The sequence below is a fragment of the Elephas maximus genome, chromosome X, assembly GCF_024166365.1.
Source record: "Elephas maximus indicus isolate mEleMax1 chromosome X, mEleMax1 primary haplotype, whole genome shotgun sequence".
Classification (NCBI taxonomy): Eukaryota; Metazoa; Chordata; class Mammalia; order Proboscidea; family Elephantidae; genus Elephas; species Elephas maximus.
In genome coordinates, this window is record NC_064846.1 from 82,878,960 (window position 1) to 82,939,907 (window position 60,948).

Here is a 60,948-nt window from a genome sequence, read left to right on the forward strand (position 1 = left end):
GGTGTATTTGTTCATAGTTTAAAATCTTGCAAGGAATCATTAATGATATGGTAAAATTGCTTTTCAAAAATCTCCCCAATTTCTTAATAGATCAACATGACTGTAGAGTGGATCACAGTCAGAAAGTGGAAATAATCATTTTCCTTTAGTGAAAAGTAACATTTATTAATTTTCTTTACAGAATAGGTAGTGTTTATTGGTAGATTTTGTACTGTGATCCTGGGGATCAGGACCAGTTTTCAGGGGTATGCAACCAGTACAGTAGCACAGGTCGAACAAGAAAGCCCTGTGCTTGGAGGGTTAATGCTCTGCAGTTACTGTCTTGAAATTCATAGTAATTTTGTCTCTGAATTGTGTTTGGCCCACGAAGTCCAATGGCGCAATGAAGCATGTTACAAGGACTTGGAACCTGGCCTCACATGCAATCCCTCCTCCCACTGGCTTCCTGACTACCCAAGACAGATTCTCAGCATCCCAGCTGCCCAGCAATCCCTGCTGCCTCTTCTCCAGGCAAGAAAGTTTGGGAGCCAGAGCCACTGCGAGTCTCAGGGTGGCACATGGTGGCAGCCACCTTCACCCTGGATTGGTACTGCCATGTGTGTTTGGCAGATGCCTTGGTAGGAGTGAAACTCTTGCCCATCTGTCACTCCCAGCCCAGAAATGTGACCCGGTGTGGGATGGAGGGCCACGGGAAGAAGACAAGCTTACTCAACTTTCCTCTTTCCTCTAAGAAGTGTGTAGCACTTCAGTCCAGTGGCTGACAGGAGGAGAAATCAAGCAGCCGGTGAGCATACAGCAAGTCATAGGGCAAATCCCTAGGTGCCTATGAGGGTTTGTACTAGCCTTACAAGTTTTCTCATCCCCAAGGGAGTGCAATATTAACAAATTAAAAAAAATAAAACAAAACAAAAAAACCCATGATAGGTCAAGAGAAAGACCATGGAAGAAAGGAAAAAGCATTAACAACACTTTTTTCCTGCTTTTTGAGCAAGGGGCCCTGCATTTTCATTTTGCACTGAGTACTGCAAATTATGCAGCCAGTCCTGCCGGGGAGGTAGTCAACCAACCAATTCTACACAGCACTACAAGTGATCGACTGGCAAGCTATGACCATGTTAATAGGATTTCCTAAACTGAACACGCTGTGGAGGCCCAAACCTTAATTAGGGGTCAGGACATCTGGATTTGAGACAACTTTGCAAACTACCTCATTCTGTGATTGTGAGAACATTTCACCCCCACTCTGACTTTTCAGTTTCCTCATTAGTAAATTAAGAAGGTTATTTTATGTGTTTTCCAAGCCACTTTCAAATGCTAACACACTATGTTTTCTGTGCACATTTTATTAGACATAATTTTTCCTTTAGGAACAAGAGTACAGTATTCTCTCTATATCAGTGGTTCTCAGCAGTGGATAATTTTGCCCCCCAGGGGACACTTGGGATTATCTGGAGACTTTTTTGTTTGTCACGACTGGGGATGAGGGGGACCTTCTACTGGCATCTAGTTTATAGAGGAGAAGAATGCTGCTAAACATCTGACAATGATGCACAGGGTAGCCCCCTGCAACAACAAGACTTACCCCTCCCCAAATGTCAATAGTGCTGAGGTTGAGAGGCTCTGATCTATATGAAAGGTAAACTATCTCTTTGGATTCATATCAACTTTCCATTTTTTTCCCTAACAATGCACTGAATTCTGATAATGCTTGAATCAAGACTTAGTAAGCAAATGAAAACACGAAGGGTGCTGATTAAAGCTGCTATTGGATTCTAGTGTCTGGAAAGAGGAACATATGTCTCCTGTAATGTTTTGTTTGCCAAGATAGGAAGAGAATGATGATGAAGTATTGTTATAAAAGCCTCTCCCCCATAATGTATGTAGAAGCATAAATATGTAGGACTGCTTCTCGGGGCTTATAATTAAGCAGTTTTTCCACTGATGAACTTTTTTGTGTTGGTGGAACATTGAGCTGATGATTTCTTTGCAGCCACCATGTTTTTACACAGGAAATAAGCAAAGAGCCTGCTAACAAAGGTAGTCATCACTATCACTAATATTAAGAGGATGTATAAGGAGAATGTTTCTGGCTAACTCCAATAATTATTCATTCCTTCATTCATTTATTCAATAAGTGCTAATTAAAATCTTACCATTTGCCAAGCTATGGGAAAATATAGTGATTAAACAACAATAACAACAACGAAAACTAGATAGATCCTTGTTTGCTTTCTAGTAGTTGCAGTGAGACATACACAAATAACTAAACCCAATTTGTAACTAATAATGTGATAACTCTGAAGGAAGTATGGAGTAAGAGCCTTAGGCTGTAAAACAAAAGAGAGAAAGAGAATTCTTCAGTTCAGGGAAGATATTCTTTTTGACTGATGTTATCAGAAGTCTTTGTGCAATTGGTGATTATTGATCTGGATTTTATTCACAGGGTGGAATTTGTATATCTTTCTTATATGCCCTGTTGTAAAGGGAATGACCATACCCAGAGGAGGAAGGTGAAAAATGAAAATATATTCTTAGAATTAGATTTCTGTAATGCAATGATGTATAGACAGGATTTTTTAAAAATAATATTTTATTGTGTTTTGGGTAATAGACAGGACTTTTATTTTTATTGTGTTTAGGTGAAAGTTTACAGAGCAAATTAGTTTCTCATTAAACAATTAATACACATATTTGTTTTGTAACATTGGTTACCAACCCGGCTATGTATCAACACTCTCCCCTTCTCAACTTTGGATTTCCCATTTCCATTCGTCCAGCTTTCCTGTTCCTTCGTCCTTTTTTTGCCCTTGCCCCTGGGTCGGAGTGCCCATTTAATCTCATTTACATGGTTGAACTACATGTATTATTGTTTTGTAGGCCTGTCTAATCTTTGGCTGAAGGGTGAGCCTCAGGAATGACTTCAGTACTGAGTTAAAAGGTGGCCAGGGGCCATAGCTCAGGGTTTCTCCAGTCTCTGTCAGACCAGTAAGTCTGGCCTTTTTGTGTGTGTGTGAGTTAGAATTTTGTTCTACATTTTTCCCCAGCTCTGTCCAGGACCCTCTTTTGTGATCCCTGTCAGAGCAGTCAGTGGTAGAAGCCCGGCACCATCTAGTTGTGCTGGACCCAGTCTGGTGAAGGCTGTGGTAGTTGTGGTCCTTTAGTCATTTGGACTAGATAGGACTTTTTTGATTGCAAGTATCAGAAGCCCAACTCAAACTAACTTAAGCCAAAAGGGCAGTTTATCTTAAGCATCCTGAAGTACCTCATGAAGCCAAGGATAGAAATTGAAGAAAGAAAGGAAAATGGAGCATTTGTGCAGAAAGAAGCAGAGACTAGAGGAGTAGCAGCCTGATTGAATTCTGGACTCTAGCTCCAGTGGTACCTGAGACCTAGCTGCAATTCCTCTGAATCCCAAGAAATGACCAGGGCCTCGCTTAGATTTGTTGCCTACCCTAGACTGACCAACTATGGTCAAGGCAGAGATACAAGTACTCAAAACCAGTGCTCTCAACAGCTATGTGGATAGAGTTAGAGGTGAAGTGGCAATTTCCAGAAAAACAGGAATTCTGCAGATATGGATAGTTTATTGGGAAAAAGGTTTCCGCCAGATATAACTGGTTCTAAGTCATTACCATGCCCTCATCCAATTCACTTTGAAACTAAAGGACATACCTCACATTTACAGAATGCTAGTTTTTAGAAGTCCCTACCCATAAGGTTTTCACTGTCCAATTTTTTAGGAATTAAAATGCCGGGTCCTACTTCTTAGCCTGTATTAGTCTGGAAGCTCCACTTAAAACTGTCCACCATGGTGACGCTGTGGTATTTGAAATATCAATAGCATAACTTCCAGCATCACAGCACCACATAAGCCACCACAGTAAAACAAACTGACAGATGGGTGGTAGAACCCATCTGTCTTGGAAGAAGTACAGCCAGAATGCACCATCATCTCACATACTTTCGCCATGTCCCTGGAGAAGGAAAACATGCTTGGTAAAGTAGAGGATCAGCAAAAAAGAGGAAGACCCTCAACAAGATGGACTGAAACAGTGGCTGCAACAATGGGCTCAACGGACTGTGAGAATGGCACAGGATAGGAAGCTTTTTATTGTGCTGTACATGGAGGTCTCTATGGGTTGGAATACGCAGTTCAAGGCAGCAAATTTTCTATAAAGAAAACATAATGAGGCATTGTGTGGAGCATGCTCAATTTTGAAAAGTATTGGGACTTCCAGAAAAATATTCTAAATTAGGTTCAACTTTAATAGCAAGTTCGGCACACAGAATTTTTGTAAATGTATGTGTTAAGTCTTGCAGCCCATGAGGCTTTGATTATATGGCAAAAAGAAGAGATCATTACTTGAATAAGATTGCATATGTAAAACATCTAGCACAGTTCCTGGCATATAATAGGTGTTCAATAAATGATAGCTATTATTATTAATATTGAGGTCTGTTGAAACCTCAGTGACTAGGATATAATTTAGTTCTCTGACCACTGGGTTATCTCTTGGGAGTGATTGCAACTGAATCTCATTAAAGGATTCCGAGTCATCTATTATCATGCTGCATTTATGGCAGAATAAATCAGTGGCTATTACCTTTTGGGGAAGAAAGTGAAGAAAAGAATGTTACAAGAAAGGTCACATGTGAATTTTACGGACAGTTTTATGAAAAAGCCATTAGATGGCAACAGTAGTTCACAAAGTTGTTCTTCTGGTTAACATTGTTACCTACAGATGTTAACAGTATAAAATCACAGAAACATAGAATCTAAGAGCCTGTGAAAGCATACAACACAGTGCCAGGCACACAGAAGATACTCAGTACTGCTAATGCTAGTATCCTTGTCCTTTTCCTTTGAGATTGTATAGTCCAATAATCCCCCACACACCAAATTTTGCAAACCAGGAAATGATAGGGAATGATTTTCCAAGGTAATGCAAGTAATTTTTCTGGTTGAGTAGGAACTAGAATGCCTACAAAATGTCTCAGAAGACTCAGATGATGTTATCCATTTTGAAACAAACCATTCAACCCTGAAAGGAGAGGTTGGGATGCATAACAACATGACTAAGAACTCCCTTTAAAAGCAAAACAACTAAAAGCAGCCTGTACAACTTACAGAAACCCCATCCTGTAAACAAGGTCTCGCCTATCTCTGCCCCTGCAACACCACCTGCTCCCCGCCCCCCAGTCTTCCAGCCAATATACCCTGCAGAGGAATGTCTAAAATAATCACAGGCTCTCCTACAGCTAGGTGAAACTTTCATGGAAGCATCTCTTCAAAGACAAAAATTCCTTCTCTAGCATCCCTAACCTGTACCATCTTCTTCAGACTAAAAATCCCCAGTTCTTTCAGCAATCCTTTGTATAGTACAACTTTCTGAAACTTCTAGATGCATTATAATTTAGTAGATTCAATATTGATGTACCCAACTGTGATAGCTTGGGCAATTGGTCCTGATTTTTCCCTCTCTTGTTGATAGAATTATATATCTACATGGTTATTTTGGTAGTGTCCTCCCTATGTGAGTAGAGTATATGTGGCCTTGTGACTTGCTTTAGCCCACGAAAGGTCAGTGGACATGATGCAAATAGATGTTTTGAACGTCTATGTACGTGGTTTGGTTTGTGCTTTTGCCCTCGTGTGATCCATCATGAGAAGAATATTCCATGGGTAGCTTCTTGTCCAAGAAAAATGGGGAAACTGAGGAAGAGACTTAAATCCAAGTCGTGGTGTATCCAAGACCAATCAACTCAAAGCCTGAGTCAGAGCCTTTCACCAAACCATTCACAGGCCCATGAGTGAGAAATACAAATGCTTCTGCTATAATTCACTGAGTTTTGGGGGGTGGTTTATTACATAGTAGTAGGGCAACAATAGCCAACTTATATACCAACCAAGACCCCCCCCCGGTAGTTGACAATTGAGAATAGCCACAGAATTGCCCAGAATCTAGGCTAGTCAGTTTCTTCATTGTTTTTATTGAAAGCTTTTTCTTTTATAGAAGTCACTCTGTACGTTTACATCTTTCCTTTTGGCGAGTCTCCATCATGTGAAACTTTAGGTAGGAAATACCTCCCAGTGAGCTCCTGGATTTTTTATCCTGCACAGTTTGTCCTAAAAATGTACAAGATGACAATTAACTCAAATGGGAATTTTCCTTAGAAGAAGAAGGTAGTTTATAAAATGGACATTTTCCTCAAGTCTGTTTGGTATCTTGCAATGCTCCTTGATAGGGTTTCTGCAGAAATTGATTTCAAGATTTATATTCTTTTTTACTTGCCTACTACAATTGTATTTTAGAGCAAATTATCTTTTCCAAACCTCCATAAAATTCCTGACAATGGAGCTGAGGGAATTTTTTTTTTTTAAGACGTGATGGCTGTGGTGCTAGAACACCAAGAGCCAAATTGCTAAAGGATCACAATTAAGCTTCTATTATTTTGCATTTATTTTTCAGCTGCAACTAGTTATGGGTCCCAAAAGTGCACCTGCACTTTGCCACTGAAATATCCTTAAAAAAAAATAGGCAAGTGGCCAATTATGTTCGCAAGTGGCTAATTATGCACACCAGGAGCCAATTGCAGAAGCAAAAATGTACACCCCAAAACAAGAAGGCCTCTTTAACAGGTTGAGTCTTAGGGCAGCTTACACATACTGTGTGTTTATCATTTAGTAAAGGAAGCAGCAATCATGATCAAACATCAACAAACATTTATTTATGTGTGCATTTATATACGTAGGTATTCATGATGATTTTGAATTAATCACTGTGCTAGGTGCTATGGAGGATGCAGACATGAAATAGATCCTTTTTCTGACCTCAAAAACTTAGTGTTTTGCAGAGATAAGACTTGTGCATATAAAACAAAGCCAATAATTAAAGGCAATATATTAGAGGTTACCTCTTTGCAAAATATGTTTAAAATAAAATAAACTGTATTGTTTTAAACCAGTAGCTTTCAATGTCCACTACTAACTTAAGGACAATGCACTGCCCAAACTCAGGCATAGGTTCCTTGAGCAGTATATTGAAAAAAAAAAAAAAAAAAAAACTCAAACCAAATCGGTTGCCCTGTAGTCAATTCGGACTCATAGCAACCCTATAGGACAGAGTAGAACTGCCCCCATAGGGTTTCCAAGGCTGTAAATCTTTATGGAAGTTGACTGGCACATTTTTCTTCTGCAGAGTGGCTGGTGGATTCAAATCGCCAACCTTTTGGTTAGCAGCAGAGTGCAACCAGGACTCTCTTGAGCAGTATACATATCATGAAAAAGAAAAGTTAAAGTAGATTTTACAGGAAAAAGAAAAAGATGGAGTGATCTCTTCATTTAATGTTTATTTTATTGAAAGTTTTTCCTACTTTAAGGTATTGCTCTAGGATTTATGGTTTTAAAAACTTATGGGGAGATATTGAAGACTTTGAATTAAGAAACAAAATTGTTCTTTTACTTATTTTATTTCCCTACTTTTGATATTGAATAAAGCATAGTTTCTATGTCATTTAGAAGGTTTGAAAATACTTAGAATGTCAAGTCCAACACACAAAAAAGGGAAAGTAGCCACTTGAGAAGCCATGGGCTTCTTAAAAATTTAACTTGTAATGTCAGAAACAAATATTGCTGTGCTACTTGTCCCTTCAATAATTTCATCTAAAGTCTCGATGGATGTGACAACCAACCTTTAATTGCAAACGGTTCTTCTGAAGCATCTGGTTATTAAAGGGTGAGTTAACATGTACTGTAATTCTGAATCATCCTTTTAATTCTGTCCATAACCCCCAGCATTCAAGGAGACTGTATTACAATGCTAATAGCACCAGGAAACTCTCCTGGCAATTGAATACCTTCAACCAATCTTGCAACTCATTTGCTCTTCTTTTAAAATGTAAATGGGTCAGGGAGAGCAATGTTTTTAAAGACCTCAAGGTTTAGACATGTATTTATTGAGCGGTTACACTTACAAGTCACTATTGTGGAAAGAAGGAAATATAATGCAAAGTTCAGGCCGTCAGTAAACTTAATAGAGTGTTGTCATTCATCTTTAGCCTTTGTAAATTTTTGCTTAAGGAAGGTTGGAGCTCTGGTGGGTGGCATAATGGTTAAGAGCTAAGGCTACTAACCAAAGAGTCAGCAGTTTGAATCCACCAGCCACTCCTTGGAAACTATATGGGGTAGTTCTACCCTGTCCCATATAGTTGCTCTGAGTTGGAATCTTCTTTTTTTTCTCCTAGTGAAAGACAAATTGAAGCACTTCTGAGGAGGGAAGGCCCAAGACAGAATTTGGGATAGCCAGAGGATAAATATGAGGCCATAAAATAATGAGAGAGTAATGTTCTGGAATGGGGTGCCCAGCCTGCTTCACTCTTAAAATACTAGCTTGGGTCTGAAGGCATTTGAGTTTGTGAGCCTTGAAGGTACACTTTTGTCCACATTTCAGCTCTAATCTGGAATTACTCTTATATGGCTTGCCACATCTTCTCCCCTTCCCCCCTCCCCCGCATTCCTTCTTCTCATTTATTCCACAGGTTTTTATTTAACATTTACTATACACCAAACATGAGGTAGAAAATACTAAGATGAATATAAAACACATTCCCTGCCCTAGAAGGGCTCACAGTCTAGTAGGGGAGAAAGAAAACTAATTACCCTATTATAATACAGCATGATTAGATTTAACCATGCTATGAAAATATATAGCTACTAATTCCCTTTACCTGTTTTATTTTCCCCTTTATTATCTCTTTTCTTTTTCCTTTTGCCTTTCTTTGGAGTTAAGAGCTATTTTAATCTCAGGACTGGTATAAGGAAAAAAAAAAAGAGGCTGGGTCAAAATTTCTGCTCTTTCAGAATGGGGGAAATTTACCATCCAGCCATTTGCCTATCCTTGCAAAATAATCTCATGAGAAGCACACAGACTTTGGAATATAACATAATTATAATTCTATCATATAATAATTTGTACAAATGACTTAAACTCTCTGAACTTCAATTTTCTAATTTGTAAAATGAGGATAGTGGTACCAGTCTCATATTTGAGTTTTTAAAGAATTCAACATAATATATGTAAAGCATGTTGCATAGTGCCCAATATTTAGTAGGTAATCACTACTAATAGCTTTTATTATTCACTCATTCAGTGTACTGAGTACCTATTATTTATCAAGCATGCTTCTAGGTTCTGAGGAAATAAGGCAAGATCCCTGATTGTAAAGACTGGAAGTCTAGTAGTGACTATTTAATCTTAGCCAGATAAATAAAAGTATTGTGTTAGCATTTGATCACAAGATGAAAATAATTCCATAACAAGATAAAAGTAGAACATACTTATTTAATCACTATTATAGGGATCAAAATGATTTACTAAATTTTATGACGTTCTCATTTTCTAAGTCTATGAATTCCAATGTAAGGTTTAAGTTTGTTTGATTGAAGATATAACACACACGTTCTTATTATTAGTTGCCTTCAAGTTCATTCTGACTAATGGCTATTCCACATGTGTAAAGTAGAACTGCTCTCTAGAGTTTTCAATGCTGTTATCTTTTGGAAGCAAGCCACCAGGCCTGTCTTCCAGGGCAACTCAGGATGGGTTTGAACCATTAACCTTTTGGCTAGTAGCTAAGCATTTAAATATTTATGCCACCCAGGGACTCTAGACCTTGGGAAACTCCCAACTTTTAGACTTTGATTACCATCATGGGTCCCAGGGCCTTGCACTTTCTAGTTTTAATTCACTATCTTATTTGTCAATTCTGGAGCCTTAGGATATTCTGTTCTATCCTACTCTGCTCTGTTCTGTTCTGCTCTATTCTATTCTGGGAAACACAAACTCTACACAAATAGGAGGAAAACACTCAAAGAAAATTTTAATAAGAACAGTCAAAGACAAATCAAACTGAGTCAACTTATATGGTTGCACTTGCTGTAGGGAGAGAGTATAGTACCGTGGTACAGTGTTAAGAGCACATATTCTAGAGCCAGATGTCCAAGTGTGAAGCCAGGCTAGCACCCTTTCTTTAGACAATTTACATAACCTCTCTGACCTAAGTTTCCTCATCTGTAAATTAAGGATGAAAATAATAGTACTTACATCTTAGGGTTGTTAAGAGGGTTAAATGAATTAATATATGTAAAACATTTAAAATAATGGTGCATAATGAGTGCTATATAAGCATTAACTATCACTGTCATACTAGAAATATAAGTACCTGTGACTTCATTAAAGCCATGCCCTTCTGATAAACATCTGACATGAAAATATAGAAAATAAGAATCCTTCTTTTGACTACTTTTAATTGGAAGTCAGGCGGGCTCATGGGGCAGGGCAGAAAATACAGACAATCCTCTTTTAAAATGGGAACAATACTAACAGGGTGTCTGATTCCATGATACTGATTAGATCCAATGAGGGAATGGGTCTTTCAATAGAGGAGGAAAGAGAGAGGAGGAAAGCTTTAGGAAATCAACATTGGTAGGATACTAGAGTTTGGACAGCCAAGAGGAGCCACGCAACAAGCAAACAGTAAGTGCCAAAAACTGAACTTTACCCTCCTCAAAATGTTTCTCAGGGGAACCCAGAAGTCATTGGTATAAAAGCCTTGTTATTAACTCATCCAATATACTAAGTATTATTCTATTAGGATGAAGTTTCTAGACTTGGAAAGACCCTAGAAAACTACTGTGTATTAAAATTGAGACATTATGACAGTCAACAGTTCATTTTTTTCTTTCCAAATTCTATTCCAACTTTAGTGGCTACTTTATCCAAAACTGCTTAAACCAGAAGAAGGTGATTTATGTAATCCAAAAGCAGCTTAGAATTCTATCTTTTAAATGGAATTATGGATAATCTCTAGGTCTTAAATTGTGGTAGATACCCAGTGCTTAAGGTTTTTTTTTTTTTTTTTTTTTTGCAGTTGAAAGAGGGCAACAAAGATGATTTTCAAAATGATATAGTTTTAAATGTGGGTGTTGTCAAACTGCTAACAGACATTTTTAATTAAGCTTATATTATGAAAAGCCTGTTTCCAAAAAACCTAAAATGTCCCTCTACTTTCTCTCTAGTAGAAGAAACCCCACTTGTAACAGAAGTGTTCAAGGGCTGTTTTTGCCAGGATTTGTAGTAATATTGGGAAATCTTAAAGAATTTGATTTTAAATAAAAAGGAAGGGATTGATATATTGCAGTTAATATCAGTTTGATTGTAGTAGATGTCTATCAGTCTGTGTGATATACACCAAGATATTATAGTTTTTCTTGATGGAAAATTCTAAACACAATTAATTTGGATGGAGATAATATATAAAAAAAAAAAATATAGAAGGCTATTTTTCTTATAATAAGGCCTAGCATTATCTGACCTAATGATCAGAAAAAAGCAACATGTTTTTATATAATATATAATTATGCTGTGAAACTCTAGATGCTTCAAGATATTATCCAGGCAAATAACAATACATTTCAAATACAAAACAGACATGTAAATAATAGTACATGCAGCTACATCAATTACCTGTCCAATGGAAATTGCATTGGTTATCAGTCTGCACATTATTAAGTAACCAAAGGCTAGAAAGGAGTCGGCTGATTCGGGGTTATACATTTATGGAAATTCAGAAGCTCCTCACAGTTCTTGGAAGTATCAAAGGAATGTCATCACTATAAGGACTGGACTCTTTAAACTGAATTTCTTACAATTCCTTAATAATTTCTGTCTTCGCCATAATTAGTGGTTTAGGTTTGCACTATTTTCCATTTTTCTTGCAGTTATTGTCATGGGAACAAGTCAATACATATTATACCATTTTGTAGTCTCATTACAAATTTTGCCTTAAGAATGGAATTGTTTTTGCGCACTTCTTGTTGCAGTGTTTATTACCAGAATGAGATACAATAGTTTTAATGCCCAGTGTAGTCTGTGAAAGACTATAAACATTTAATAGACTCATAAACATAGGCTTTAACCTTTTCAATGTTTTGCATTTTGATTGGTTACCCGTACTGTTTTATCCCTACAGGTTACTAAGACTATAAACAGGAAGAATAGGAATGGATAGTGACTCAAACTGCAGAAACCCTGAAAAGGTCAAAGTTGTGCTGTTTCTTATTCTCTCCCCCAGAATACATAAGGTTTCACAATTTCAGGGAAACCTTCTAGATTTAAGTTAGAAATGGATAAAGAAATAGGCTGATATAATTTTTTTTTGATGACGGTGAACATAAAGGAGATATTTAACCTTCTTTTTGAGGAATTACAGTGAAGTTAATTTGAATTCTTCTCTTTCATGGTAATAAGACATATTAATGGTTAAATTTTTTAAATCAGGAGAATAGTAGTGTTACTTACCTACGTTTTTGGTTAAGAAATTCAGTGACATCCGTGTACTTCAGTGATTTTCTACCTTAGTGTAACAACACACTACTGTGTTTCAATGTATTGTGAGCAGTGTCACAAAGAATGTGCTACTAATGGTAGTTACAGTACCAAACTGTGTGAATTATTTGCCTTTTTGAAAAGTTAAATCATAACAGATTCTAGGTTGTCTTGATGATAGCACCCTCAAGATCTTGTGTTACAGTTAAGGCCGAGGGAATTGCACATAAACTTGGGAATGACCATCAAGTGTGTGTTGCTCATGTAAATGTAAACCATCATATATGTTGTAGTGGGGGGAGGGAAGAGGGGTTGTAAGGCATTGCAGTAGTCAATGCTGCAAAGGAAACTTCATTTCCACTCTGTATAGATAACTTTCAATGATATCGCAATGTTTCTTATAATATAGAAGATACAATAGGAGGAGAGGGAATGAGCAATGAGCTAATACCTAGTAAATATTCACTGTGTTCTAGGCACCAAGCTAAGCATTTTGCATGGATTATATTTCTAAATTTTCACAACAACCCTATGAGACAGATGCAATTATTATTCTATCCATTTTACAGATAAGGAAGCTGAGAAACAGAAGTTAAAGGACTTACATAATGTTGTACAGCTAGTTAAGTTGCAGACCTGGTATTCAAACCCAGGTCTAAAACCAGAGTACAAAAAAATAAATTCCCCAAAGCTGTACTAATTTTAAAACTATGGCATGCAATAGGTATTCAATAAATGTTTGTTGAATCAATGAATGCTGTTTGAATGATTAAAATCATATTTCCCCAAAAGTCCATATTTAAGAAACCCTGGTGGCGTAGTCGTTAACAGTTTGACCGCTTACCAAAAGGTCAGCAGTTTGAATCCACCAGGCCCTTCTTGAAAACCCCATGGAGCAGTTTTACTCTGTCCTCTAGGGTCGCTATGAGTCAGAATGGCATCAATGGCAATGGGTTTTTTGGGTCCATATTTAGGTTTGAGGTCCTGTTCCTTGGGTACCTATTCAATTGGGCTGCCTTCTCCTGTGGTTGGGCTGGGGCTGATTTTGGAAATAACCATCTCATCCAGGAGCAGACCAAAAACCAACCAGGAAGCATTCCAGGTGGATGACCAGGGTTCCCAGAGTCTGAGCGTGAGTTGTAGGCTCTATAAGCACCAAATACAGGAGTTGATTTCAAGTTCAAGAATCTGGTTTTCTTCAGATACTGCTTTTTCCAACACCATCCCTCCCCCTTGAAAAAAAAGAAAAACAAAAGATCAACATGTAGAGTCATGAAAACTGCTAATTGACAGGAAAAATAATATGAGCCAACTTCTTTTTAATTGCTTAATTGTGCCTTGCTTTTTTAAATTGATTTTTTTAATCTAGATAATTGTAGATTTATATGAAGTTATAAGAAATAATACAGAAAGATCCTAAGTGTCCTTTACCTGGTTTTCACCAATGATAACATTTTGCAAAACTATAGTTCAATATCCCAGACAAGATATTGATACATCTGGGTTGGCTTTTGAAAAACCCAAAATTCATTTGCTCAATCAATTAGGTCCCTTTTGGAGCACTGCTCATTATTGCACTGATGTGATCCTGTTGTTTTTGTGTGCCTTCGAGTCAATTCTGACTCATAGTGACCCTATATGACAGGGTGGAACTGCCCCTATAAGGTTTCCTAGGCTGTAATCTTTACAGGAACAGATTGTCAAGTCTTTTCTCCCAAGAAGGCAGGAGTCTTGAGTGGATTCAAACTGCTGACATTTGGTTAGCAGCCTAGCACTTAACTATTGCGCCACCAGGGCTCCTTGATGTGACTCTAGGTTAATCCTTGTTCCCTGAAAGGCATGACTAACAACAGTGGCAGTCTGTCCAAGAAGTCTTAGTCAGGAAGCCAGCACTGCCATGAGTTGTCCACTGTGTTTCTAGCCCTTTCCCCTAAGACAAGCATACCTCCCATTACTCTGTGTGTCCCATTATTTGAGTGTAAATACAAGCCCGTTGAGAATGATTTTCTTATTTCTCTGATTATTTCATTTTGTCAGTGTTAGGGAACATATTTCACACTGAGTATATTTCAAAACTTCGGAATAGTGCTCCAAGCCTTGCTTTGTTTAATGCATTAGGAATATGGAAAAAATACATAAAAAGTGGAAAATAGAAGACAGAGTACATTCCTTGCTTAACGAGTTTTTGTTAGATTCGGGTTTCTTCAAGCTCTGAAATCATCCTAACAAGTCAACTAAACAGTCACTCTTTAAACATCAGTGCTATTTTTCCACAGTTTCCACATAGAAATGAATTTATACAGTGCTAGTCAGTTTTTTTGTTAGTCAACAGAAAGGCACTACTGAAAATCTCAATGAGGCAGGCTTTTAGATAGGAACAATTTGGTTACAAAATCTCTTACCAGGCTTGTGGGGAGCTTTTTCTTTTTTCCTTTTTAAAAATCACAATACTCTCTTTTCCAACAGGAATTTCTGATCTGGAAATGTATTTTCCATGTCCTTCTTTGCTTAAGGTTTTTACCATGTCATAACTCTCATGCAACGAAATCCGTAGTGGTAGCAGAACAATTGCACAGAATCTTGTTTTGTAGTATGGTTCCCTGCACCTGCTGGTGAGGCTTTCACTCTGCTTTAACTCAGGCGCAAGTTACTAGTTGCAGAACTGTGAGGCAGACTAATACGCTAATCCAGAAGGAGCTGAAAATGAGGTGAGGGAAACATTTAACATTGGCTCAGGTTACCTGCCATTTATCCCAAGTTTTCAAAGTGGGAAAAAGAGGATTACCAAGCAATTTTTAAAAGCTTGCAATGTATTTATCCTTCCATACTTTATCCTGTCTTTAAAAATGCCCTCACCAACAAGAACAACAACAATAATAATAATTCAAGCTTATCAGAGCTGAGTTCAGTTGTAGGAACTTTTAAACAATGCTATGACTTTTAGTAGCTAGACATGCAAGTCAACTAACAATTGCATCTCTCTGGGGTTCAACAAGGATGCACAATATCAAAATAGCGCAGAAAAATGCTGTGCTTGAGTATGGTAAGTGTATTACGAAAAAGTAACAACAAAATATATAGTAGTGGCACCTACATGTCAAAAGTACATTATCTACAGCACTCTCAAGCTCTCATTAGTTAAGTAAGTTGCGTACATTTCTATCTTACCCTAGAGATTATTAGTTCCTTGAAAGCAAGGTCCATACCCTTCACACCCAACTCCAACAATGTCTTACACAAAGTAACCCGTTGCCGTGGAGTCGATTCTGACTCATAGCAACCCTGTAGGACAGAGTAGAACTGTCGCACAGAATTTCCAAGGAGCACCTGGTGGATTCGCACTACTGACATTTTGGTTAGCAGCCGTAGCTCTTAACCACTATGCCATCAGGATTTCCTGCACGTAGTAGGCACTCAATAAATGTTTGTTACAGTGAATGTTGTTGCTGGTATTTTTTCTACCAACTTATATACAAAACTTGAACATATTTTTTCTATTAAAAATGCTGGATTTTGAAATTCATATATGTACATGTGGAAAGGTGGAGAATAGCTTTAAGCTATATTTATGCTGACCCCTTCTTGTCACTTCTTAACTTGACACTAAGCCTTGAGCAGGCATTGCATAATTCTGAGAGCTGGAGGCATGGAGTAGAGTCAGAGCAGGCACAAAGAGTTTATAGCAACAAATATTTTCAGTAAATGCCCAGCTTAATTGCAGGTAGGTGGATATTGATATGCTTTCCAGAGGGAAAAAAATGCTTGCATATTATCAAGAGGTAATGATAGTATAATTTGCAGTTTTCTCTAAAGGGGAGTCACCATTCATATCATATATCTCATTGTCAAAAGGGTTAAAAGTAAGCCAGAAAATAATTTTAATCTCCATTTAAGTATTAAAGGTCTCTGCTCTGAAAGTCCTCTTTTACCCTAAATACATTTAAAACATACCAAACACTGCCACCTCCCCGCCCCCCCATCTGAACAGCTTGGCCATATAAAAAAAACACAAGCTGAAATGTGTTGGTGGTAGTGGGGAGTAGGGGGAGTTCTTGACATGGTGGTTGTTAGCTTAAAAGCAGTTTTAATGATTATTATTAAAGCAATTAGCCCAGAAAAAAATATACATATATAATTGAAATTAGAAACAGAGTAGAAACTGATTTAAAAATTAGCTATTTTTTCATAATTAAAAAAAAAGTTGTTGAGGAGTCGATTCTGACTCATGATTGTTTTTTGTTTGGTTGATTGGTTTCCTACAAATGTTTGTAAGGATTTTAACTTAAAACATCACATATCTTAAATGCAGAATTACTTTTGCGTATTCCTTGTCTTTTAAAAAAAAAGTCACCAAAAATACTTGTTTTGCTCCAAAAGGTTTAAAGAGAAATTTAACCAACAATTAATCAAATGTGTGTGCATTAGTTTTATCTGCCTTTTCCTTCTATATGACATGAGTTTAAAATGTAGGACTTTACGTCTTTGCAGTGTGAGCCAATGTACTTTCATACTCCCACACAGCAATGAATAAGACCCATGGCATATTCTGCTTTCAACTGTGCACAGAGCACCTATTCATATTAATGAGTTTTTGCCTGGACTGAGTGTGGCCATTTTGTGTGGCCTGAAGTGGTCATTTTGTTGTGATTTGCACATTGGTTGTTGCAGAGTGTGGGGAGTGTGTGCATCATTTCTAAAATGCCTAGGAATCCTTAAAGAGGAAAGGTAGCGCCTACATTGAAAAGATTATTATTGCCTTTATTTTAAATTCTTCTATTTTTGAGTTTTCTAAATCCTGCGTAAATACAATACAGAGTACAAATCAGATGCACAGAGCTCCATAAAATAATATGTTTTTAAGTCAGCAATTTAAAAATTGTCCACTCCTTCAGATATATTTTTAATCCATTGAAAACAAAAATAGTTCGTTTTCTAATTCAACACGAGATACGCAGAAGCAGAGCACCGAGGGCTAGAAACGACTAAAGTATTAATCCTACCAGCTGAACTTCCATTGTAGAAAAGAGGTTGGAGCTCTCAGAGTAGGCAACAGGCCCTTTGTTCTGCCATCCCTTCCACATCAAATTTCTTAGACCTGCCCTAAGGAGCAACTAGAGAGTCAGCACTGGCCACTCATCCATGGACAGTGATGAGCAAAAGACTCAGGTGGATGAAAGAGTTACACTGAAAAACTAGTTTCATGTTCAGTGTAAAATCCAGAAAAGTTCAGATTTTCTCTTCTAGGAAAATGAAGGGGATTAACGAAAATGTTTGTTTAGAATTTCAACCACCCTCACCGCAGTCAAAAGCTCAGAATTCAGCATTTTAGTTTAAACACACTCAGCTCCTCTTCCTATGATGAAAGGAATTCATTAGTAGAGAACTGCTGTTCACTGCGGAGCAAATCAAGTCCTGTCCTTAACGGCGGCTTCTGTACACTGTTCTGAAAAGATACAGTCCCTGATTATGCCAAAAGAATTCACAAATCTTTTTTCCCCCCCTGTTTATTTTTATAGGCCATCACGGGTTCCAGGCATTTATCTATCTATCTATCTATCTATCTATCTATCTATCTATCTATCTATCTATCTATCTATCTATCTATCTATCTATCTATCTATCTATCATCTATCTATCTATCTATCTATCTATCTATCTATCTATCTATCTATCTATCTATCTATCTATCTATCTATCTATTTTATTCTGACCTTTTCTACATGCGTGTATACATGTGCTCCTGTGGCAATAAGGTTGCCAGAAAAAAATTGATGTTAATTAAACATGGCTGCTACCAACACCTCCACAGGTAGACTGTGCATAGTAAAACATTAGGAAAAATAAGATTCTTCTGTGCAAGGGGCCCACCCAGATAGTTCTTCCTGTGGCTGGGAATCATGGGCCATTTCAAGCCAAATAAACTCCGGCCCCCCGGTCCATCCAAACCAAAACCAAACCTGTGGCTGTCCAGTTGATTCCAGCTCATGGTGACCCTATAGGACAGAGTAGAACTGCCCTATAGCATTTCCAAGGAGCGCCTGTTGGATTTGAACTGCCGACCTTTTGGTTAGCAGCTGTAGCGCTTAATCCCTACGCCACCAGGGTTTACCCTGGTCCATAACCCTCCATTGTTCTGTGCTTGAAAAATACGATGTCAAACAGCGATCTTAGCAAGTGATGTGGGTATGTGTGTGGATTTTCTATGCTCAGATTGGAAGCATTATGGTACGGAAAATCTTACCATATATAAATTCTGAGGAGCAAACCTCTTTTTAATATTGGTCTTGGGAGGGTGGAGTGCGAATAACATCTACTTTACAATCTCACTTTTTTATCAGGCCTTTCCAGGCTGTGAAAAGGAAGCAAGTAGGGCAAGGGTTGACTGTTTGACCAAATCTTGGTGATTATCAGTCACATTATAATGGGATTCTACAGTATGTGAAAAATAACTGGAGCAGATGAGAAGCAATCAATATTAAAAATACCCCTTCTCCCAAGAACAAACATTGTTAGAAAATGACAATGCAACCAGTCAGTTCAGTGTCCGTGTGTGTGTGTAATCATTCAAACTAAGTTTTTGACATTATATAGATAAAACATGAGTTTGATAGAGAGAATTATTTTTCATTTTCAATTGGCTGTACCAGAATGGTGTGGGCAAAGTAGCTACAGAGTTGAAAATACATACCTAATGAATTGGTCAATGAGCTGATCTCTTTCTTTCCTGCCTTTGAGTATAGTCTGCTTTCTGTTAAATCATCCTGTGTGCAAGTAGCCAGGGGGCACACTTGTGGTTATAGGTATGTGTCTACACATTATATTAAACACTGTAGTGTTTTACTCAAAAGCAAGCTGTTCCATGATTCTCTCCCTTAGAGGGTGAGGCCACCTCATAATTAGGCCCTTTTTTGGTAGTTGAGTAAACAAGGCTCCTTGGAAGGCATCCAAGATGAACCGTTCTTTTACCAAATCATCCTTGATACAAACAATGTTGAAAAGAGAACCTAGTGTTCTAGCTAGTAAGTTAGATAATGTGTGAATAGATATAAACTCTATATTCACATTTATGAAAGAAAGCATAGTATTTTCACTGGAAGGCACAGAGCCTGATTTTGTGGATTCTGTTTATAGGGACACTAGTCAAGGTCCTGGTATGTGAACTCCCCTCTATCTTTCTGGAGGTAGGAGGAGTTAACTGGATTTTGTTTTGGAAACTATATTCTTTTAAATAATCTAATTTTGAAAACGTTTCACCAGCAATTCTCTTAAGAAAAGGTATCTTTATTTTACCTTATTTTTAAAAAAAGCCTTAATTGATTTCAAACGTATTTTATATTCACTTTTCTCAATGCTTAAAAATTAACAACTATAAATGAGTAAACTGGAGGATTGCTATTTTAAAACAACTATCTGGGGGCATGTAGAAAGAATGTTCTATGCTTTTATTTTACAGAATGGTTGAGTGTGAGTGATATCAATTCACATGGCATGGTTTTGCACTGTTTTTTTTTTTTTTTCTTTCTAGACTTTTTGGAATTTTTATACTAAGCCATAGAAGTCATTTCCACAATTCTTTGGCTCCATTCCTGTCTCTAAAAAGATCTGTTAGGTGAAAAATATACATTCCTTTGTTTGGAAAACTACTTTTAACTTCTAACCATTTTCTACTTTCCATTCTCATCCTCCTTCTCCTACCCCCTTACTTAAAAAAAAAAAAGATATTCTAAATAAGAACGGAATTTTATGTTTCTACTTATAGCCTACAGGCAATTAAAACAACAACAGTAGCCTGACTTAGGAGCAAGGGAAATATCTGAATGCTAAATGCTTCCAAAGAACAGTATTTGATTTTATTAAAGACAAATGCAGCTCATGTAATACTTTAGGCAATATTTTCCCCAGCCCTTTTCTTTTTAAAGATGAAAAATCAATTTTCAGGGATAATATTTCTCTTCTTTTACTGTTGCAAAGGTAAATGCTGCAGTTTGGTCATCTATTTCCCTTTTACTATGTATACAGAGAGCCACAGCCTTAAAGACCAACCTATGTTTTACATACATGTGTATACTTGATTTGCATATTGGACTTTGTTTACATACCTGTAGCACCTATACATTGGCTCTTTTCACATCCTACTTCCCTCCATAATCTTTGCATTTTCTATTGCTGGGATCTGTAGCTTTTTTGCCTTCACTCCATTAAAGCCAAAAAACCCTGTTGCCCCCGAGTCAATTCTAACTCATAGTGACCCTACAGGACAGAGTAGAACTGCCTCATAGGGTTTCCAAGGAGTGGCTTGTGGATTCGAAATGCTGACATTTTGGTTAACAGTGGAGTTTTTAACCACTGCACCACAAGGGCTCCAGGGTTCCCCATTAGATAAGATTAACCATTATTGTTTCCTTTGAACCCACAAATTCTTTTTCACAGTGGAGAGAGTCACAGTTGTGAGTCACTAAGGGAAACTGAAGCCAAACCTGCTTCTCTTGCAAAGACTGGTTGGGATTGGAGCTGGCAGTGGTTTCAAGACAAGAAAAGACCCTGGGACTAACATCAGTGTCCCCTGCCTTTTAATGAAAATGATGTATTAATGATAGAAAGAGGTTGATAAGAAGCTCAACATAAAAACCAACTAAGCCTCAATAGTATTTTAAGAGAAAAAAAAGAGGCAATAAAGGAAAAAATTCTGATAAATATGTGTAAAATATATGTATCAGTAAAAATCCAGATAGTTATAAATATCTATCTTTATCTACATAGGCATCTCCTAAAATACCTGCTTCCAGTTCCATTAAAGAGTTCAGAACACACTGCAAGTTGGCTTCTATGTGCTTTAGTAGGAAAAATTCTAACTTCTTAATCAATTCAATATTTTTTTACAGGGTAGTGAGGGAGAGTTAGACTATTTATGAGCCAAAAGAGAACAGCAGATTTGAGAGTACTGGTTTTGGGCTTGTAGATACATCTCTATAAAATCAATATTATTTATAAAGACAGATATGCCCATGTACATACAACACGTGGCATATTTCATACATAAGACTCATGTGTATGGTGCATTGTGCAGCTGTAAATAATTAGGCAATTTGAAAAAAGCAAGACATTACATATGATAATCATCTATTAAAATGATTAAATAATTTTGCTTTTGTCTAAAAAATCACCTATTTCAGGCTATAAATTGAGGAGGATTGTAGTGTTGGAAAATTATAGTTAAATGTCTTGTCTATTGCTTGATAGGCATTTACAAAAAAAAAAGTTGGAGAAGGCATGAGTGCACATGCACAGCTTTGAAACATAACTGCTTATGATTTGGTAAATTATCCCTCAGCTATCACTACAGGTAGGTCTCCTCTATTTTATTGAAGGTCTTGAGAAATAAAATAATGCAGGTGAAACGGTATGTGGAGGTGGTAAGGAGGTGTAATAAATCGAACTTCTCCCCCAAATGCCTCCATGTAATCCTTTTTCTCCTCTAAAAACTCATATAAGAACGGACAGATTTCAGTATTAGTGGGCAAAACAAACAGCTCACACGGGTTTCTGGATCCAGGGAGAGCATTAAACAGGACAGCACTTCCCCTTATGTACAGTCATCTTCCCATCCCTCATGAGTGAAATTGGGCTCACCTACCTTCCCCTGCCCTTCAGGAATGGGGAAGAAGTAGGGTGGACGCAGGGAGTCGAAGTGAAAGCCTCAGGGAAGGTCTGGGTACAGTTTCAGGAGGGTGCTGAGAGAGAAACAGAATTCTTTTGGAGAACACTAAGATGGCACCTCCTGAAATGACCATCCCCCCCGCATCCCGCAGCCTTCCTCAAACTCTTTGCCATCATTTGGGGTGTATTGTGCGTGAGCGTGAGCGTGGACGCTCTAGCAAGCTGTGGTGTGCATGGGAGTGTATTTCAGGGTGAACTGAGAGGCCAAAAGTCAGAGGTAGAGAATCAAGAATCAAAACAATGACTAATGATTTCTAACCCGAAGCAAGGCAGACTCGCTCTTCACCCGGAACGTGTCTCTGTTTAAACGGTCCGTTTCACACACCACACAATAAGGCCAGAAAAAGAAAATATATTTTTTGGAAAAATGTTTTATTTAAACCTTTTTAATCTTTTACAACAATAAAATATTGTGTCAATATAAACCCCTTGACTAAAATTGTTCACATCAAATATTACAGTGGATTGTTTTCTTTTTGACATCCAACTCATCTTTGAAAGAGTTTCCTTTTAAACACAACACAGAATTTATTGAAAATAAATAATTGTTGGCAACTGCAATAGGCAATTTGAATAAAATAGTTGAAAAAGCAACTCTTAATGAAAATAGCGTTTATTATACATCAGTTACTAAATGAATAAACTAAATGATCTTTCTTTAAATTAATAACTTCAAAAACGTTTAATATACAAAACTGTACAATTATAAAGTCGGCAGAAATATTTGGGTTAACTCAGGTTTGAACCATAGCATTTAACTGCAAAGAAAAAAAAAATGAAACGAACAAACAAAAAACTCCAAACGGTTGCAAAACATGAACTCAATGTGGGGGGAAAAAAATCTAGAACAAAAACCTATCAACAGAATGCAAAGGCTTGGCAAAAAAGAAAAAAGGGTCCAGGATTTGAATTACCACAGGCTTTCGACCTGCAGCTGGGGGAGACACAGTGTAGTGGACCTGAGGCCTGGCAGCCCATCCTAGCGCATCACAGACAAGGGGCCCGAGGCTTCTGGTCCTTAGGTAGTTTGGAGCTTTGTCTTCCGCAGCTGCGCTTGGAGGCAGGGCCTAGCGGCCAGCCCTGGTGTGCTGTGCCCCCAGCCAGGTCCTGCGGGCGACGGCTGGGTGTTGGGTGCTTGGCTGGCCCGGCACATGTGTGCTTGCTGAGCGTGAGGTGCGCCTGTGGACCTGGCATGTGAACACCAGAGCTAGCAATAAAGCCACAGCAACTGCATATTTTTGGAATCTCTACACAGCCTAGCGAGATTTTTTTGTAGTTTTTGTTTTTTTGTATATAGTAATACGATACACACAACTATCTACATACACACATATTTGCACGCGCACGCACGCACACACCCACAGAGACACATACACAGAGAGATTTAAAAAATAATAGTAATAAGGCAGGAACCCAGCCGCCTGGGCGCTCGCTAGCTGGCTCGATTTTCACCGTGGGCTTCCACCAGCTGTGCTTGCCAGTGACGTGAAGACGACTCCCCCACGAACCCACGCACAGACAGCGGTATATACACCGGAGAGGAGGTGGTACGCGGCTGGACCAGAATCCCTGTGCCCTTTGCCAATCATTTTATTGTCGTTCTTTACGGAGTAGGGAGCGCCTGTCCCTCACTCGTTCGCCACCCCGCCCAGAGGGTTTCTCACTCCAAGAGCGGACGGTGAAGTAAAGGTGAAGTGAACTGGGAGGCGCTGAAGCTCTCTGTCGCCAGCGTCTCTGGGGTCGTCATCTCTAGGGAAAGCAATCGCTTGTCAAGGCAAAGTCTTTCGCCAAGGAGGGCAGAGGTGGGTTCGCACCGGCCGTCGGCCTGGTGGAGCACCGGGCCTGTAGGGAGCTCAGCGAACAAGCATCCCTGACCCGGCTGGGTGCCGCGTCCTCTCTTCCACTCAGGTCGGCCTCTTTCACAGCGCCGCTACGGAGTCCTTCTTGGGCACCGGATCTGTGCGGTGGAAGCCTAAGGGGCCTCCACCGTCCCATGAGGAAGGGCAGAAAACTGCGAAATCTCTTCTCCTACTTCGCGCTTGTTTACAAGCCCAACCGGCTTAGCCTTCTCTGCCCATCCTAGACATTCCGCCCCCGGAAAATAATAATAATAATAACCAATATCATCATCAACTCTCTCCATTGTATCATCTCCTCTACATACAGATTTGGGATGGGGGGGCGGGAGTGAACATCCCCTTCTCCTCCCAACCTCCCCTCCCTTTTCTAAGCAATTAAAAAACCATCAGCTCAATGAAGGAATAATAATAGCAATAATAATGTGGAGTGGTCGATTAGGTACAAATTATGTCACAAATATTGTGTACAGCTTGTAGTAAAACACCGCAGACATTTAGAAATGCTATAGAAGTTTTAAAAAATGCAAAACTAGTCTATTGTAAAACAGATTTCACCTGAAATACAGCTGCTCTAACCAAGGCGCTGAAAGGTTATTCAGAGGCACACATCTGTCTTCCCACCCCCTCCCCTTCCCACCCCGCCCCCGCTTTACCCCACTCTTTTGCTCTTCCTAGAGAGCAGCGACCAAACAAATCTTACTCAGAGTAAACAATATGTATTGACCAGCGAAAAAGGTTGGAGGGACTGTTGCTTGGGCAGCAGGGAATAGGAGGTCCCTGCCGGGACTGCTTAACGCAACTGTGTGTCAGCATGGGCTAAGCCTAAATGCGTGTGTGGGTGTGTTTCCTTTCTCAACATAAGTTAGAACCCACTGTTTAAAAAGAAAAAAAATTAAAGAAGAAAAAGACAAAGAGAGAGCTAGATAGCAATAATAAGGAAAGCTAGAGCAAAAGAAAGAGTGAGAGAAAAAGAAAAATCCGCACTGCTCCCAGCGCGGCTGGCCGCCTTCTCCCCTCCTCCATTCAGAGATCGTGGCAGGACGTGTCTGTTTTCACCGTGTGCGAATAAACCTCATGCGGCTGCTGATCCCCTGGCGGAGTCATTCTTTTTTCTTTTTGTCTTCGATTACAAAACCAGACACGCACCACTTCTTTCTCCAACTGGAGGCTGTCTGCCAGCGAGGAGATCTCCTGCGCGGCAGGCTTGGGACACTTGAGGAAATGGGTCTCCAGCACGCCCTTGACACTCACCTCGATGGAGGTTCGCTTCTTGCGCTTACGGCCCTGCGCGGCGATCTTGTCAATGCTGGTCGGGCTCCCAGTTGACGAATCAGCCTCCTCCAGCCACTTGTTCAGCAGTGGCTTCAGCTTGCACATGTTCTTGAAGCTCAGTTGCAAGGCCTCGAACCTGCAGATGGTGGTCTGCGAGAAAACGTTGCCATAGAGTGTGCCCAGCGCCAGACCAACGTCGGCCTGCGTGAAGCCCAACTTAATTCTTCTTTGTTTGAACTGTTTGGCAAATTGTTCCAACTCATCCGAGGTTGGCGTCTCTTCGTCTGAATGGTCCTGGCAGTGGTGGGAACCCAGGTCGCCGTGGTCTGGGGGCTCCCGGAGCACTGGGTGTAGGCTCTGTGCGGAGGCAGAGGCCGGTGGTGGGGTGAGCCCCCCGTGCTCCAGCATGCCGCTCACGGTGAAACCCGGCTGCGAGTACACGTTGAGGGGTTGGCCACTCGATGTGATGGATGGGTTCGGAGCCGGGCTCGCTCCCCAGGCGTTGGGGTGGTTAGTGTGCGGTGAGTGGTGGGCGACGTGAGGCGAGCGGTGATGGATGATCGCACCCAGTTGCAAGTCTTCGCGCCCGGGCTTCACGTCCTGTTGGTCCAGTGGGCTGGTGGCCAGCGTGGAAGACCACGGGCCCCCATCGCTCAGACTGGTCACCCAGTGATGCCCGAGGGGATGCCCATTGCTGGGAACTCCCTGCAAGTAATCACTTTGTAGAAGTTTCTGAGGGTTGCGGAAAGGACTCCCCTGCTGCATGCCCGCAGAGTCCGCATGGACCAAGGAGCTGGAACTGAGAATGCTGTAGGGATTCGAGGCAGCTGTGGCCATGTCGGTGAGGATTCCCTACTAGTTATAATGTGGCAAAGGGAGCAGCTTCAGCCTTTGACATCTACGGTGCGGGGGAGCCAAAGCCTCGAGCGCCGGTTACCGGCACCCGCCGCGGCCAATCGCAGCACGTCTGGGCCTGGCCAGCCGTGGGTTCTGCCAATGGCTGAGCGGGAGGCTGGGCTCACTTTCCAAATTGGGCTGGCGGAGCTCGGGAGTTTCGGTGCGACCCAAGCAGGAAGTGAATCAATCTTTCGTCTCCATTGGCTGCTTTGAGCTGAGTGGCGGCGGCTTATTAGGTTAACCCTTTCCCCCACCTCGGACAACGCCTGTGTTTTTTGGGGGGTGCGGGGTGGGTGAGGGGGACATGTATTTGTGGCAGGCAGGGGTGTGGAGTGAGGCAATAAACCGGATTTTTGAACTCTAATAATTAACCTAAATAGAGAAAAAAATTAAGAAAATAATAAAATCAATTTAAACGGCATCTTGATCTTGGTGGATACAGATTCTTTTTCTTTCACATATACCCAGCATTCTGGATTAGTTGTGTGCCTGCAAAACAAAATCTGACTACAAACTTTGAGCAAAAGAACGTCTTCAAATAGGATCCTAAATCAGTAAAGCTGAAGTCCATGATTCCAATAAGAAGTATTTTATTGCGTATAAGAATCTGGAAACCAAGGTTCTGAAAGCATCTAAGAAAGAGCTGACAAGTTTCTTCTGAAAAATTTGATTTAGGGTATGAAGAACTGAAAAATTCTGGGAAAATAAAATAGAATGTGACACTGGCAAAATTCAGTTATTTTGAAGTTTGTCTCCCAATTCGTTTGGTCGTTCGGAAGTCTTGCTTTTTTATTACTCCATGTCAGTTCCTATCAGTGGTCCCGCAACTTCAGTCAGAGGCACCGCTTGTTAAGGAGGGCAGTCTTTACATTCAACCCAGACACTCAGCCGATCCACTACCAATACATACCCAGGAGAACTTCAGAATCACCGCAACTAGTGTTGTATCTTTTGAAAATTGTTTTTAGCACTCACTTATGTTCCGCAGACAAATTGGTGTAAATAGGAATCACTGAATGTGCCCGGGAAATTCAGAGAGAGAGGGAGAGATGGCCGGCCTTTTGGCATCAGCAGCACCCATCTCCATCCCCAACGAGCTTGAATTTGCTTTCTGCCAGAAGAACAGGATTGTTGTTATATTTTGATTATAATAAAATTAAAGACTTTTACTTCCCCAAAGATTTTGTAAGTTAAGGGAGGACAAGTCCAGGTGCTAGATAGTCCCTGGAAAAGGCGTTGCTTGGAAGCAGAGTGAGGGGGAAATGCAAAGACTTTAGATTTGCACTAGCTGGGAAAAGGCAACACCAGATAACCCAACACGATTTCAGAAGTTAAAAAATGACCTTTCATTGTATAATTTTGGAGGTTACCTAGCTGCATAATTATATTTGCACTTGCAGAAGACAGCATCAGAGTTCCCTTATTGCTTTGAAATTCCATTAAATATATTGCAAGAGCTCCTAGGTTAAGCTTGATTTAAATTTGCATACATTTTCATATATTTAGCAGAAATAAAAGAAGGCTTGCAGCTACCAGAAAGTCATTAAGGCATTAGTTTCTCTAAGAAGACAGATCTGAAGAAAATGCAAGAAAATGCGAAAAAAATAAAAAACAAGGTGAGCTTATTCCGCCATTCCTTTATATAGATAAAGAACATCTATTTTCTGTGGAATGAGTAATTTCTTATAAGAGTTCAGAGCAATAGGAGCTAATATTGGTAAATGCAAACGTGTCTATTTGGCAGGAAAACCTGGCATCTGATTGAGATCTGTTTCTTTCTCTCTCTCTTAAAAAAAAAAAAGTAAACAGTAATTACTGGCGGAAGGGATCATTTGCTTTTTCCCCTCGCCTTTCCCTTATTGAAATTTTAGTTTCATTTGCCTATGTTGTCCTATTGTAAAATCTTATCTGCTTTTAACCTAGAAATTGATTTTTCTTCTCTCTCTTTCCCTCCTCTTCTCCTGAGCAACGTTTCTTTACTGCCAACTGTGCATCTTCCTTTGCAGGACTGCAATCTCACTTGTGACAGAACTTTTGCTTCTCAAAGAAATAAGAACTTCTTCAAACCAAAAAAAAAAAAAAGTTTCAGGTGTTCTGTTAGGCTGCCTGTTCGAGGATTCATTTGCGCGACTGTGCCGAGTCAGTTTAGAGGTCAGAGGGAAATGCGCTGAGGAAACCGTAGGTGCAAAAAGATCATGATCATTGCCATGTTGTCCTGGTGGCGATTCCCCCCACCCCCGCCCTGTCTCTCTTTCCCCCCTTCCTCCGAAGCTGCATTTGGATGAAAGAGTTGCTAATCGGAGTCCGGTTTTTTAGGGGGTTAAGGCAATTATCAGTTGACATTATTGGTTGAAGAAGGGGGTCCTTTTCGAATTCTGAGTTGCCTAAGTTCTTAAAATCAAACTTCCTCTTGCTGGTGGCCTCTGCTTTGGGCACCCGGCTTTGCCAGCCACGCAAAAGTGGTTCAGACCATTTGCCCAGAGGCTGCGGGGGGGAGGGAGGTAGCGAGGAAGGGGCATCTGCGCCCTGAGATAGGTTTTTCACACCCTTCTTTTGCAGTCTTTTAAGGTAAGAAGCGCTTTTGTAGGCGCAGAAATCGTCCTCATCGTCTTTCTTTTTCTTTCCTTTTTAATATTATTTTTTTTTAAACTACGACTACAGATGCCGTCTCTTGGATTCTGGCGCAGTCACATCCTTTAGCTTGTGTATTAGAATTTTCTCTTAAACGTAAAGTGTTTTGTTTTGCTTTTTTAAAGAAAATATCTGCATATAGTCAAATCTTCCTGTTCTAACTAATCTACTGGAGAGGTTTCCTTCGCCCTTTCCTGTCAGTCTAACTTCCCAAGTGTAACAGATGCCGCTCTCAAGCGCTCCTTTCTGTGGCTTCTCTTTATTCAGCCTTGCATATTTCTCCCCATGATCTGGGTTTCCATAGAGAGAGGAATAAAAGGGGGACCATGGTCACAAATCCCCTGCCCCATGCAAAATAAAAGAGCCTCATTCAATAGACGACCCCGTCTGGACATGGGAGAAAAATAAGTCCATGCTAAGCTACTGTTGCAAAGAAGTGGTAACTTATTTTTCATAGACTGCATTTTGCCTTAAACTGAAAGTTACCACTGGCAAACCTGGTCTCTCAGGCAACGGGGCTGGATACACACTTTGGTGCGCTCCTCATTCTGGTCTTGAAGTCCAAAACGTGTCCTCAGATCTAATTCTCCTTACCCTCTCCAGAGGTATGGCTTCAATAATATCACGACAGCTGTCGAATCTACCCGGCTGGGGCAGCTAAAAGTTGACTTTAGAGAGGAGCCTGACTTTGAAGTGGACGAACTGTAATTGTAGTGAATCCACACACATCCCAAGCAAAGCAGCACAGGTTTTGATTCCTGAGCCAGGCAAGCACTGGGCTCCAACTTCATTCCTCCTTAGGCTGCCTTCACCCCCCGCCCCCCATAAGCCTTCCCATCCTATCCATCCCTCCTGCTTCGTTTCTAAGAGGGCAATTCAGTCTCTTTCTAAAGGCAAGTCTGACAGACTCTATTTACTTGTGTGTTCATTTACTTATTTGTAACCTGAGGGTTCGTAGTGACTCTCTTCCCTTACAATATTGGAGAATACCAGCTCCTGAACGTCCTCGCAGAGACCCCCCCCCTTTTGGAAGAAAAGAACTCGCAAAAGAAATTAAGTAGATTAATGTTATTCAGGTCGCGCTCCTGTGGAAGCACGCGAGCATGGCCGCAGCTGGGCAGGCTGTGCCTACACTCCTTCGGAAGACTCCCCAGCAGTGAGGATTACACCTCTTGCAGATTTTATATTTGAGTATAGATTATGAGGCGTCCTTATTATGCGCACAAATGGGGGTGGTGGAAAGGTGGTCCGAGGCTGGAACTAGCAAGGGGGAGGGGGAGGTTCTGTAAAGAAGTCCAAAAGACCAGGTTTTCATTGTGTGTAATACAGCATGAAGCTCCAGACGGTGGGATGTGGCACATAGGCGTGACCTCCAGATTGAAAACTTCACCTTCAACACAAATTCACTTTGGAAACAAGACAAGTTAGACTGAGCTTGGTAGGGACAATTGCACTTTTTGTTTTTAATACCAGGGAGCTCATAAGGGGAGTGAAACAATTGAACAGTTTCTCAAAGCAGCAGAGAAAGAAGCCGTTTCCCTGATTGTTTGTACATTGAGCTCATGAGACATTCTCAGTGTGAAACACAGCTGCCCATTAGAGAACTAGAAGTATATACCGGCTATCAGCACACTGTAGCTCTTCTATAGCCGTTTTTATTTTCTTCTCCTTCTCATTCTTCTTCTTCATCTTGGTCTTCTTCCCCTTCTTCTCCATTTTCATCTTCCTCTTGTTTCTAAGCAAACTGTGTGTGTGTTGGGGGGGGGGAGGAAGGTAAGGGGCTCACGATATTCTGGAGGAGAATAAAACAAAAAGAATTTAGACGGCATTACTACACATTAGCCAATACTGACTCAAGCTCAATTAGTTCATTTTTTTTTAGGTCTCTGTTGGCTTTCATTGAACGTGAGGAAAAGGATCTTCAGAGAAAAAGGGAGAGGGAGGGGGTGGGGGAGATAGTACACAGCGAATGCTGCAGCAGAAACAGGGTAATTTAAAAAATAAAATATTCATCATGTAAGATTTAATACAAATACCTCAGTCTGCAAGAACACAAGTCATTTGCTAGCAAAATCAAAAGTCGGTGGGGAAGTGTTGAGGCATTGTGTGTCTGGGCCGCAGACAGGGTGCTTAGAGGACAGGCAGGGACAATAGAGACCCTCACTACGGAGGGAAAGGACGCTTGCTCCTACCGCTGTGTTGTCCAGGTCGCGTTGGTCCATTCTCAGTTTCTCTTCTGGGGTCACTTCTCCCCTTGTGTTTGCCATTGTCAGCTGATGAACCCTGATCTTACAGGGTTCCAGGGAAAGAGCTCTACGGAGACCGAGCTATTGTGCAGTATCCAGCGTGTCCATCATTTCCCGGGCACCAGGATTTGGGGTGTCTGGGAATCATTGTGGCATTTGTCAGTTGCTCCTTTTGCACTGCAGACGGAGTCTAGCTTTGAGGAAGCCAGTTGATGGTTTTAGAAAATATAGACTCCATGCGGGTCTTTTTCTCTTTCTCTTTTAATGGAGTCAGAATGTTTCCAAACTTAAACCATGGTCGTGGTTTTTATTTTGACTTTGCCTTAAAGTCAGAAATGGTGGAGATATTTAAAGAAGAGAAAAAATAGTTCTAGGTACATGATCGATCAGAGGGCATGTAGAGATGATCTATTACTTTAAACTCTGTGGATCAGTATCCTAGGCTATACAAGTCACCTGGTTGAACATTGGAAGCTTTTTATAAGCCACATTAGTAGTTAGTAGAGCCTCCCCAAACGGCAATTCACTTCCTTCTTCGTAGACGGATTAAGGTTTTAAGGCACAAAATTACAACAATGTTCAGGCTTCATTCATAACTGAGATCTTCTGTTCACTGCACTCGGTCCCTAGGAAACCTCCTTTCCCTTAGTAAATAATATTTATCTGAAATTGGTAGCATTCCATGTCCCCATGCCTTGATGGGACTACAGGAAGCTTGATTACGGATCAAAACATGGCTCCTTCTAGGAAAAGACTTTTCTTAAGTAATCTGCTGACTGGTGCTCACTTTACCATTTTGAGGCCCCACAGTGGGCAAACATCTAAGTCTATTGAATTTGACAATTAGCTAGCAACCAGCTTTAATCTGCTGTCATTATGCAGAAATTTCCATTATTACTAATTTTTTTTCCCCCGGGAAGGAGGCTGAAGTTTGTGAGGAAAAAACGATTGATTCTTAAAATATATAATAAGGGGGGGGGGGGGGGAGACTGGGGAAAGTTCACTTTGCAAGAATATTCTGAGAACCCATTTCTTTTACAAGAACGTCAATGCTTCCTCTGTTTTGATTGTTGTTGTGTTAGTTCTTGTTGAGGAAAGATTGTGGACTTCAGGAGTGTTTTTAAAATCTTTATCTCCAACACCTTTTCTTTGGGCCGATGTCCGCTGCTTGGAGAAGAAGCCTATTTGATCTAGCATTTCGATTTCCAGTGGGGTCACTGGGTTTGTGTGTGTAAGCGTATGTGTGTCTTTGTGTGCATTTTACCTCCAAGAACTTTTTGGAGTTTCTTTTCAAGGTACAAGTGCTCAGGAGGCCAGCCTAAGAGACCAGCCTCTCACCAATTCTTTACGGGTGATGGGTCTGAGCCCAGCTCCCTGGATTCCGTCTCTGGCGCCCACCGGCTCCCAGTTCAGGGGCTGCAGCAAACCCAAGTCAGCTCACTCCAACCTGCAGTGGGCCTGAGCCAGAGAGACTGAGGAGCTGTCCCGAAGTCCCGGAGTTGGCTGCGGAGGGAGGGAGTGCGATCTGGGCAGCAACAGAACCTCTCACCTCCGGATGAGGCGGCAACACCGGGTCCTGACCTTAGCTTCGGGGGCACTTCTTGAATGGAGATGGTTGGGCCAGAGTGGAGGTGGAGAGAGGTCATGTATTTAAATAACTCCTTGGATGGCAGGTCTTTGGGCCAAGTCAGTCCTATCCTGACAACTGGGCAGCTGGGAGAGACTGAGAAGGGCTTATTTTGTCAGTCCCCTGGCTCCCACCACCCTCCCCCAGCCTCCTGTCCTTTACTTGGAGTAGAATCCAAAATATGGAGGTGAAGTTAGTTTCTCCAGGTTGAAGGTGGAGAGAGGGAGCAAAAGGATTAGAAGCTTCAGCACAGCAGCGGTTGTGCTAACCAAGCAGCTATTCTTCAAGTGGCGGGCTCCTCCCTTGCCGGATCCCTGGTTCAGGACTGCCAGACATAGAAACCAGGTTCTTGGGCAGCCACTGACCTTCAGCTGCCAAGCCCCTCCTAGGTCCAAGGCCCTTTTGCACCTTGAATTAATATCCTGCTCTCCAGGTCTGCAGCAAGGTAAGGAGCTCAAGGTAGTGCTTTCTCAGGAGGCACTGCACAGCCTCCTCACTGACAAATGTCAGTGTGTCACCTCAGCTTTGCCTCAGTGATGTCTCCTTCGGGTGTGTGCTTAAGAGAGCAGTATTCCTAGTGACTTATGCATGTGTTCGGGGTGGTAGTCACCCTACAATATTTTGCCCAGGCACTAAAATATTAACTTAGATCACACTGAGGGCAGCATCATTTAAACCTGCCTCATCCTCCCTAAAAAGAACAAATTTCTTGTTTGAAAATAATAGGCAAGGGGAGGAGAAATCTTAGGCTCTGTGAAGGAAGCTTAGGACAATCTAAATATTAACATTCAAATTTGTCTAGTGTATCCTGAATATTCCTTTTAACCAACTCAAGTGATAGGGAAAATGAGGAACTCTCCTTTCACCACTCACCAGCTTCTTAGTACTTTTGCTTTTGAAAAGAGACTTGGGATTCTCGTTCACAGTTAAACTGTAATTCAATCACAGCTGTTCTCATCTTTACCTTTAAATACAATATTTCCCCAGGTGCATGAGGTAAACATTAGGTATGTGCCCCCCTTTAAACAAATGGATCACACACACCTTTGTGCCTGTGTGTGTGTGTGTGTGTGTGTGTGTGTGAGAGAGAGAGAGAGTTTCCCTGGGCTAAACCTTTGTATATTGAAGACTAAGCCTATTTGAGTGAAAATTGCCATCAATAATAATCTCAACGGTAAGTATAGATCTCAGCTCTCCAGAGGTTGAGTCCTAGAGCTCTGGACATTTGGTTTTCTTTTAACAGGTAGTAAAAAACTTTCTAAGGAACTGAGATTTGTCCTATACAAACACTGCATTAGAGATGGAGAGGAACACTTAAGTGTTCCCCATATGTTACTCCTCAGAGTACAAGAACTACATTTTCAAACAAATCATGTATGTTTTCAATATTATCAAGGAGGCTGAAAAGTTTCCTAAAGAGGAACAAAATAAGTCACAACACAAATAGAAACATTTTGGGAAAAAGATTATTTTTTCCCTGAGATTTTGCTACCGGAAATGGAAAGAAATCAAGCTATCTAAAAACACTTTCAGTGTGATGATGAGTTGCATTATAAATATATTTACTCTTTCCTTTCATGACTTTAGAGTAAGTTTCATCCTTCACAAATGGATTTAAGCTCTAACAATCCATCCTACTACATTTTATAAGCAGTGACAGTTGTAGATGCTGTGAAAGGAAACCAAGATACAGTTATCGGAAGGTGTGGAGGATGTTGGGGAAGAATCCAATGAAGCCTGGATTAAAAAGAAGTGCAGTCAGCCTTTACTAGCCTTTAGCATTCATTATAAATTCTTCCAAATATTTCCTTGGAAATAAAAATCACCTCTGCTATACACAGGATATCAGAGAACACTATGTCTTCATGAAATAATGCTTGCTTTTGGAAGTGATTGTTGAATGTAAATAATGTTCATTAAATAAGCTGGCTCTGATGAATGATGGAGACTTGTTGAGAAAGATATCTTAAAGTGTTTCTACCCTGCACTCTTATAGTTGGACACTGTTTTTAGATGTGTTGGAGTATTTCTCATTTGATAGCTCTGTAAACTGCTTTGAAATGACTAGTAGGGTATAAGTAAATTGCAAGTAAACCTAGTGAATTAAGATGATTTTCTATCAGTTTAATTTATGTTTTATAGTTAGTTTAGCATTCTGATTTGATTGCCTTAGTAATGTGAATTGCCTACAGCTGCTGATGATACAGCTTTAATTCTGTTTTAAAGGTCATGTAAACATGTGCCTGTGGCATAAGGAATGCAAATTCAATTCCCTTTTAATGTTCCCTAACATTCACTTCAGAACCTTCACCTAGAAAATTAGCGGGATTTAATATAAAACTATTTTAATGTTAAAATTTCATTAAAATCCTTTTTCAATGTTTTACTTTTCATTTCGCAGTCTAAAGAAGTCTTCCTTCACTTTGCAGTGCATAGCTCACACAACATACATCGCCCATATTGGAGACAGAAAAAACATTTCTGTTAAGATCTTTTTACTTTTCCCTTGCTTTTACTAATAAAGAGCTGGGAACTTCCTTTTAGTCTCTTGTAGCTGCAGGTAAAGAGGACACAGAACAAACTAGATAATCTGACCGTATTTTAGACTGCAGTGGAGAAAGGCAGAATAGTGTGCAGGTGCACAAGCTTTTTACAATATGAACAAATTATAAAAAATGAAATGTGGAAAGCATATATCATCTGGGAAAATTTACAGTACAGTTGACGTACAGCAGAATGCTTTAGTTTTTCCAAATTCATGTGAAAAACATATAAACTATATCTTAAAAAAATAGATATCGGTTAATATCCATAGTTAATTTTTTATATTTAAAATATATCAACCCCTGTATACATATTATGCCACTAACAACACCACCACCACTAGATTACCCTAAAAAATTTTAAATGCACTTTAAGAAATTGAATAAGTCGTTATAGTATATACAAAATATATAATTGGTAGTGGAAAAGATAGCCAGGTGGGAAGTGAGGGAAGTGGAGATATAAATTATACAAGTTGAAATAAAGTATAATGCTTGATGTAATATTTGTGGTGACATCATTGTACCGTTTTAGCATTTATACGTCTGCTGTCCATATTTCTCTAAGCTAAAATTTCTTCACACTGAATTTACCTGGAGATTATGTTTTCAAATATCTTTCCCCTCAAATTGGATTGGCCAGATGATAGGAGTGTCGAAGAAATGTAAATAGAAAAAATATAAATCAACTGAATTCTTAGCATATTTGTTCATATGACAAAAATAAAAATACTTATATATAAAACCTGAAGATAATTAGTCTCTAATATAGTTTTATTTGGTATTGAGGAACAATTATTCAAAGATTTGAACTTCAACTTTGAAAGATAACTGCTTTTCCATTGTAGGAAAGGTGTTTTGTTCTGTGTTTGTGTTTTAAAATTGAGTATCACCCACAACATGTGGATAATCTTGAATGTCCATGGAGGAAAAGGGTTGTGGCTATGAGCATCTTAGCTGCTCATCTAAGTGGTTGATATTTTGAATTTGCCTCTGACTTGCTGCTTATTATTTTCAAACACTTCCTTTTTTTTCTCCATTTCTTAATAGCAAGGAAACTCGACATACAAAGTTTATATTTAGAGCCTGGTGAAAATGCTACGTATTCTTTAATACTCTGGACTCTGCCAATAGAATATTGCAGAGATAGCTGATTGGTAGTAAAAGCAGCAAGAAAGTAGACTCTGCTTTCTGTGATTTTTTAAAAATTTATTTTATTTTTGCTGTTGAGAATATACACAGCAGGACATACACCAATTCAACAATTTCTACATGTGCAACTCACTGACATGGATTACAGTCTTCAAGTCGTGCAATCATTCTCACCCTCCTTTTCTGAGTTGTTCCTCCCCCATTTACACAAACTCACTAGCTCCTAAATTTCCAATCTTTCGAGTTTCTGTTATCAGTCTGATCCCATATAGATAGATCCTAAAAGAGTTCAATGCTCAAGGCAGACATTCTTTACTAGTTAAGCTACCTATCATTTGATTTTCAGGGGATATTTTTGGTTTCAGGTTTAAGGCTTAAAGATTATCTCAGGGCAATAGTTTCAAGGGTTCATTCAACCTCTATGGCTCCAGAAAATCTGGATTCCATGAGAATTTGAAATTCTGTTCTGCATTTCCCCTTTTTGATAAGGATACTTCTATAGAATCTTTGATTAAAATGTTCCGTAATTGTAGCCAAGCACCATGCAGTTCTTCTGGTCTCATGACAAAGGAGGCAGTTGTTCATGGAAGCAATTAGCCTCACATTCCATTTCTTCCTCTGATTCCTGACTCTCCTTTTTCCTCTGTTGCTTCAGGCAAATAGAGACCAATTGTTTTAACTTGGATGGCATCCTGTAAGCTTTTAAGGCCCCAGGCACTATACAACGAACTAGAGGTAGAACAGAAGTACTAAATAGGGTATTAGGCCAATTAACTGAGAAGACCCATGAAACCATGACCCTAAACCTCCAAACCAAGGAAACAAATTCCATGAGGTGTTTGGTTTTACCTAAGCAGCCTCAGCAGCTACTTTTCTTTTTTGTCATTGTTGTAAATATATCTATAATACAGCTTTTGCCAGTTCAAGTTTTTACAGGTATACAACTTCTTGATTGGACCCTCCTTATGTCAGTAACTGGTGGCATAGTGGTTAAGTGCTACGATTGCTAACCAAAAGGTCAGCAGTTCGAATCCACTAGATGCTCCTTGGAAACTGTGGGGCAGTTCTGCTCGGTCCTGTAGGGTCCCTATGAGTTGGAATTGACTTGATGGCAATGGGCTTTTTTGTTTTTTTTGTTTGATGTCAGTAAAAGTTAGAGCTGAAATTGCATGGACATAGATTTATTTTTGCTGTTCTTTGTACATGATCTTAGTATTCCTATACATATGTTTTCAGAATTAAAACCACAACTGGGAAAGCTGTGTTACACACAAATTGTAAAAATTCCCAATGTGTTAGGTCTTTGGTAGGAGATCTTTAGTTACATAACCTTTCTTGCTCATGGAAGTTTAAATTGTGGAATGATGCAGTCCTACATTTTTTGAATTTTTCACTTTGAACAATAGACTGTAATAAAAAATGTCTAGTTTCTCATCTGCCTTAACGTTTTAAGGACTCTACTCACAAAAACATCATTTCAAACAGGACTTTACAGTAAATAAAATAGAACTCCAAATCCAGATCACTGCATGGAGATATATTGGTTGTGTCTAAGCTGAAGGATTATCACTCACTCATTTGATTTCATTTGATGCCACTTTAGTCAGATGATAGTGTATCCACAGGTGTCAATTTCAATGTAGGTACGCACTTTCCTTTGATGGGGATATCAGCACCATTATTCTGTCAAAAAGATACAGAGATACCTCTCACAGTTGGAAATTATCTATTCCATGACTGTGCACTGTTGTACCAAAGGAGAGAACACTCTTTATGTGAGAGTAACGTGTCTCAGGGAAGTGCTTTACCTGGAGTATCTAGACTACAAATAACCTAAAAAATGAAATAAAAATAAAACTTCAGCAATTATATCCAATCCATGTATGCTGCAATCCATTTGCAAGATAGTTAATGGTCATGCTTCTTTAAATTGCATGCATACAAACACATATCCTGAAAACAAACCAAAGTGTTTTTTAATCAATTAAACATTTCGTTATTTACTTCCGGATTTCTTTCAAGTGCAGTCTGTGTCCATAATTTTCTACTGTCCTATAGCCGCTCCCATTGTGCAATGGCAGTTTGTATTTTTGTCCTGAGAAGGAGTGATTGGAGCACAAGCAAGGAACATAGAAGAGGTTTGTGGCTGATTCTAATAATGTTGCTCTTACCACCACGTAGCTTCAAATATGAAGAGGTATAAACGACTTTATTAAATTAAAAATGGCATTAGAAAGCACCAGTGGTAGTCTCTTGTCAAATATATACTTTATATAGTAAAATCAGAGGAAGTTTACACATTTACTTAAAATCAATTTCCTTAGAACAACTGAGGGAAACACAACGCATTTGCAACAATGAACCGCAATTCTACATTTCCTAATAATATATGTTCTTATATGTTCTACTATGTGTTTTTCTTCGTTATCTTCTTATATCTGAAGTTCTATTCCCACCCCCCCTTCCCTTCACCCCATGTATTTGATCATTTCTCCAAGTCCCTTGGCTGAACCAATCTCTTTTCATGCAGAGGATAAAAAGAGAAGAACTTCAAAGTAGGTTCAGGTAATTAACAGCTGAGGGGAATATAATCTAAACCATAGGCTCTGCTTTGCACCCAGGCTGGCTCTCTGAGCCAGCCGGCAAGGGAGTCCCTATTCCCTATAGCATCTAAATCTGCTTCCTCTGAACAGTTCTGCCAGGCCTCCAGTTATCACATCTGCATTTCAAACACCATGGCTCTGGCATTAATTATTAATTAGCCTACAGTCACCCTAGAGGATTCAACTTCCAGTCTGCACATACTTATTCATTGACCTCTATCTTAGTTTTTGTTGGTGGGGGGGGGGCTCAGTAGAATACTTAATAATTTCCTTTCTGTTCTAGTTTTATGGAAGGGGAACAGTGTATTTTCCATGAGGGAAGAGTCACAGAATGGCCCCAAAATTTGTTTGCAATAAAATGCTTTGTCAAAAGTTGAGGAGCATAGGACCAAAATGATTTATAGACAATACTGAGTGTTGAAAGGCATTTTTTTTTTTAATGTTCAATAAATTGACATGCAGTAGTTTTCCCAAATTGGGAGCTATGGTTATGGGCCAAACCAAATATTCTTTAGTTTTCGGTGAGAATAGCTGCAGAGTTTGTAAAATAAACTAGATTTCATCCTAGGTAATACATGTGATCAGTGAAACTAGTGGTAAGTGCATCTGTAAGCAGGAATGGTCCACAAAACTATAAACGCAAGTGTTATTTTCTAAAAGATAGATCTCATTTTTTATTTATTTAAATAGAAATCCTTTCTTCCCAGTGAACATTTTAATGTGTAAATTAAATTTTTTGCTCTTTGTAACAAACCTTCGGGCCTAAACGTAGATGCTGTCACCAAATAGCTTAGCGATTAATTGAATGTGTTTGTATCTCAGTTCTTCTACTTACTAAGTGACCTTAAATCCCATATCCTCTGAGGCTCTGATTTCCTTTTAAGAAAAATGAGGATAACATTAGAACCTACCTCAAGGAATTGTTATGAGAATTAAATGACATAATGTATATAAAATGCTCACTGTAGTGCCTGGCATGTAGTAATGTTCAATAGCTATTAATTATTATAATAAATATTTGTTCCATTATTTTATTAGAGGGCTTCTAGAGTTTGTTTTAATTTGGTTTCATTAAAAAGTCAATTCCTTGCTGTATGCTTTTCCCAATATGGGGTTTTTGAACAACCACGTATTAACTTGGCCTCTGCTGTGCTACTCAGAAGCTACTATCACTGGTGCTCCTATCACCCCCTCACTTGCCATCAGAATTGCTCTCTCATTCACCCCCAAGCCCTGTTTTCTTGCCTTAATTCTGGCATTTCTTCTGGAACCTAGTCATCACTGTTGCAAATCTATCCCCTTAATATAAGAACCCCTGTGGGACTTCCCCAAACACTTCAACTTTTATCCTAGGCCTGTGGAGCCTCCTTTGGAATCACAGTCCCTGTAAGCTGCTTCCTTACACTGGAATTCATCCATGAACCTCTTCCGGAGGAAATATGACAAGAGTGGGATTGGGGCCCAGGTTTTGTTATTTTTGCCAAGACTGGGAGTCTCTGCTCCCAATACTGAAGTGAAAGGAGATGTTTTCCTGTTGTCCTGAGTTGAAATTCAGAAATAGTGTTCCATAAAAACAAAATTATAAATGGCAGTTAGGGTCTGGTACTATAAACACTGTGTAGCATTTTGCTTTACTTTATACTCTGTGTAGGAAAAAATAAGTGCTTTTCTCAAAGATTAATGCATTTTAAAATTTCTATTTTACCGAAGTTTTCATTGTCAGCATTCACATTGGCAGAAAATCAGGTTAATCAAAATAATGGATCAGCTGAGGTGAGAATGTTAATTTTTCTGAGCAGATAATAATGTCTATGCGGACTCTCAACGAGATAGATTGACACAGTGGCTACAACAATGGGCTTAAGCATAACAACGATTGTTAGGATGGTGCAGGACTGGGCAGTGTTTCATTCTGTTGTACATAGGGTGGCTATGAGTCAGAACCAACTTGATGGCACTTAACAACAGCAACGGTGTGGACTTAAAAAAAAAAACATAGGTACAGGTATAGAGAACCAGCAAAAAGAGCCACCTAAAGAACAGCCATATTTTGGAAATAGCTAAGAATCCTCTGGAGGTGTGTGGTAGGGCTCTGCATCAGGTCTTGTTCCATTCTACATTTTTAATGAATGACTCATAGCATAGGAGCCATACTTAGAGAATATTCAGGGATAATTAATATAGTGTAGGTGAATTAAAATTTCAAAAAATTTCAACAATGTGGAATGTTCAGATAAAGCTTAGAGAAAGTTGGAGTTAGATAGGACTTCAGAAGTCATCTAAATCAATGCAGAAATCTCCTCTACAGCATTCCTGATCACTGGTCCCCTAGTCTTTTCTAGTCTTACACTTCCACTGTCAAGAAGCTCACCACGTTCAAAGGCAGTTCATTCCATATTGGCACAGCTTTTTTAAGAACCTCTTTCTTCTATTGAACTCAAGTCTTCTACCCTTCAAGTTTGGCAAGATTTTTTCTGTTTCCATATGACATCTCTTTAAATATCTGAAATTTGATTTATCTGTTCCACCCTGTTCCTCTTTTCCATTCTTTTATTTTTACAAACCAAGTTTAAAAACCAAGTCAGTCTCTCGTACAGAAACTCATATACACCTTGCTGTATACTCCTAGTTGCTCTCCCCTTACTGAGACAGCACATTCCTTCCCTCCACTCTCTATTTTCATGTCCATTCAGCCAGCTTCTGACCCCCTCTGCCCTCTCATCTCCTGTCCAGACAGGAGCTGCCCACATAATCTCATGTGTCTACTTGATCCAAGAAGCGCACTCTTCACCAGTATCATTTTCTATCCCATAGTCCAGTCCAGTTCCTGTCTGAAGAGTTGGCTTTGGGAATGGTTCCAGTCTTGGGCTAACGGAAGGTCTGGGGACCATGACCTCTGGGGTCCTTATAATCTCAGTCAGACCTTTAAGTCTGGTCTTTTTACCAGAATTTGACGTCTGCATCCCACTGATCTTCTGCTCCCTCAGGGGTTCTCTGTTGTGTTCCTTGTCAGGGCAGTTAACAGCTATAGCGTAGTGTCTGGTTTATGTGGCCCTTTCTGTCCCTTGGGCTCATAATTACCTTGTGTCTTTGGTGTTCTTCATTCTCCTTTGCATCTTAGATGGCTGCTTGCTAGCTTTTAATACCCCAGACACCACTCTCCAAAGTAGGATGCAGAATGTTTTCTTAATAGATTTTATTATGCCAATGGACTTAGATGTCCCCTGAAACCATGGTCCCCAAACCTCCGTCCCTGCTATGCTGGCCTTCAAAGTGTTCAGTTTATTCAGGAAACTGCTTTTGGTTTATTCCAGTTGTGCTGACCTCTCCTGTATTGTCTGTTATCTTTCCCTTCACCTAAAATAGTTCTTATCTACTATCTAATTAGTCAAAACCCCTCTCTCTCCCTCCCTGCTCTCCTAACCATCAAAGAATATTTTCTTCTCTGTTTAAACTATTTTTTCGAGTTCTTATAACAATGGTTTCATACAATATTTGTCCTTTGCAACTAATTTCACTCAGCATAATGCCTTCCAGATTCTTCCATGTTATGAAATGTTTCATGGATCCATCATTGTTCTTTATCAATGCATAGTATTCCATTGTGTGAATATAACATAATTTATTTATCCATTCACCCATTGATGGGTACCTTGGTTGCTTCCATCTTTTTGCTGTTGTAAACAATGCTGCAGTGAACATGGGTGTGCATATATCTGTTCTTATAAAGGCTCTTATTTCTCTAGGACATATTCCAAGGAGTGGGATTGCTGGTTTGTATGGTAGTTCTATTTCTAGCTTTGAAGGAAGCTCCAAATCAATTTCCAAAGTGGTCGTACCATTTTACATTCCCACCAGCAGTGTATTAGTGTTCCAGTCTCTCCACGACATCTCCAACATTGATTATTTTGTGTTTTTTGGATTAATGCCAGCCTTGTTGGAGTGAGATGGAATCTCATTGTAGTTTTGATGTGCGTTTTCTCTAATGACTGACTGTGAGCATTTCCTCATGTATCTGTTAGCTACCTGAATGTCTTCTTTAGTGAAGTGTCTGTTCATATCTTTTGTCCATTTTTAAATGGGGTTATTTGTCTTTTTGTAGTTGAATTTTTGCACTATCACGTAGATTTTAGAGATCAGACTCTGATCGGAAATGGCATAGCTAAAAACTTTTTCCCAATCTGTATGCAATCTTTTTACTCTTTTGTTGAAGTCTTTGGATGAACATCTTTTCCATTCTTAATATCCTCAGCTTTCACTAATTCTTCAGTGAAATGCTTTTAACACTACTGACCATCCTGTTTTACATCCACTGAGTACTTTTAGGCATTGTCAAAGTCACTCTTAGCATGACTGAACTACAATAAGTAGTTCAGGTGAAATCTAATCAGTGCAATTCACAATGGGACTATTCTCTTTTGTATCAATAAACAAAAATTTTGCTTTGACGTAAGACTACATTCAGTTGTTGAGTAGTATTTATTTAGACTATATCAATGTATAATGAAAAGAAATTTCAATCCTACCACTTACTATTAGCATTTTGGTAACTTTCTCAGCATTTTTTTCTTTGCTTTTAAATATCTAAAATTGCATTTGTGATAATACTTTATAAGTAATGTAGTGTGATTTTTTTCAACCTAACATTATATAATTTCTCTGTGGAATCACAAACTCTTCCTAAATATCCTTTAAAGGTTGCATACTCTTTCATGTTAAAGATGTGCCATAATTTACATAAGCTTTCCTCCAGGACTTTTTTCTTTCTTTTAGGTGTTCACAGTTTTTGGTAATATGTCCCATCCCATCTTAAAGGGATGGGAGAAGCATGAACGGAAATAGGGGTTGGTGGACAGGGATTGAACCAAGTGACTTTTAAGGTCTTCTTCAGTGTTCTGTATCTCTAAAAATTGTTTGCTGAAATTATTCTTAGATTCAGACATATTAATAAAACCATTGTAGATTATTTACTGAGAAGCTGAACATGAATTTTAAAGATTTTGCCTGTAAGGAAGATTTTTTAAAATAATATTTCATTGTGTTTTTGGTGATAGTTTACACAGCAAATTAAGTTCCCATTTAACAATTTCTATACAAATTATTCAATGAGCTTGGTTCCATTTCTCATAACGTGTCAACATTCTCATTAATTCAGTTTTGGTTGTTCCATTTCAAGTAATGTAGTTTCCCTGACACAGTTACCTTCTCATCTTTGTTTTAGGGTAATTATTAACCATTTGGTCTCATATAGATAATTTTTTTAAAAGAAGCACAGTACTCCTAGGTGACATTATTTTATGAGCCACTCTGTTACTTAACTAAAAGGTAAACTCAGGGGATAGTTTTGGTTCAAGGTTTAAAGACTATTTCAGTGATATAATCTTGGGAGGTTCTCCACTCTCAACTGGTCCAGCAAGTCTGGACTTTTTAAGAGTTTGAGTTCTGCTCCACATTTTTCTCCCATTCTATCAGGATCCACCTATTTTGGCCCTGATCAGAACAGGTGATAGTGGTAGCTGGGCACCATCTAGTTCTTCTAGTCTCAGGGCAGATCAGGTGATGGTTCATGTAGACTATTAGTCCTATAGACTTCTCTGACTCTTTTGTTTCCTTCTTTTTCTCTGGAGGAATAGAGACCAATAGTCGTATCTTAGAAGCTCTTAAGACCCTAGACACTACTCACCAAACTAGGATGTAGAACATAAACTCTATCAACTATATTATGTCAGTTGACCTAGTTGTCCCATGAGACTATGGTCCTAAGCCTTCAAACCAGAAAACCAATCCCGCAAGATACTTGGTTACGTCTAAGAAGTATCTGTAACTGTGCCCCCAATGTAGTTTATTATATATATGCATATATAAACATGTTCACACACTTGTATGTACACATATTTATAGCTACATCTATATGTGTATACATATGTACACACTTATATATACCCATGCACATATATGCATATATTCATACATATGTAACCGCATTAATTTTGGGGTGGGGTTGTTGTTGGTGTTGTTGCGAAATTGTATATATCTTATCCTATTACAAAAAAAATGTCTTTTATATTTCTCAGTGGCTTTATTTACCTTGATCAGGCTGTGTGCACTTCACCGAACATTTGGTGCTACCTTTCCCTTCACCAAAAATAACAAGTGTCTACTATCTAGACAGCGATTCCTCTTTCCCACCACCCACCCGACGCATCCCAGTTAACCACCATTGAATGTTGATCTCTGTAAACATACCTATTCTTGTCTTCTTATAAAAGTGTAATCATATAATATTTGTCCTTTTGTGATTCACTTATTTCACTCAGCACAATATCCTCCAAATTCATCCACATTTTAATGTTTCAAGAACTCATCGTTATTCTTTATGGCTTTGTAGTATTCCAATTTATGTACGTACTACATTTTGCTTATCCATTCATCCTTTGATGGGTGCTTGGGTTGTTTCCATCTATTGGCTACTGTGATTAGTGCTGCAATGAACATAGGTGTGTATATGTCTGTTTGTGTCTCTTTTATTATATCTCTGGGGTATTTACCTAGGAGTAGGATTACTGGATCATAAACTATTTCCAGTTTTTTGAGGAAGGGCCATACCATTTTCCATAGTGGTTGTACCATTTCACAATCCCACCAGCAGTGAGTAAGTATTCCTATCTCCTCACATCCTCTCTAGCATTTTTTAATCAGTGCTATTTTAGCAGGAGTGATATGGTATCTCATTGTAGTTTTAATTTGCATCTCTCTAAAGGTTAATGATTTTGAACATTTTTTCATGTTATTTGGTCACGACTGTCTTCTTTGGTGATGTGTCTGTTCATGTCTTTTTCTCATTTTTTAATTGGGTTGTTTCCGTTTTTGTTCTTGAGTTGTTGAAATTTTCTATATAGTTTAAAGACTAGACCGTTATTAGATATGTCGTTGCAGAAGTTTTTTCCCAGTCTGTAGGTTGTCTTTTAGTCTTTTGATGAACGTATTTTATTTTTATGAGGTCCCAGTTATCTAATTTGTCTTCTGCTTTTTGAGCATTTGTAGTTGTGTTTGATAATCTATTTTTGAGGAAAATTTTGGTCCCATAGTTTGTCCCCATGTCATCTTCCAGGAACTTTATAGTTTTAGCTTTAACATTTAAGTATTTGGTTCTTTTTGAGTTAGTTTTTGTGTATGATGGGAGGTATGGATTCTGTTTAATTTTTCTGCAAATGGATATCCACTTTTGCCAGCACCATTTGCTAAAGAGATTGTTTCTTCCCCACTGAATGGACTTTGACCTCTGGTTGAAAATCAGCTGTCCATAGATGGATAAATTTGTTTCTGGGTTTTCAATTCTATTCCATGAGTATATGTGTCTATCATTGAACCAATGCCAGGCTATTTTGATTACTGTGGCTGTATAGTATGTTTTAGATCAGGGAGTGTGAGGTCTCCTAATGTGTTCTTCTTCAAAATTGCTTTGGCTATTCCGGGCCTCTTAGCTTTCCATATAAAGTTGGTGATTAGTTTCTCCATTTCAGTTAAGAATGTTTTTGGAAACTGTAGAATGTTTTGTGTAGTATTGACATTTTCACAATGTTAAGGCTACCAATTCATGTGCATGGAATGTTCTTCCATTTATGTAGGTCTTTTTTAGTCTCTTGTAGTAGCATTTTATAGTTTTCATTGTGTAGGTGTTCTACATACCTGGTTAGGTTTCTTCCTAAGTATTTTATCATTTGGGGGGCTATTGTAAATAATATTGTTTTCTTGGTTTCCTTTACGGAGTTCTCATTGTTAGTGTAGAGGAACACCACTGATTTTCGTATGTCAATTTTTCACCCTGCAGCTTTGCTGAATTATTCTATTAGATACGGTAGATTTCTTGTGAAAACTCTGGGATTTTCTGTGTACAGAATCATGTCATCTGTGAATACAGATAATTTTACTTTGTCCTTTATAATTTGTATGCCATTCATTTCCCTTTCTTGCCTTATTGCTCTGGCTAGGACTTCTAGTACAATATTGAATAAGAGTTTTATAGTCGTAGTTTCCTTTCTTAAGGGGGAGGCTCTCACTGTTTTTTCTTTAAGAATAATGTTGGAAAGACTGAGAGAATTTTTTAAGTGACAAAAATTCTTTCAGGTTTCACTAAAATATTGTGTTTTTCCATATCCTTTGTTTTATATCAGCAGGGTTTAAGATATAAAATTCAAATTGTGAGATATTTCTATTGCTCATATATATCAAACGGAGTTTTGAAAACAGTTTAAATCTGGATCCCAATAAAACTTTAAATTGTTTCAATCAAAAATGGAAATATACACAAATACACACACACACATATATACTGATTGACATACCTTGATAAACTGTGATTCCAAATTAATTGTAGAAAATGCCTTCTGTGGTTCACCTTTACTTATTTTGTTTTATTACTGTACTTTAGTTGATGGTTTACAGAACAAACTGGCTTCTTATTAAATAATTAATGCAGATATTATTTTGTGACATGAGTTACCAAACCTACAACATGTGAACACTCTCCCTTCTCCACCTTGGGTTCCCTATTACCAGCTTTCATATCTCCTCCTGCCTTCTAGTCCTTGCCCCTGGGCTGGTGTGCCCCTTCAGTCTCCTTTTGTTTTATGTTGCTGTTGTTATGTGCCATCGAGTAGGTTCGGACTCATAACGACCCTATGCACAACACAACTAACACTGCCTGGTCCTGCATCATCTTCACAATCGTTGTTATGCTTAAGCCTATTGTTGCAGCCACTGTGTCAATCCATCTCACTGAGAGCCTTCCTCTTTTTCACTGACCCTCTACTTTACCAAGCATGATGTCCTTCTCCAGGGACTGAACTCTTCTGTTAACATGTCTAAAGTATGTGAGACATAGTCTCGCCATCCTTGCTTCTAAGGAGCATTCTGGTTGTACTTCTTCCAAGACAGATTTATTCATTCTTTTGGCAGTCCATGGTGTATTCAATATTTTTCACCAACACCACAATTCAAAGGCATCAATTCTTCTTCAGTCTTCCTTATTCATCGTCCAGCTTTCACATGCCTATGAGGTGATTGAAAACATCATGGTTTGGGTCAGGCACACCTTAGTCTTCAAGGTGACATCTTTGCTTTTCAACACTTTAAAGAGCTCTTTTGCAGCAGATTTGCCCAATGCAATACATCGTTTGGTTTCTTGACTGCTGCTTCCATGGGTGTTGATTGTGCATCCAAGTAAAATGATCCCTGTCAGAGCAGTTGTTGGTGTTAGCCAGGCACCACCTAGTTGTACTGGACTGAGTCTGGTGGAGGCTGTGGTAGTTGTGGTCCGTTATTCCTTCGGACTAATCTTTCCCTTGTGTCTTTGGTTTTCTTCATTATCCCTTGCTTCAGATGGGATGAGACCAGCGGAGTATCTTAGATGGCTGCTCACAAGCTTTTAAGACCCCAGACACTACTCACCAAAGTAGGGTATAGAACATTTTCTTTATAAACTGTGTTATACCAATTGAGCTAGATGTCCCCCAAGACCATGGTCCCCAGCCCTCAGTCCAGTAATCTGGTCCCTCAGAGAGTTTGGATGTGTCTCTGAAGCTTCTGTGACCTTGCCTTGGTCAAGTTGTGCTGACTTTCCCAGTATTGTGTACTGTCTTGCCCTTCACCAAAGTTACCACTTATCTATTGTCTATTTCATGTGTTTCTCTTCCCACACCTCCCCTCCCTAAAAAAAAACCACTAAAGATTGTTTCTTTCTGTGTGTAAAACCTTTTCATGAGTTTTTATAATAGTGGCCTCATACAGCATCTGTCTTTCTGTGATTGACTTATTTCACTCAACATAATGCGCTCCAGATTCATCTATGTTGTGAGATGTTTTGCAAATTCATCATTGTTCTTTATTGTTGCATAGTATTCCATTGTGTGTAGGTACAGTAGTTTGTTTATCCGTTCATCTGTTGATAGGCACTTAGGTTGTTTCCATCTTTTTCTATTGTGAATAATGCTGCATTGAACACGGGTGTGCATATGCCTATTCCTGTGACAGTTCTTATTTCTCTAGGATATATTCCTAGGAGTGGGATTGCTGGATCATATGGTATTTCTATATCTAGCTTTTTAAGGAAGTGCCATATCATTTTCAAAAATGGTTATATCATTTTACATTCCCATCAGCAGTGTGTAAGAGTTCCAAATTTCCCATATCTACTCCAACATTTGTAATGTTCTTTTTTTTTTTTTAATTCCTGTCAGTAATATCAGGGTGAGAGGGTATCTCATTATCATTTTGATTTGCATTTCTCTAATGGCTAGTGATCTTGAGCATTTCGTCATGTGTCTGCTAGCTGTCCTGCTTTTTTGTTTTATTTGGTTATGTCTGGGCAGGTGTCCTGGATGTGTTTTATAGCTTGCTTGCCTATGGGCACGGTACTTCTCACCAACTTGTCTAGGTGGGCAGGGCCAGTCACTCAGCTTCGGTGCAGCAGGGCAAGTCCAGTGGGGGAGGAGAGGCTGGGACGGGTAGTTTACCACACAAACTGGGGTTAATGGGGTGGATCTGAGCGGCAGTGCAGGGCAGAGTCTGGGGGACCATGTCATTGCCACTTGTAGGGGCAGTGCAGGGCAGAGTCTGGGGGACCATGTCATTGCCACCATCAGCACATGGTACAGATAGGCGGGAGGGAAAGGACAGGATGTGATGTGGGGTGCTAAGTGGGTGAAAGAGAAAGAAGAGACAAACACAAGCAAAAAAAAGAAGAAAATTAAGGAAAAAAGAAAATGTTGGCACGGTAGGGTTCAGCCTGTTGGGGCAGGGCAGATCTGGCAAGGCTGTGTGCAGGTGGCTCTCTAGCTGAGTGGTCAAGAAGGGTTGTGGGCAGCACACGGGGCTAGGTGGGCAGGAGAAAGGAAAGAGGGGAAAAAGACAGAAGAAACCAACAAACAACAAACAAAATAAATAAATAAAAAATAATAAAAACCACCACCACAACACAAGAAATATATGGTGGTGGGGGAGCCAGGCATTAGGGGTGGGACAGAATTGGTAGAGTAGTTGGAATTGGGGTGGTGGCGAGTTGATATCTCTCACCAGGTGGCACAACATGTTTGTTCCAAGCGGTGTTTTTTTCAGATCTTTACCTGAATTTTCCAGTTTTTTTTTTTTTAACTTTCATGGTTAAAAGATGCTATGAATGTACCTCCCTGTGGTAGCCTTGACCTCATTTTCTTTTGTCTTTTCTCTAAACTGTTGCAGACTCAGAATCAGTAGAATAACAGCAGCTGATATCTACATTGCACCTTACAGTCTACAGTGTGCTTTCATACGCAGGATCTCACTTGACACATTTGAATGAGTAGGTATAATTACCATCAGTGTACAGATAGGAAAATGGAGGCTCAGAAAAGTTTAAGAGATTATTCAAATCTAAGGTTTTTGACTCACCAATACCAAACCTGTTGCCATCGGTTTGATTCCAACTCATAGCAACCCTGTAAGACAGAGTAGAACTGCCCCATAGAATTTCCAAAGCTGTAATCTTTACGGAAGCAGACTGCCAAATCTTTCTCCTATGGAGCAGCTTGTGGGTTCGAATCACTGACCTTCGGTTAGCAGCCAAGCACTTTAACCACTGTGTCTCCAAGGCTCATTTTTTTTAATCAAGACTTTGTAAAATGTTTTTTGACTAATCAGAGAACTTATTTCACACTGTACGTAAAATATAAATGTACAGTTTATAATGATTGTAAAGCAACCCCCCACATAACCCTCCAGCTCAAGAAATAAAGCATTGTTAACACCCCAGAAATTTCTTGTGTAGCCCTTCCAGAGTATAGCCCTCTCTCCCATTTAGAGGTAACTGCAATTCTGACTTCCTTGGTTTGCTTTTTACTTTTACCACCTAATACACTTCCTAAATAACATAACATAGCTTAGTTTTGCCTGTGTTTGAACATTATATAAATGTAATCATGTGCTCATTTGTGTCTTGCTGTTTTTTTACAACATAGTGTCTGGTGAAATTCATCCATGTTGCTTTACTAGTTGTAGATTACCTATTAACATTGCTGTATAGCATTCCATTGTGTGAACATACTATAATTTATCTCTTTTTATTGTTAATGAATATTTGTGTTTCTAGTTTTTGGCTATGAGCAATGCTGCTATCAACATTCTTGCACATACATTCTGGTGCACATAAACTTTAATTTCTGCAAGATACATTAATATATGACATATCTAAGACATATTTGTGTAAATATATGTATACATATATAAATACATATATCGAGGACTAGAGTTGTTGGGTTTTAGGATATCTACAATTTTACTAGATCATTTCAAATTCTTTTCCAAAATAGTTGTCCCAATTCACAATCTTCATTTCACATCTGATTCAGGGTATGAGAGTTCTCATTCTTCATATTACTGCTAACACTTAGTATTTTCAGGCTTGTTAATTTTAGTCAATCTTGTGTGTGTGTAGGGGTATCTACCTAATGATTTTAATTTACATTCAGGTAAATATTAATAAGATTAAGAGACATTTAATATATTGATTGGCTAAATGGTTTCCTCTGTTGTGAAGCTCCTTTTCAAATCTTTTGCTCATATTTATTGGGTTGTCTGACTTGTTACCAATACCAGTTCCTGGCAAGTCAACTCAACTCATGGTGACCCCATGTGTGTCAGAGTACAACTGCGCTTCCTAGGGTTTTCAATGACTGATTTTTCAGGAGTAAATGGTCTGGCCTTTCTTCTTAGGTGCATCTGGGTGAACTCCAACCTCCAATCTTTCAGTTAGCAGCTTCCTTGCACCATCCAGGAATTATTGCTTTATAGGAATTTATGTGTTCTGAATAGGAGCTGTTTGTTAGTTACGCCTTTTTGACTATATTATCTCACTTTATATTTTGCCTTTTTACTCTCTTAACATGTCTTTTCAAGGATGCTCTTTATCACCACTCTTATTCAACATTGTGCTGGAGGTCCTAGCCAGAGCAATTATAAAGAAATAAAGGGCATCCAGATTGGTAAGGAGGAAGTAAAAAAAATCTCTATTTGCAGATGACATGATCTTATACACAGAAAACCCTAAAGAATTCTCAAAAAAACTACTGAAACTAATAGAAGAGTTCAGCAGAGTATCAGGACACAAGATAAACATACAAAAATCAGTTGGATTCTTCTACACCAACAAAAAGAATTTCGAAGAGGAAATCACCAAATTAATTCCATTTACAGTAGCCCCCAAGGAGATAAAATACTTAGGAATAAATCTTACCAGAGACATAAAAGACCTATAAAAAGAAAACTACAAGACACTACTCCAAGAAACCAAAAGAGACCTACATAAGTGGAAAAACATACCTTGGTCATGGATAGGCAGATTCAACATTGTAAAAAATGTCTATTCTACAAAAAGCGATCTATAGCTACAATGCAATTCTGATCCAATGACATTTTTTAAGGAGATGGAGAAACAAATCCCCAGCTTCATACAGAAGGGGAAGAGGCCCTGAATAACTAAAAAAAAAAAAAAAAAAAAAAAACTAAAGCATTACTGAAAAAGAAGAACAAAGTGGGAGGCCTCACACTACCTGATTTTAGTATGTATTATACTGCCACGGTAGTGAAAACAGTCTGGTACTGGTACAACAACAAATACATAGACCAATGGAAGAGAATTGAGAATCCAGACATAAATCCATTCACCTATGAGCAGCCGATATTTGACATATCGGGAAAAAACAGTTTCTTTAACAAATGGTACTGGCATAACTGGATATCCATCTGCAAAAAAATGAAACAAGACCCATACCTCACAACATGCACAAAAACTAACTCAAAATGGATCAAACCTGAATATAAAATCTAAAACGATAAAGATCATGGAAGAAAAAATAGGGACCATGCTAGAAGCCCTAATACATGGCATAAATGGAATACAAAACATTACTAATAATGCACAAACAACAGAACAGAAACTAGATAACTGGTAGCTTCTAAAAATCAACACTTATGTTTATCCAAAGACTTCACCAGTAGAGTAAAAAGACTACCTACAGACCGGAAAAAGTTTTTTAGCTATGACATTTCTGATCAGCCTCTGACCTCTAAAATCTACATGATGCTGCAAAAATGCAACAAAAAAGACAAATAACCCAATTAAAAAATGGGCAAAGGATATGAACAGGCACTTCACTAAAGAAGACATTCAGGTAGCTAACAGATACATGAGGAAATGCTCACGATCATGAGCCATCAGAGAAATGCAAATCAAAACTACAGTGAGATTCCATCTCATCCAACAAGGCTGGCATCAATCCAAAACACAGAAATTAATAAATGCTGGAGAGGTTGTGGAGAGACTGGAACACTTATATACTACTGGTGGGAATGTAAAATGGTACAACCACTTGGGAAATTGATTTGGTGCTTCCTTAAAATGCTAGAAATGGAACTACCATATTATCCAGCAATCCTACTCCTTGGAATATACCCTAGAGAAATAAGAGCCTTGACATGAACAGATATATGCACACCCATGTTCATTGCAGCACTGTTTACAATAGCAAAAAGATGGAAGCAACCAAGGTGCCCATCAATGGATGAATGGATAAATAAATTATGTTATATTCACACAATGGAATACTATGCATCTATAAAGAACAATGATGAATCGGTGAAACATTTCATAACATGGAAGAATCTGGAAGGCATTATGCTGAGTGAAATTAGTCAGTTGTAAAGGACAAATATTGTATGAAACCACTATTATAAGAACTCAAGAAATACTTTAAACAGAGAAGAAAATATTCTTTCGATGGTTACGAGAGTGGGGAGGGAGGGAGGAAGAGGAGTTTTCACTAATTAGTAGATAAGAACTATTTTAGGTGAAGGGAAAGACAACAGACAATACAGGAGACGTCAGCACAACTGGACTAAACCAAAAGCAAAGAAGTCTCCTGAATAAACCAAATGCTTCAATGACCAGGGTAGCAGGGGTGGGGGTTTAGAGACCATGGTTTCAGGGGACATCTAAGTCAATTGGCATAATAAAATCTATTAAGAAAACATTCTGCATCCCACTTTGGAGAGTGGTGTCTGAGGTCTTAAACACTAGCAAGTGGCCATCTAAGATGCATTAATTGGTCTCAACTCACCTGGAGCAAAGGAGAATGAAGAACACCAAAGACACAAGGTAATTATGAGCCTAAGAGACAGAAAGGGCCACATAAATCAGAGACTACCTCACCCTGAGACCAGAAGAACTAGATGGTGCCCAGCTACAACCGATGACTTCCCTGACAGGGAACACAACAGAGAAGCCCTGAGGGAGCAGGAGAGCAGTGGGATGCAGACGTCAAATTCTGTTAAAAAGACCAGACTTAGTGGTCTGACTGAGACTAGAAGGACCCTGGAGGTCATGGTCCCGACTGTCTGTTAGCTCAAGACAGGAACCATTCCCAAAACCAACTCCTCAGACAGGGATTGGACCGGGTATGGGATAGAAAATGATACTGGTGAAGAGTGCCCTCTTGGATCAAGTAGACACATGAGATTATGTGGGCAGCTCCTGTCTGGAGTGGAGGTGAGAAGGCAGAGGCGGACAGAAGCTTGCTGAATGGACGTAGAAATAGAGGGTGGAGAGAAGGAGTGTGCTGTCTTATTAGGGGGAGAGCAACTAGGAGTATACAGCAAGGTGTATATAAATTTTTGTATGACAGACTGACTTGATTTGTAAACTTTCACTTACAGCACAATAGAAAGTTAAAAATATATATCTTTTAATGAATATAAGTTCTTAATTTTGGCAGAGTTAAATTTACTCAGTTTTTCCCTTATGGTTAGTGCTTCACATGTGCTAACACACATTTCCTTATCCTGAGGGAATAAAGATATTCTCGTATGTTTTTTTGCACATGTTTTCATTTGTGAATATTTCGTTTAGGATACTTGCCTGAACTTTCAGGGGTGGGATTGTCCTGTGATTTTTCTTTCTGCTTTTGCATAGTTTTGATATCAAGGGGTCTTATCATCTAAAAATTTTATTGTATTTCACATTTAGGGGTATAATCTAGCTGGAATGTATTTTTGTGGTGATGTGAGGTAGGGTTCTAATTTAATTTTTTTTCTGTTGTTTTATCATCATTTATTTGATTTACAGTGCTACCATCATATGAAGCACGCTGTGTGCATTAGTCTGTTTCAGGGTTCTCCATTCTGTCATTCAATCTCCAGAGTATCGTTACTAGCCAAGCTGCACCCCTCCCAGAGGTTTTGGTCCCAGCTTCTCATTGCTTTTTTCCAAGCTCCTAGGTTCTGATAACCCTAACCTTTTACCTTTGCCTCCCAGCCCTAGGGGTGGTATGAAGGTTAAGGTTGTGTGTCAACTTGACTGGGCCATGATTCTCAGTGGTTTGGCAGTTATGATGTAGTTTGGCAGCTCTATAAAGATGTAATAAGCTCCATGATGAGATCTGCTATGAACAGTCAATCAGTTGACAGTGAGTTTCCCTGGGGCTGTAGCCTGCATCCAGTATATGCGGACTTTCTGGCAAAGCTCTTGGGCTTTTGTTCACTCTGGATACCACAGCTGGCTCCTCATCTAACCTCCAGTTCTTGGGACTTGAGCTAGCAGCTTACCTGCCATCTCGAGATTCTTCAGCCTCCACAGCCTGTGAGCCAGTGGCCTGCTGTCTAACCTGATGATCTTGGGTTCACCAGCCCCTGTAGCTACATGAGTCAGGAGAAGCCTCTAGCCTGACCCACGGACTTGGGACTTTTGAGTCTTTACCACCGCATGAGCCATTTCCTTGATATGAATCTCTCTCTCTCTGTGTCTCTGTCTCTCTGTATATATGTATTCAGTTCACTGATTTTGCTTCTGTAGAGAACCCACTCTAAGACAGGTGCTATCTGTTCCTGTAGTTACTCTTTCTTCTTACCTCAGTGTTCCCTGTTGCCTTTTCATTATTTTTAAAACCTGTTTAACCAATTCACATTATTAAATTTTCTCTGTTAAATTATTCATTTTCTTGGCTTACTGCACTGGTTAGAACCTCTAGTATAAGGCAGGATTGTGGGCATGCTTGTCCTGTTCCTTATCTCAAATTGAAAACTTTCAACACATCACCATACAGTATGATTTTGTGGTAGATTTTGTTACTTCCTTAAAAAAGTTAAGGAAGTTTCCTTTTATTCCTGTTTTCTACAAGAATTTCTCATGAGCAGAAGTTTTGTTTTATTTTGCTTTTTTACCAATCTTTCTCCATATATTGAAATAACAGTATGAATTATCTTCTTTAGTCAGATATTGTGGCTCTCTGAGTCTTAAGCAATCATTGCATCCGTTGACCATGATGTATTATTCTTTTTATTTATTGGTGGAATTCATTGGCAAATATTTTGTTTAGGACACTTGCATATTCTTTCACGAATAAGATTGGTCTATGGTTTTTCTTCTGTTTCTGTGGGGTTTTGATATCAAGGATATAAAATGAATTGTGAAGAATATTTGCTCTGTTCTTTGGAAAAGCTTGCATAAGACTGATGTTATTTCTTTCTTGCATGTTTGGTGGAACTCGCTGGTGAAGTCACCTAGTCCTTGATTTTGTTAGTGGGATGGTTTAGCTTATGGATTCAATTTCTTTATTAGTTATAGAAGTATTGAGGTTAGTTTTGGTAACCTGCATTTTTATAGAAATATGTTCAAGTAAAATTTCAATACAGAGAACCATATATTTTCTCATATTAATCTTTTATTATCTTCATAATGACTGTAGAACTTGTGATTTTCCCCCTTTTTATTCCTGACACTGGTTGTTTGAAAGATGTGTATCTATTATTAGCCTTTCAATTAACCAAATTTTGGCTTTGTTGATCTTCAGCATTGTAGGTTTGTTTCTCTATTTTATTTCTGCATTTATCATACTTTTTCCTTCTAATTTATTTTGGTATCTGTTAATTTTTTAAGATGGATGAGTAGCTAATTAATTTCCTTTTTTTCTAATATAAGATTTTAAGGCTATCAATTTTCTCTTATATGCTACATTCTTTCCAACAAGTCTTTATTTTTTATCTTTTTACAAAGTTGGCAGACAAATGAAAAACTAGAATAAAACATTGTAACTTATGTAAGTTTAATATCCATGAAAGAGGAAATTCATTCTCTTTAGAATCAATAAGAAAATATATATTTTTTATTCTGTCCTTTTCTAGTTACTTATTTTTTTTCTTAACTATCCATTTCTTCTTCCCTCCAGCCCCTGGCAACCATAATCTTCTTTTGTCTGCTTGGGTTTTCGTAATCTGGATATTTCATATAAATGGGATCATACAATATTTATCCTTTAGTGTCTGGTTTATTTCTTTTAACACAATGTTTTTAAGGGTCATCCACGTGGCACATACCAGAACTTCATTTCTGTTTATAGCAGAATAATACTCCATTATACATTTTTTTTATACATATATACATTGATCCACAATCAACACCCATGGAAGCAGCAGTCAAGAAGCTAAAAGATACATTCCATTGAGGGAATCTGCTGCAAACGACCTCTTCAAAGTGTTGAAAAGCAAAGATGTCACTTTGAGGGCTAAGGTGCACCTGACTCAAGCCATGGTATTTTCAATTGCCTCATATGCATGCAAAGCCTGGTCAATAAATATGGAAGACTGAAGAAGAATTGATTCCTTTGAATTATGATGTTGGTGAAGAATATTGAATATACCACGAACTGCCAGAAGAACGAACAAATCTGTCTTGGACGAAGCACAGCCAGAGTGCTCCTTGGAAGTAAGGATGGCGAGACTTCATCTCCCATACTTTGGACATGTTGTCAGGAGGGACCAGTCCCTGAAGAAGGACATGATGCTTGGTAAAGTAGAGAGTCAGTGAAAAAGAGGAAGACCCTCAACCAGATGGATTGACAGAGTGACTACAAAAAGGGCTCAAACATAGCAATGATTGTGAGGATGGCACAGGACCAGGTAGTGTTCTGTTCTGTTGTACAAAGGATCACTATGAGTTGAAATTGACTCAACAGCACCTAACAACAACATACGTATGTACCACATTTTGTTTATCCATTTGTCTGTTGGTGGACATTTGGGTTGTTTCTACATTTTGGCTATTGTGACTGATGCTACAATGAACATTGGTGTACATGTGTCTGTTTGAGTCACTGCTTTTAATTCTTTTGAATACACAGTCATGTGCTGCATAACGTCCCTTCCAACAACATCCATGGCATACACGTGTGTGATCCAGTGTGCACTCTCTGGGGGGATGCCCTCCATCCCTTCCTGGTGCTCAACAGCTTTGGTCCCCATGGCATGCACATGAAGCTCATGGCCACTATGTTCCAGAACCTGTTCCCCTCTATCAACATGCATTAGGTAAGCCTGAACACCATCAAGCACTGCCTCCTCATCAACTACAGCCCCACTCCCTGTACCTGGATTTCCACCATTATAGCATCAAAGTTGTCCTGTGTGCCCAAGTGACAGGATGAAGAAGCTTCTCCAGCAGAAGTTCCCCAACATGAGGTGTCTGCAGGATGTCAGCGAACTGCTGGCCATGGGTTAGGGGCAGTCAGAGAGCAAGGCGGAGCCCAAAGGTGAGCACAACATTAAGGAGCTGCTCCAGGCGATCCCCAGGCATTGTAAAATGCGGGACCAGCAGAACACCTTGCTGTTCACTGAGATGGGTCCTTGGATGACACTGCAGTGCATCAAGTTACAGGAGGGTGCCTGGAGGGGAATGTGTTTTTCCAGTTTCCTGCACAAGATGGAGGAGGAGCTGCAGGCCATCCTAGTGGCCAAGGAGGAGAGGTTGCAGCTGAAGGCCCAGAGGCAGGATTAGCAGGCCCAGGATGTGCAGTGCAAGCAGGAGCAGTGAGAGGCCCACAAGAAGCAGAGGCAGGCAGGCAAGTAGAAAGTACAAGCTGAGGTTGATGGGGTCAGTGATATCGAGGACCAGGGGCCCACCGGAGGCAGAGGGGGCTGGCCAACCTGAGGAGGAGGAGGATGAAGCTAAGTACTGCTACCAGACAGTAGGCAAGGAGCCTGATGAGGACATGTTCCACCGGCTGACCAAGCAGGGACAGCCCACAGAGCCTCCAAACAAGAAGTAGTAGTTAAAGAATCAGAGGCCAGATGAGAGACAGTTGCCTGGCTAGTTTTCCACAGGCTTTTTCTTTTTTTGAATATGGAGTGATACACTTCTGATGGCATGTAAAGCAGCATCATGATACACACTACATTTTATTTTCATTATAGGTTTTAAAAATAGTCAAAAGAATTGGGCGACAGCTTTCTCCCTTAAGTATTTATAGTGGTTAAAATGTAGTGTCTCAAAGTATATTCCTAAAATTTACTTATGAATTACAAAGGGGAAAAGGTTCCCTTACCATGAAGAAACCTTGCAGACCCCGCCTTAACTCAGTGATCAGTGTTAATGTAACAGGTACACCGAGAAGGCACCCTATCGCTTCATGCTGTTCCTGCCTAAGTCTGTGAACTGAATATAATCATGAGGGCATTCTACAAATAGATGTCAGGTCAATGTCATGAAGGAGAAAGGAAGGCTGAGGAATTGCTTTAGGGTAAAAAAGAAAGAGGAATTAAATGTGGTGCTTGATCCTGAATTGGGCCACTGACTAGAAATATCATCCGCATTTTCATTACTACTATTTCACTATATTATTATCAGGGCATTGGTCAAATCTGAAAAAGTTTGTAGATGACACAATAGTATTGTGTTAATGTTAGCAATTCCAGTAACTGCACAATGGTTATATAGGTGGATCTCCTTTTTCTTAGAAAATACACACTGAAGTATTTAGAGGCAAAGGGGCATTGTGCCTGTAACTGACTCTCAAATGATTCGTTAAAAAATATGCTAGTATAGACAGAATGAGAAAGCAAATGTGGCAAATATTAGTTATGAATGAATCTGGGTGAAGGATATATGGGAGTTCTTATTATTCTTGCATCTTTTTGGTAAGTTAATAGAATAAAAATTAAAAAGTTAGCATTTATTAATAATACCATTATGATAATATTTCAAAGGAAAAAAAGTAGAATTTAAAATAAAGTATCTCTATTGAAAAACAAAAGAATCGGAGGCCAGATAGAGGCAGTGACCAGACGCCTCCAAAGCCCAAGGGCAGGTCCCTGAAGACAAGGCCAAGTTGGGGCTCAGAGGGGCTTTCTGGGGCCGTGTGCAGGGCTGGGCCCAGCCGCTTAAGAGAACAGCCTGATTGCATGATAGAGATGCTTCTGCAGGGCTCCAAGTGGAGCCTTTGGTTTCCTTTTATAAAGGAGCTGTTTCTCTAACTCCACTCCTACCCCCACAATAAATGACTGACATTCCCAAAAGGAAAACAAACAAACAAAACCTCCCCCTTTCTCTGGGGGATGCCCACAGCCCAATTGGGCAGCAAGCCCACCTAAAGCCCCCCCACCACACGCAGGAACAGACACCCCTGCAGCTGGGAGGAATGGGCCCCAATCCTGCTCCCCAGTGCCTAAGGTGGGCAGGCATCTCGCCCTACTGCCTGAGCCTTCAGGGGGCTGCAGGGTAGGCCAGGTCGTACCAGCCCAGCCCTCACCTGAGGCATAGGGCCTGGGCTCCTTGTCCCACAGCAGCCCAAGGAGTTGGGCCAGGAGAATCCCCCCTCCCGTGTGGACCAAGGCGTTTCACGGCGTCCAAGTCACATAATTTCCTATTTCACAAAACGTATTGTGGGCCATAAGAGATGCATACCTGTATACCTAGAAGTGGAATTGCTGGGTCATACGGTAATTCTATGTTTAACTATTTTAGGAACTGCCAAATTGTTTTCCAAAGTGGCTGCTATATTTTACATTCATATCAGCGATGTATAGATATTCCAATACATCTACATCCTTGCCAACACTTGATAATTGTAGGGCTTTTCTTTCTTTTTGTTTTTTTTTTGATACTAGCCATCCTAGGTATCTCATTGTGGTTTTAATTTGCATTTGAATCCCTGAGTGG

The 60,948-nt window shown here is 39.4% G+C and overlaps 1 protein-coding gene and 1 pseudogene across 1 annotated transcript; one reads left to right on the plus strand and one right to left on the minus strand.

The window, feature by feature from the left end:
- Window positions 1–24,904: 24,904 nt before the first annotated feature.
- POU3F4 (POU class 3 homeobox 4) lies at window positions 24,905–26,071 on the minus strand. Its single transcript, XM_049872342.1, has one exon. The coding sequence runs from the start codon at window positions 26,069–26,071 to the stop codon at window positions 24,986–24,988; it is 1,086 nt and encodes a 361-aa protein (XP_049728299.1). The 3' UTR covers window positions 24,905–24,985.
- Window positions 26,072–26,098: 27 nt separating this feature from the next.
- Window positions 26,099–60,187, plus strand: LOC126068736 (suppressor of SWI4 1 homolog; annotated as a pseudogene).
- Window positions 60,188–60,948: the final 761 nt, after the last annotated feature.

Coding starts and splice junctions, on each gene's coding strand:
- POU3F4 (XM_049872342.1), bottom strand. CDS start 26,071: ATGGCCACAGCTGCCTCGAATCCCTACAGCATTCTCAGTTCCAGCTCC.